We start from the raw sequence: 72,089 nt of genomic DNA on the forward strand, positions 1-72,089 counted from the left end.
GGAGAGATTTTGTCACTGTCAGTCATCCACCCAAGGGCGGATCTGGGGGGGGGGGGGGTTACACGGGTTACGTAACCACCCCCCACCCCCCAAAAAAAGAGGTAATATATTGGCTCAAGATGCACCAGATAGCTCTATTTTGCTTCTTTGGATAAAAAAAAATTCCGGGGGGGGCATGCCCCCGGACCCCCGTAGAGGCTTAGGCGCCTTCGGCGCCGTCAACTTGTATCTTCGCAGTCATTTTGTAACCCCCCCCCCCCCTCCAAAGTGAATTGATCCGCCCTTGTCCACCTACCATACTATGCTCGAAGCTAATTCATAATAGAATGATAAAATAGAATAGAAAACAAAGTACTAACACGCAAGTTAAACTTTACAGTTGTGTTTTATTTTCACCTCATTTTATGCCATCACATGTTCTTTCATGGTCTCACATACTCATAAATGCATACACTCGCAAACAGACACTTTAACCTTTGCCGTGCTTCCTGGGTTCACCTGTACCCAGAGACACACTAAAATCATTGTAACTCTGGAACCATTAAAGGTATCGTTTTGAAATTTTAAGTATCTCTCACACACCTAATTTGCTCTCTGTCTGCAAATTTTTAGTGTGTACATGACAAAACATTAAAATTAATTGATTATGATAATTTACATAAACACTACCGATGGCGCGGGTTCACACAAACCCATACTTTTAAAGAGTAGTAGTGATTGTAACTATCCCTCTGCCGACGGCGCGGGTTCTGCTACACCCATAATTACCAAAGCGGCGGAACAGTGTCTGTCTGCCTGTTTGTCTCCAAGAGACTGTCTGTCTGTCTGTCCGTATCTCTCTGTCTGTATGTCTGTTGTCAGTTGCTCTGTCTGTCTGTCTGTCTATCCGTCTATCTGTCTATCTGACTGTCTCTCTCTCTGTCTCTCTCTCTCTGTCTCTCTCTCTCTGTGTCTCTCTCTCTCTGTCTCTCTCTCTTAGTCTCTCTCTCTGTCTCTCTCTCTTAGTCTCTCTCTCTGTCTCTCTTTCTTAGTCTCTCTCTCTCTCTCTTTCTTAGTCTCTCTCTCTCTCTTTCTTAGTCTCTCTCTCTCTCTTTCTTAGTCTCTCTCTCTCTCTTTCTTAGTCTCTCTCTCTCTTTCTTAGTCTCTCTCTCTCTCTTTCTTAGTCTCTCTCGCTCTCTTTCTTAGTCTTTCTCTCTCTCTCTCTTTCTTAGTCTCTCTCTCTCTCTCTCTTTCTTAGTCTCTCTCTCTCTTTCTTAGTCTCTCTCTCTCTTTCTTAGTCTCTCTCTCTTTCTTAGTCTCTCTCTCTCTTTCTTAGTCTCTCTCTCTCTTTCTTAGTCTCTCTCTCTCTCTTTCTTAGTCTCTCTCTCTTTCTTAGTCTCTCTCTTTCTTAGTCTCTCTCTCTTTCTTAGTCTCTCTCTCTCTCTTTCTTAGTCTCTCTCTCTCTCTTTCTTAGTCTCTCTCTCTCTTAGTCTCTCTCTCTTTCTTAGTCTCTCTCTCTTTCTTAGTCTCTCTCTCTCTCTCTTTCTTGGTCTCTCTCTCTCTTTCTTAGTCTCTCTCTCTCTTTCTTAGTCTCTTTCACTCTCTCTTTCGTAGTCTCTCTCTCTCTCTCTTTCTTAGTCTCTCTCTCTTTCTTTCTTAGTCTCTCTCTCTCTTTCTTAGTCTCTCTCTCTCTTTCTTAGTCTCTCTCTCTCTCTCTCTCTTTCTTAATCTCTGCCACAGCAAAATGGACAAGATAAATCAGCGGAGGTTGCATTTAAATTAAAGCGAAATCGATGCACTTTCAGAGGAGATACTCCCAATCTAAGTCTAATCAGAAGATTTCTAGCTTTAATATGTTTCAAATCACTTAAATAGTTGGATAATCTTAGGGTTGATTTGAAGGTTCTGTACAGAGAGAAACGTTCGCTTCCTTGTACATGTTCAAGCCAGGTTTGCTTGTAGGATGAAATAAGTGTTTCTTTAAATGCTGTTAGGAACGCCCTCTCATCGCCAACACCTTGGTTTTCCCATACTTCATCAAAACCGTACATGTACAGAGTGTAACAGATCGAGGAGGCCCATGTTTTCTTATTTTGATCATGGAGATATTTCAGCATTTTATACGCCTTGCTCGGAAGGCGATGATGTGGCATCCTCAATATACGTAGCCAAAAACGAATGCATTTAACAAAGCTGTTTATAAACAAGGGGTACCTTCCCGTTTCTCCATAAACCATAGCATTTGGTGTTCTCATACTCGTATTCAAAAAACGTTTAAGTGCGAATAAATGAACTCTCTCTATAAATGTATGGTCTGCTTCAACCCCCCAAACTTCGGCACCATATGCCAGCATCGGTTGAATCTGTGCGTCGAAAAGCTTGAAAAAAATAGCTGGAGATCTGTCACCCAGTTGCCATAAACATTTTAGAATACCAATGACTCCCTTTTTCCCTTTTGCAGCAAAATCATTAAGAGTGTGAGAGAAGGACAGGCGTGTAGACAACCATACTCCTAAATACTTATACATGTTCAAAACGCTCATAGGATGTCCACCATACACCCATCTTTCTCGCAAGGCCAAGTGACCACCGTTCCGAAAAACAACAATATTAGATTTGTCTAAATTAACTTCAAGTCCAAGACGTCTAGACGAATCCCACAGAATGTTTAACTGATTCTGGAGCCCACATACAGAATCTGAAATAAGAATAATATCATCTGCAAACATCAGAATGAGTATTTCAAAAAAGTCTGGAATAAGTTGAATACCATGTTTTCCCTTCTGGACAATATCATTAGCTAGCTCATTAATTAGTAGAGAAAACAAAACTGGACTACAAATTTCTCCCTGTTTTAGACCCCTTGGGCACATAAAGGAGTCCGAAAAATCACTTCCTGATCGCACTTTTGCTTTTACCACGTCATACATACAGCTGAGCGCCTGGTACATCTTTCCTTTAACTCCATTTTTCTTCAAAGTTTTCCACAACGTAGTTCTTACAACTGAATCAAAAGCTTTACGAAAGTCAATAAAAGCAACATACAACTTCTTGTGTATGAAGTCCACTTTATTTTAGTATGCCCTAAATATGCTGAGTTAAGAGAATATTATATTCCACGAAAATACACTAGAATCCCATCATTGTTTAAATTAACCATGCTGTTTTCAAACACTAGTAAGCCGCTATTGCTACGTTTTTCTACATTTGTCATGAAGGCGCTTTCCATTCGTAATCCATAATCCGTAAACGAAACAGGGCGATACAAGTAGGATGTTCTTGTTTTTGTTCAATATGTGCATTTGTATGCTGGTGCTTGAGATGTGCTCATCTCCATGAAAAGGGCCCAAGGCCTACTCATTAAAATATTCAGACTTCAGACTTCAGACTTCAGACTCCTCAGACTTCTCTCTTTCTTAGTCTCTCTCTTTCTTTCTTAGTCTCTCTCTCTCTTTCTTAGTCTCTCTCTCTCTCTCTTTCTTAGTCAGTCTCTCTCTCTCTCTCTCTCTCTTTCTTAGTCTCTCAGTCTCTCTCAGTCTCTCCCTCCCCCTCTCCCTCCCCCTCTCCCTCCCCTGCAAGAAGTCGGTGAAGGGAGAAACTCGATGCACCCACTGAAGTTGCGCTGTGGGTTTCCCTGAACCCACCCCGTCGTTAGAGAAAAAAACGGTAAAAACCCTCTTTCAAATGTATGGGTTCAGACAAACCCGCATCAGTCGTCGGGCGTGTGTAGTCAACAGCGGCATCCGGCAAAGGTTAAAGGTAATTCGATCAATTTAATCTGGCAGTGGTCTGCATATCAATGACATGCAGTTTAACAACAGTGGAATTATCAAACTACGTTCAGGGGAGGGATACTTCACACTGAATGTTTTAAGGGAAAATTTGAATTAGTCAGAGTACCCTGAAAAGAGTACCGTATTTGACGGATTACAAGACGCCCAACCAGGCAAACGAAAGTACGGTATTTGGCGAAATCGGCTCCGAGAATAAACAAAGAAGAAAAGTGAAAAAGTTTGAAGAAAAATATCACACACACACACAATTTGTAACCAACACACACGTAGTCCCGCCCGGAATAAGCTTTTTGGGGATGATTTACGACTTTTGCGCACCTTTCGAGCAGACGAAAACACAACATGGCGGCTCTCGCTCCTCTAACTATCGAGAGACACAAAAAAACGAAATCTCGCGCGCGCGAGATCCTGATACATGCAGTGTTTCTCTGTATGCTATCTTGTCACGACGACTTGTTGACAAACGAAGATTCGCGAAAGAAAGAGAAAAGCGCCGAGTCTTGAGTAGAGAGCTAATAAAGTACCGGTAATCGCTAATCGAGCAAAATGAAAATCCGCGGCGACTTCCATTAGGTGAATGCTATTCAAGTTTAGGTAACGTTTTAGCCACATCTTTTCATAAGCCGCAATGCGATTTTTGTTGAAAAAAAGTCGCGGCTTGTAGTCCGTCAAATATGGTATATATGTACGTCTTTTCCAATTGCTGCGGTAACTGTTTCTCTTTATCATTTATGGAAATAGCATACCAACATAAAAACAACTTTAATTTATGTATCTTTATGTACAAACACCAAATGTATACTAGCTGCCCAACTCATTCAGAATACTATTTAAACAGTTACCGAAGCAACCAACAACAAAAAATTGTGCGAGTTCCAGAAAATTAAATGTGTGAATGCATCTTTATAAAGGAACAACTATTCAAGTTCTTGACTCAGTTTATTTGAACAGCATCTTTACCCACAGAGTGTACTGACAAATTACTTCTCAGTTTGGTGTCACTATAGGAAGATTTATATAAAGGTTAAGATTTTGCAATACATTTAGCTGAATATCAGCTGCTTAAAACTTCCTCAAAAACTGTAGTTTGGGGGTAAACATCCAAACCGAACATGTGTCCTCATGCGCCGACATTCCATTTTAACTTGCCCTGGAAGGATCAACAGATTAGGAACCAAGACAAACAGAGATAATAAATAGCTGAACTATACCGGCCTGAAAGCGGCGAGTATTTTACTCGCCATGGCGAGTAGAAACATGTGACTGGCGAGTAGAGATGTTCATCTACTCGCCAAATGTGAGTAAATTTGCTGAAACATTATTGTTGGTTTGGCTAGTAAAGTTTGCTCTCTGGCTAGTAAAGTTTCAGAATCACTAGCCAAAGGCGAGTACACCATTTGTTGGATTTTCAGCGCTGTTGTACATCTGGGACACAAAATTAAAAAAGTGACACTGAACTCAAATTCCCTTGACACTTCTTAACCATCACACGATGAAGGTTTTTTTTCTCCATTCAGATTTGTTGGTCATGCAGAGAGATTGGGGAGATTTGTAGTCTGTTGGCACGGACAGAGTCCACATTTTCACCAGATGGGTCTTGGCAGCTGCCTGAAAGATGTTCACGGAGTTCTGCCCCCCTGTGGCCATGTCTAGCGCCATAGACTGGGTGTGGGCTGACATAACATCCAATTCAGTTGGTCAGCTTTGAACAAGTTGACAAAACTTCCACTGGCATAAATGACAGTGATGTCATGGAGAATCACAGACAGGAACATCATTATGGCAGCAACATTTCTCTGTTGACGACTGGGAATTCATAACGCAAGTAGCTTATCTGCCAAGTGTTCACAACACAAGTAGCTTATCTGCCAAGTGTTCACAACACAAGTAGCTTATCTGCCAAGTGTTCACAGCATGAAAGAAGAAGACTGTGCTTTGTTTGATTTCTGTTGAGAATGCGACACTGTTCACAACTCAAGGAGCTTATTTGCGGAGTATTCACAACACAAGCAGCTTCTCTGCCAAGTGTTCACAACACAAGTAGCTTCTCTGCCAAATGTTCACAACATGCAAGAAGATTTTTCTTTGGTTGATTTTTGTTGAGACCGAGTCACTAGCTGTTCACAACACAGGGGAATATCACTGTGCGTCAAATGTCTCTGGCACCGGGGCTGACGGGTTGTCATCTGCACACAGGCAACCAAACAAAAAAATAAAAATAAAATTGAAGGTAAAAGTCAATTGCATGATTCGCTCTACCTGTCACATTAAACAGATATACTGCTAATTACCTTCCAAATGTTTGCAACATGATCAGTTATTTTGTCAGATTCTTCAGTGCAACTATTGAAACAAATGGTGACAACTAGCGACTTTAAATGTCCAAGTCATTAAGAGCAACTATTGAAACAAATGGTGACAACTAGCGACTTTAAATGTCCAAGTCATCAAGAGCAACTATTGAAACAAATGGTGACAACTAGCGACTTTAAATGTCCAAGTCATCAAGAGCAACTATTGAAACAAATGGTGACAACTAGCGACTTTAAATGTCCAAGTCATTCAGTGCAACTATTGAAACAAATGGTGACAACTAGCGACTTTAAATGTCCAAGTCATTCAGTGCAACTATTGAAACAAATGATGACAACAAGCGACTTTAAATGTCCAAGTCATCAAGAGCAACTATTGAAACAAATGGTGACAACTAGCGACTTTAAATGTCCAAGTCATCAAGAGCAACTATTGAAACAAATGGTGACAACTAGCGACTTTAAATGTCCAAGTCATCAAGAGCAACTATTGAAACAAATGGTGACAACTAGCGACTTTAAATGTCCAAGTCATCAAGAGCAACTATTGAAACAAATGGTGACAACTAGCGACTTTAATGTCCAAGTCATTAAGAGCAACTATTGAAACAAATGGTGACAACTAGCGACTTTAAATGTCCAAGTCATTAAGAGCAACTATTGAAACAAATGGTGACAACTAGCGACTTTAAATGTCCAAGTCATTAAGAGCAACTATTGAAACAAATGGTGACAACTAGCGACTTTAAATGTCCAAGTCATTAAGAGCAACTATTGAAACAAATGGTGACAGCTAGCGACTTTAAATGTCCAAGTCATCAAAAGCAACTATTGAAACAAATGGTGACAACTAGCGACTTTAAATGTCCAAGTCATTAAGAGCAACTATTGAAACAAATGGTGACAACTAGCGACTTTAAATGTCGACCAAGTCATCAAGAGCAACTATTGAAACAAATGATGACAACTAGCGACATTAAATGTCCAAGTCATCAAGAGCAACTATTGAAACAAATGGTGACAACTAGCGACTTTAAATGTCCAAGTCATCAAGAGCAACTATTGAAACAAATGGTGACAACTAGCGACTTTAATGTCCAAGTCATCAAGAGCAACTATTGAAACAAATGGTGACAACTAGCGACTTTAAATGTCCAAGTCATTAAGAGCAACTATTGAAACAAATGGTGACAACTAGCGACTTTAAATGTCCAAGTCATTAAGAGCAACTATTGAAACAAATGGTGACAACTAGCGACTTTAAATGTCCAAGTCATTAAGAGCAACTATTGAAACAAATGGTGACAGCTAGCGACTTTAAATGTCCAAGTCATCAAAAGCAACTATTGAAACAAATGGTGACAACTAGCGACTTTAAATGTCCAAGTCATTAAGAGCAACTATTGAAACAAATGGTGACAACTAGCGACTTTAAATGTCCAAGTCATCAAGAGCAACTATTGAAACAAATGGTGACAACTAGCGACTTTAAATGTCCAAGTCATTAAGAGCAACTATTGAAACAAATGGTGACAACTAGCGACTTTAAATGTCCAAGTCATTAAGAGCAACTATTGAAACAAATGGTGACAACTAGCGACTTTAAATGTCCAAGTCATTAAGAGCAACTATTGAAACAAATGGTGACAACTAGCGACTTTAAATGTCCAAGTCATTAAGAGCAACTATTGAAACAAATGGTGACAACTAGCGACTTTAAATGTCCAAGTCATTAAGAGCAACTATTGAAACAAATGGTGACAACTAGCGACTTTAAATGTCCAAGTCATCAAGAGCAACTATTGAAACAAATGGTGACAACTAGCGACTTTAAATGTCCAAGTCATCAAGAGCAACTATTGAAACAAATGGTGACAACTAGCGACTTTAAATGTCCAAGTCATTAAGAGCACAAGACAAGAAACCTCCACTCCAATAGCAATTTGAAAGGTTGACTTCAACTGGCACCAATTAATCTACCCAATGCAATAATCAAATAGATCTGTATGTGTGTGTGTGTGTGTGTGTTTGTGTGTGTGTGTGTGTGTGCCTCCGTCTGTGTGTGCCAGAGAGGGAAAGGAGAGGACTAAGTAACACAATGTACCTGAAGCACAACTCTTGCACACTGTGTCACTCTCCTCTCCCTGGGACAAGATAAGCTCCAACACAAACAAGCAAAATATCGGTGATCATGTCGGTGACACAAACGAACACACTTTCCCCAGGCTTCTCTGAATCTCACACACAAACACACACACACACACACACACACACACACACACACACAAGCATACACACAGTGACCGACCTGTCATGGATATGGTGAACATGTCGGTGTCACTGACCAGCACACTCTCCCCTGCCTTCTCTGCGTCATCGTCCATGCCGGCGGACACCATCACACTGTCCTCACCTGCCACAGCCACGGCCATCTGGACACAGAGACAGTCATGTCACACCTTAACACCCTTCTGCATTTCATTTTTTTTTAACACCTTCTCTGCTGGTAGATTTTTTAATTTTTTTTATCAATAAAAAAATCATACATGTAATACAAAGTATGAAAATTAGAACAAAAACTAGAACATTATTTCCAGGGGAGGCAATCATACGGCTGCTAAATCAAGAGGCAATAATCCAACGTTTGTTTCCCTTGTCATAGTATTGATTACACGAACCCCTTGTATACAAGGTACACACGCACACAAAAAACACACACACAAAAAACACACACACAAAAAACAAGGGGGTGAAAGCAAAGGCCCTTAACTTCTTAACCATACATTTCTGTTTGTTCACAGCAGTGGTTAGCTCCCCTCCCATAGGGGAAAACACCCCAAGAAAGGTGTGTACAAGAAAATGCAAAACTGGATGGGATCCAAGCAGTGGGTCAGATTTGTTGAAATCAAGATTTCCTTGAGATTTCAGCCTACCCGACCCAGCGCTTGGTTCCTTCAGTGCACACCACCCGAGTATAACGACATGCCATGTATCTCACACACCTGCACAGGTACAGCCTGCTCCTCCCCAGTTGACACCTGCAGTAACTGGTCAGGACTGACGACGTGCAACACCTCTGATGATGCGTCCCCCAGCCCCTCCCCTGTTGCCATGACGATGGCTGCTGCACTGTCGCTGCTGTCTGCTGAAGCGTGGGCGTCCACCCCTGAGTCCAGGTCTGATGCTGTCCCGGCCAGGTCGTCACTGGACGGTGAGCTTCCCAGCTGACATAAGGACAAAATAGCATCAGTATTTGTATAAACTAACACAGCTCAATCCTCGCAAACAGCTCAGAACTTCTGTGTAGTAAAACAAGTGTTTTCGTGTTTCTATAACCCTCTGAATTCTGACGAGGATTACAGGATCTTTTTTGTACATGCTTGGTTTTGTGCTGTTGTGTTCACACGAAGGAGGATAAGGTGCTAGCAGGTCTGTAAACAAGCTGACCTGGGAGATGGAAAATATCTCCACCCGTAAACCACCAGAGGGCTGACGTCTGGATCTGGATCTGGATAACCCGCCTGGGTTGGTGGTTGGCGGGTGCGCCACAGAAGCCGACGACGACTATCAACGTGACGTTTTTGGGTGTGCGCATCCAAAATAGTCTTAAAAGTTCATTGTACACAAGGTGGATATAGTGTACAACTCCAGCTGGTCTTCTTGCTGCTGTACTTGCGGTTTTAGTCCGTTTGCCCTAGAATGTAGGCTTTCCAAGCACAGTTAAAAATGCTATGTTACAATGTTAAAAACTGGATAAAAACTACTGAGGCTCTCACACTGGTTTCTGCCCCCCTAACGCTGATGAGAAGGCGCTGGGCGTGGTCAAGGTGACGGTGGCTTCGCTCAAATTGTTCCACTCGATCACTGTCTTTACAAAGAACGAGTTCCTGTATTGATCTGTCTTTGAGGGAGGAGCTTTGAAACAGCGGCTGTTGTTGGTTGCCTGTCTCTGGAGGTTGTTTTGGCTCTCATACCCCTGGTAGGCTTTACCTATAGGCTCCCGCCCGCCTTGAAGAGATTCAATATTAGAAAGGAAAGTTCATGATGTGTCTTTGAAGAAAACCATGATGCATTCACACAAGTCCCAAATCAAAACTTAATTACTACCATCACAGCTCTGATTCAGTGTAAACAACATTCACTGCACCCACATTCTTTTGAATTCAGCTGAACAGATGTAAAACAAAAATAATCCATGAGATCTAACTTGAGATTTTGACCCATAACCTCATCCTGAACTCAGGTCAAAATGAGTTCGGCTCATTCTCTCCCTGACCGGACGCGACAGTCCTACGCGAATCTATCAAAACTAGGAATACAGAGTTATCTCCCATATGTTTTTCGCCAGCACTGATCTAAATTTGAGATCAGTGTTCGCGAGACGAAAATGATTGCAAATTGGCTGACTTCGACAGTGATCTCCGTTCTGTACTTCACAGTTATGATAAAGACATCGTTCTAAGGTCAAAACAAGTCGAACTTTTGGGACTGCTGCCGAAAGGAGACCGTAATATATGGTTGCATCACTACAGAAAAAATTGTCTGCTTTAGGGAACGCCGAAACCAAACGGTTGATTATCACGTGACACTTTTGCCATATTTAGAGTTGTTTGTACAGTAAATACAGCCGCGAAAAAATAGCTCCCTTGAAACTGTCTTACAAATCAATTCCTTTGTAATCTAAAAATTACACAACACCATGAAAAATCATTATCGACGATCGCGAATCTGCTTATATCAATAATACATTACAAATAGCTCTAAATATGTAAAAAAAATTATCTGTTTCCTTGCCAGACAAGGAAAGTCAAGGCATCCTGTCAGGGAGAGAATGAGCCGAACTCATTTTGACCTGAGTTCAGGATGCCATAACCTACCAAAGCCCTATATTACAGTGGAACATGCCCTTGCGACCACCTCTCCAAAGTAACCACCTGCCAACAATGACCACTGCCAAGGATCCAAGACGAGTTTTTCTCCTATGTAATGGGCGGTTCTGGTGAGGTTATGCCCCCTCTTTCTTTCGGCTGGTAACTGGCTCCACCTCGCGGCAAGATCACACGAGAAAGGAAAAAAAACTTGCATTGGTCCCAAATAGCATATTGGTTTGGTAACAGTTCGTGTGTAAGTCGTGCATTTTATACGGTAAACAGACAATGGTCGGTTCTGGTGACCGTGAGGTTATGCCTCTTCTTTCTTTCGGCTGGTAACTGGCGCCACCTCGCGGTAAGATCACAGGAGTTGTCTCGCGTTATCACCCCAGAAGCGCTCATTCACCTTTCCATAGCGACCACCTGTCTGTAACAACCACTGTTGGTGGGTCCCTTGGATGGTCCTCATAGGTGGGTTCCTCTCCTTCTTCTTCAACTTAACTCCTGTTTCTTGTGGGTTTTTACGTGAATGACCGTTTTTACCGTGCCATTTGGGCAGCCATACACCACTCTCGGGGAAGACAGGTTCCTGGGTACCTACCTGCATGAGACTATCGGCAGGGAAGATGGCGGGGTGGAGCTTTGAGAGAAGTTGTGCCGTCTCTGGCGTGAGGGTCGTGCTGACCTGTGTCGTGCCGTCTGATAAGTGCGTCTCCATGCGCGACATATGGTGTCCGTCTGAAACAGAGGAAAACTAGGTTAAGTTCTTCTCAATGAAAAATATCAATATGCGCGATATGATATGGTGCCCATCTGAAACAGGAATTCTATGTCAAGTTCTGCTGATTGGAAAATAACACTTTTATCAGTCAGTCATCGAAATGTCTGAAAAAACCCATCAATTAGAAATATTGCAAAGCCAAACGCAAAATACAGCAATACTATGAAAGCGACGGTATTCCAACCAGTCTTACCTGCATCAGGGTTTTGTGTGAGCGTGACGGTGACAGTATTCCAACCAGTCTTACCTGCAGCAGGGGTTTGTGTGAGCGTGACGGTGACAGTATTCCAACCAGTCTTACCTGCAGCAGGGGTTTGTGTGAGCGTAACGGTGACAGTTTCTGGCATGGCCAGGCAAGGATTCATGCCCCTTTCCGGCAAGGCAGACAACCTCTCCTGATCCCCTTCATCCAGCTCTTCCACGTTCTCTCCCCCTTCCTTCTGCAAGAGCTCCACGTTCACCTGCAAGCAAAGGTAACGTGAGCAATTAGACATAGGATAATGAGATAATAAGATTTCATATATATATAGTCTTGTCAGGTCACCCTCATGGAAATTCAGGCTGCTTTCTCACTGTGGAAAGCGAGCTGCCATACAGTACGGCGCTACCCATTGTTTATATTTTTCTACATGCGTGTATTCACTGTTTCCAAGCCCTGAGACTGTCGCTGTGAACTTGGGTTCTTTATCGCGGGCATGTGTGTATTCACTGTTTCCAAGCCCTGAGACTGTTGCTGTGAACTTGGGTTCTTTATCGCGGGCATGTGTGTATTCACTGTTTCCAAGCCCTGAGACTGTCGCTGTGAACTTGGGTTCTTTATCGCGGGCATGTGTGTATTCATGTTTCCAAGCCCTGAGACTGTCGCTGTGAACTTGGGTTCTTTATCGCGGGCATGTGTGTATTCATGTTTCCAAGCCCTGAGACTGTCGCTGTGAACTTGGGTTCTTTATCGCGGGCATGTGTGTATTCATGCATGTTTCCAAGCCCTGAGACTGTCGCTGTGAACTTGGGTTCTTTATCGCGGGCATGTGTGTATTCATGCATGTTTCCAAACCCTGAGACTGTCGCTGTGAACTTGGGTTTTTATCGCGGGCATGTGTGTATTCATTGTTTGCAAGCCCTGAGACTTTCGCTGTGAACTTGGGTTCTTTATCGTGGGCATGTGTGTATTCATTGTTTGCAAGCCCTGAGACTGTCGCTGTGAACTTGGGTTTTTTATCGCGGGCATGTGTGTATTCATGTTTCCAAGCCCTGAGACTGTCGCTGTAAACTTGGGTTCTTTATCGCGGGCATGAGTGTAATCATTGTTTCCAAACCCTGAGACTGTCGCTGTGAACTTGGGTTCTTTATCGCGGGCATGAGTGTAGGCTAATCATTGTTTCCAAGCCCTGAGACTGTCGCTGTGAACTCGGGTTCTTTATCGTGGGCATGTGTGCACACGGGGGTGCTCGGCCACTGAGGAGAGTCTGCACAAAGTTGACTCTGGGAAATAAATCCCTCACCGAACTTGGGGATCGAACCCACGCCACTAGCGACAACTGGTTTTGAAGCCAGCGCCGCTACCGACTGAGCTATTTCCCGCTCATACAACTGTTACAGGCAATTACAAATTAACAAAAGTGTGTGCTGTTGTTTTTTTTTGCACTTATCTCCTCCAGGACACACAAATCTGAACGCTGGGTAACTCTTTAGTTTTGAGATGAGCATTTGGCTTTGCCTTAGACGCTAGGGTCGGTGTCCCTGACACCTCTTCGTAACAGTCTGCTTTGTCGGCGAGGACAGATGTCCAGAACAGCATAGTGCAGTTTCCTTGAATAAGGGGGCAGTGTTCGGTATACAACTGAGGCGTATCAGCCGCGACGGTGCCTGAGCTTGGCGGGTACTGCTCACAGCTCGGGACACGGCACCGTAAACATTCCCCTTCCCTTTACCTCTCTCGTCACCATCCGCCCTACCCTTGGTCTCAGTATCTTGGTGTAATGCAAGTAAATGGTACAGGCTGTGAATCTTTCACGCCACAGCGAGTGCCTAGGTTATTCAATGAATTCAAATTTGTCATCAATGGTTAGACTTACAAGTGTAGACACCACTACCATTAGGTCACTCTTCCTAGGAATGAAATCATACAACTACACAATGAATGTGACTGTAATAATGCTAAAACCCTCCAGTCAGACATAGACAAAATCCTGGGCCCTATCTTATGCTAAACAAAACAGATACAAGAGGCGAAGCCTTCAAGGCTCCCGTAAGAAATCGACAAACGGTAACACAAACTCAATCACTCCGTCACACCATAGATGTGTGTCAAGGGATATCTATGGTCACACATACACACACACAGTAAGCATAGGTGACACTAGATCTAGATCTGTCTGTCTGTAGCCTACTTACGGGACACGACTGCCAGATGGCCAGATCGACACTGCGCTTTCGACAGCGCTTCCTCGCGCAGACACTGGAAACACGCTGTGCAGATTAACCTGTAGGAAATATCCTTTGGTATCTTCTTTATCTATTTTTCTGGAGCTACGAAACCGAGCAATGTGAAATCGTCTTTTTCGAATCGGCGAACTGCAGCTCGGTGATAACTGTATCTATACCACAATCCTTCACGCGATCTGATCTAACCTTGACCCCTGACCTAGTCTACATACCACACACGACACAAACCAGTCAGCTGTTTTTACCCCCCCCCCCCCCCCCAAAAAAAAAAAAACCCAGCGAGCATACACACTTTGGATACACACTTTAACTACATACGTGCCGACGAAATGTTGATCATTGCTTCATTACTTTGATGCTGTTGCTTGAATTAGTATTTCGGTGTTCAGTCAAATGTTAAAGTTTCTACCACAGACATACATACATTATTACATACGCACGCACGCACGCACGCACGCACGCACGCACGCACGCACGCACGCACAGACAGACAAAAGTTAGCATCGCATAGGCTACACTTACGTGAGCCAAAAATTACAAGTCGCGTCAAGCGATATCAAAACATTCAGTCAACATTTAGGTCGACCTAGAGCTAAAAGATCGACACTGACAATCTGGGATCAGTCATCGTTGAGACTACTACACCTCGCTAGCCGAAACTCGTAAACCGAGACGCTCGTGCGTGCGTGCATACACGCACGCACGCACTCACACACGCATGCACGTACACACACACACACACACACACACAAACACACACACACACACACACACACACTCATACACAAAATACAAACATACCCAAATGCATACAAACATGCATCAATGTATGCATACACTCAGAGGAATGTTTAAATAGGCTTTAAGGGTACAGATTATTACATTATCTCAAAAAGCATCTCCTGGAAATGCGCAGTGTATACCAAAATGACTGAAAGTCTTTGCGTTTTTTGTGTGTGCCATGGTTGCTAAGATCCTACTGCCGCGCTGGCACTCAGAAATCGTGGTAGCCATATGGTTGTAAAACACGGAATGCCATAAAAAAAAAAAACAGAAAAGTAGGATATCGGAAAATCAAGTTCAAAAAGAAGCTTGCTTTCTCGATAACGACAAAATTTAAACTTTATTAAAAACTTTTTTAAACTTGAACAAAACAATAGTCATAACAAATTATTTAAGAAGAACAACTTGTTGAAATAAACCAGCATGACAAACAGAAATACATCGACCTGACCGGGGCTCACCATGTCGGTCGACCCGATGTCCTGGTCAAGGTCGAACGTCTGCACGGACGACATCTGACTCAGGGGCGCCACGCCAAAGGACATTCCCGCGGACTTGCTCTTAGAGCCTTTCCTGTCAGACAATCGACCTTTCTTAGCAGATTCTCCCCCATTTCCGCGACCTTGGACTTCATATAGAGCCTTTCCTGTCACTGTCAGAGAACCGACCTTTCTTAGCACATTCTCCCCCATTCCCGCGACCTTGGACTTCATATAGAGCCTTTCCTGTCAGAGAACCGACCTTTCTTAGCACATTCTCTCCCATTCCCGCGACCTTGGACTTCATATAGAGCCTTTCCTGTCAGAGAACCGACCTTTCTTAGCACATTCTCCCCCATTCCCGCAACCTTGGACTTCATATAGAGCCTTTCCTGTCAGAGAACCGACCTTTCTTAGCACATTCTCTCCCATTCCCGCAACCTTGGACTTCATATAGAGCCTTTCCTGTCAGAGAACCGACCTTTCTTAGCACATTCTCTCCCATTCCCGCGACCTTGGACTTCACTGATATAGAGCCTTTCCTGTCAGAGAACCGACCTTTCTTAGCACGTTATCCCCCCATTCCTCGACCTTGGGCTTCCTTTCCTGTCAGAAAACCGACCTTTCTTAGCACGTTATCCCCCCATTCCTCGACCTTGGGCTTCCTGGAGCCTTTCCTGTCAGAAAAACAGCCTTTCTTAGCACCGTTTTGAAAGCCTAAAATTTTTTAAAATAGTGACGTCACAAGGTGACAAAACCCGCGCTGTAGCCTATCAGGAGGCTTAACTTGCACCTGAAAGCCTACCTTGGAGGCTTTTGAAGGATATACTGCGGTCAGCAGGTGCAGGGTTAAAGTTCTGTGTGACGTCATCCTGCCTTTCTAAGATGGCGTTACCCTGTCAAGGCCTTCACACGATAACGTAGAGAAGCATCTCGGAAGAAGCGTGTCGGCCTGTAACTAGATCTACAGCTTCGTCACAGATGAGCGAGCAGACTGATATCTAGATCTGAACGTTATCAACCGCACCTGCAGTGTATGTCACAGAGAACCCAAAGTGGGTGACAACCAGTCCCAAACAGACCTGTCACACTCTCCATGGCTGGCCTTTCTTCTTCTTCTTCTTCTTCGGCGTTCATGGGCGCGGCTGAAACTCCCACGTACACTCGTGTTGTTTTGCACGAGTGGGTTTTTACGCGTATGACCGTTTTTACCCCGCCATTTAGGCAGCCATACGCCGCTTTTGGGGGATGCATGCTTGGTATTTTCGTGTTTACGTAAATGAGGACATAACCCCCCTGCGCTCCAAACTACTAAATCTCATCAAGAAGGCCGGGCGACACAGTGTGTGGACGGTGGAGGGGAGCCTGCTATGTGTTAGCAAAAGACCCCCCGGTGTACGAAACAACGACGAGAGGCTGACCGTCATCGAATCACCCGACGATCTCTTCAGGATTGGATTCGACAGTGTTGATATGGCTGAATTGGGTCTCGAGGATTTTCTTCCTGAAGAATCCTAGGATCGCCCGGGGCTGTCGCTGAAAGGTAGACGTGATGTACCAGACGAGTTGCTGTGTGCTACCATAGACCATTTATCCTGGACCGCTCTCTCTCCGCTCTTTCTCTCTATTACGAGGTAGCGCCTCTCGCATTTAGGAACGAAGAGAGGTACAGAAAAGCGTGCTATCCTTCTCAGCGCAACTACTACCCCGCTCTTCTTGGCCTTTCAGAAATCAGGGGGATGTCATATCCGGTGTCGATTGTAAACATGGGCGAAGTTGCCGAGGTAAGTTCTGAAAATGCTAAAATAAACTCAGCTAAAGTGCATAGGGAACATGTTTTTCGATGAGTTTAGTTTGGAGTTTTGGAAAATCCAGTTCATTGTCACCTCCCATTGTCACAAATAACTGGAGCGTGCTTTCTTTTCACTGTCTTTCAAACCGGACGCTAAGCGCCCCTGTGAAAGTCGAGCGTCGTAACCTCGAAGGGTCACGTGACGAGTTGGCGGTCCAGGCTATTTGGTCTATGGTGCTACACATGGCTGATTGTCAGCAGCTACACATGACAACAATGGTCCTGATTGGTCAGCGCCCTCAGATCAGGTGAACCAAGCGCGGATTGGCTAATAGCATGCGGGGCGAATGTGTCGTATGGAGTTGGCGAAGGGAAACAGGAAAACACGACGCGTGCTAGAACTATCGAAAAACATACTCGTGGTGATTTCGGTAACAATGAAATGAACGTTCCGTATCTCTGTCGTCGCCTGTAGAGAGGAGAAGTGTTGCAGTGAGTGCAGGCATTACGAACTGTGTGCGTGCAGCGAGACATGTGGATTCAGTTCTTGACCTTGGCAGGAAACGTGTTGCTGGTGTGTGTGGCAGTGACAACGTAACTGAAGTTGGTATTACGAATGGAGCGAGTGAGAGAGAGAGAGAGAGAGAGAGAGAGAGAGAGAGAGAGAGAGTGAGAGAGAGAGAGAGAGAGAGAGAGAGAGAGAGAGAGAGAGAGAGAGAGAACGCCTTGTCTGAGCGGGAGAATGAGATTGAGATTGAGAATGGGAATGTGAGTGAGAATGAGAAGGAGGATGAGAGCGAATCTGAGAGTAACAACTCAGAAAGGGTGAGTGAGCCAGTGTGTCAAAAAGAACGTATGCGTTTCGTATCGTTAAATGTTGGTGGATTGTTGTCAAAACTGAAATATCCAGAATTCAACGAGCTGTTTTTGTGTAACGATATTATATGCCTGTCTGAAACCAAGCTAGATGATTTTGATTTCTGTGAAGTTGAAGGTTTTACTTGTTTTAAGAAAAACAGATTGATATGTAAACGAAAGTCGGGTGGGGTTGCAGTTTATATCAGGGACGAGTTCTGTAAACACATTAAGATTGTAGAAGACATTAAATTAAAAACAAGAATTGAAGAAAGTGCCAACAGTAAATACAGGTTTGTGAACTTCCCAGTATTTCAAGATGGTATTTTTATTGAGCTGTCTGAACATGTAGGTCAGCAGATGATTGAAAGGTTATTGTTGTGTGTGGTATATATGCCACCAGAAGGCTCACCCTATGTCAGACCCAGTGCTTACCAAGAGTTAGAAGAAACACTGTCATATTTGAATGCAGAAAAGGTTGTCATGATTGGAGATTTTAATGCTAGAAGTGGATATGCAAGAGACTATTTGGAAGACTGAGCTATTATCAATGAATTAACTGATGAAGTATCAACAGTGCAGATGATGGACATGTTTGGAATTATAAAAGAGAGGTGCTCTATGGACCATGTTATGAACAATTTTGGACGCAGTTTTTTTTACTTTTGTATTAGTCAACGATTATTAGCAGTGAACGGCAGAATGGGAGAGGACGCAAGATTGGGTCGAGTAACTTGTAATAATGTGAGTTTGGTAGATTATGTACTAGCTTCGCCTAATGTTTTTCCGTCATTTTCAAAATGTCAAGTATGTGACTATAATGAATGTTTATCTGATGTCCATTTTCCTATATTTTTTGCCCTGTCAGATATCCTAATGGACAATGAACACGTTGAGAATGAAACTGAAAGCAATTATAACACTAGCAGTGTGTTGAAACCAATATGGAAAGTAGGAGCAAATCAGAATTTTGTAGATAAAATTGATGATAATAAAGTATTATCAGTGGAAGGGATATTAGTTTCCCTCATTGGTAGCGTAGAGGATGTAACTCAGGACCAGATCGATAATGTAATGAAACCAATAGAAGGAATTCTATCCGAAGCTGCCAATAAATTGAACATGCTTTGAAAGAATAAGCAGAAGGAAAAAAAATACATGTAGCAGTAACGATGCACATAGTGGAGTTAAGAAAATTTGGTTTGATAAAGAATGTAAACAGACAAGAAGGAAATATAGAAAAATAAAGAGAAAATATAAAGCCCAACCAAATAACAGAGAGATTATACAAGATAAGGTCCAAGCATTCAAGGATTATAAGGGAACACTGAGTAAAAGTTATAATAGTTATTTAAAGCAGCTACATAAGAAAATTCGAACAATGAAGTCTTCTGACCCCAGCAGTTATTGGAAATTGATAAGTGGATGTGACCAGCAGAAGAAACAAGCGATGCATGATATATCCCGTGAAGTATTTGTAAAACATTTTGAAAAACTTAGTAATGTATCTGACCACGACTTGATTGATGTGCAAGATGATGTGCTTGATGACATAGACCTTATGAATGAACAATTGAATGTTGATATTACAAAGGAGGAGGTGATGATATATGTAAACAATTTAAAGAATAACAAAGCTTGCGGATACGATGGTATTATAAACGAGTTTTTGAAATATTCCTCACCAAAACTATTAACTATTGTAACACGTTTATTTAACTTGATATTGCATTCTGGGAAAATGCCTATTTAAAGCTTGGACAGTGGGGTATATAAGCCCAATCTTTAAAGGTAAAGGCTCAACAGCCGACCCTGATAATTATAGAGGAATCAGTGTACTAAGTTGTTTTGGAAAACTTTTTACAAGTGTAATAAATAAAAGATTGCATGCATTTCTGGATAACAATTCTGTGATCGGCAACGTACAAGCTGGATTCCGAAAAGGCCACTCTACTGTAGACCACATTTTTGCACTACATTGCCTCATTGATATATTTTTACGACAAAAGAAAAAGTTATATTGTGCTTTCATTGATCTGCGTAAGGCTTTTGATTCTGTGCAACGCAGTCTCCTGTGGCAGAAGCTGATGCAACGGAATATTATTGGTAAGGTATTGAATGTAATTAAGGACATGTATGATAAGGCAAAATTGTGCGTGAAGGTGAATAGTGTATTCTCCGAGGCGTTCACCTCAAACATCGGGCTTCTTCAGGGCGAAAATTTATCACCGATTCTTTTCTCACTATTTTTAAACGACCTGAAGCAGTTTTTGGTTGAATATGATGTCAGCCTAGAGTTGCCCCTGAAAAGAGCCCAAGAAATAGATGTTGAACGCATTAATGACTATATGTATTTGTTCCTGTTAATATATGCTGATGATACTGCTACACTCGCCGAAACACCTGGAGAAATGCAAAAAGCCCTGGATGGACTAGATCGTTATTGTAAAAACTGGGGACTGAGCATAAATATTGAAAAGACAAAAATAGTTGTTTTTTCGCGGGGGAAAATACGGAGTATCCCAAATTTTGTCTTGAATGGAGTACCTGTCCAAGTAGTTTGGGACTATGTGTACTTAGGTGTACTCTTTAATCATAATAACAAATTCCATAATGCCATGAAACGTCAATGTTTGATTGGTAACCGTGCAATGTTCTCGTTAATTCGAAAATGTAGAAAACTAAATTTACCAATTGATGTGCAATTGGATCTTTTTGAGAAGTGTGTACATCCAATTTTGCTGTATGGTTGTGAGGTGTAGGGATATGATTCATTAGACATATTGTCAAGGTTTCAATTGAGATTTTTAAAAATGCTTCTTGCTGTATATAAAACTACACCCACTTGTATGGTTTACGGAGAGCTTGGTCGTTACAATGTCAGTTACTGGTTTATTGGCATAAACTGATGAAAGAAATGAACGATGGTGCGAATAAGATGTCTTGTTTAATGTTAAAACTACATTTGAGGTTGTACCATGTACAAAACGTTAAATTGCCCTGGTTGTCGCATGTCAATACTATGTTAAATAAGTTGGGTCTATCATATTTATGGACAACTCAGAGTCTTGCCGTCTCAGGTTTTAAAAACGTAAAACAAAGGCTAAGAGATCAATTCCTGCAGGAATGGAACACTGACGTAAATGCCAACAGCTTGTGTTTTAATTGCAGAATATACAAAAAGGATTTTCGTCTGTAAAGGTATTTGCTTTGGTTGCTTAGGAAATTCCAAGTTAAATTAGCAAAATTTAGAACAAACAATCATAAGTTGCCAATACATCAGCACAGATCTTTTAAGGCTCCTTGAAATGAAAGATTGTGTGATATGTGCGATAAAAATGAATTAGGTGATGAGTTTCACTATAAATGTGTTCATTTGTACCGACGAAAGCATAGTGTCTGAAAGAAGAAAATTAATTAGTCCTTATTACCGATCTCACCCAAACTGTTTAAAATATGAACAGTTAATGAATTGTAAATCTAAGATAAAACTAATGAAGCTAGCAAGATTTGTAGCCCATGTTATGATTTTAGTATGTTAGCGTTACATCTAGTTTCTTTATAACCGGCACGGTGGCCTATCAATCAATCAATCAATCAATGAGTCTTATATCGCGCATATTCCGTGGGTACAGTTCTAGGCGCTCTGCAGTGATGCCGTGTGAGATGAAATTTTATACGGCCAGTAGATTGCAGCCATTTCGGCGCATATTTACCTTTCACGGCCTATTATTCCAAGTCACACGGGTATAGGTAGACAATTATTAACTGTGCCTAAGCAATTTTGCCAGGAAAGACCCTTTTGTCAATCGTGGGATCTTTAACGTGCACACCCAATGTAGTGTACACGGGGGGAGGTTCGGACACCGAAGAGAGTCTGCACACAAAGTTGACTCTGTGAAATAAATTTCCGCCGAACCTGGGATCGAACTCACGCTGACAGCGGCCAACTGAATACAAATCCAGCGCGCTACCAACTGAGCTATATCCCCGCCTAGTGGTAAGGCATCTGCCCCGTGATCGGGAGGTCGTGGGTTCGAACCCCGGCCGGGTCATACCTAAGACTTTAAAATTGGCAATCTAGTGGCTGCTCCGCCTGGCGTCTGGCATTATGGGGTTAGTGCTAGGACTGGTTGGTCTGGTGTCAGAATAATGTGACTGGGTGAGACATGAAGCCTGTGCTGCGACTTCTGTCTTGTGTGTGGCGCACGTTATATGTCAAAGCAGCACCGCCCTGATATGGCCCTTCGTGGTCGGCTGGGCGTTAAGCAAACAAACAAACAAAAAATAGTTTCTTTATTGGTATGTATATGTATGTAATACATGCTTTTGTTTTGTTTTGTGTTTTTACAAAAAATGCATGGCATAATGGTATTGCCAATTTATTTCGGCTGTATATTATCGTTGTCCGCTTAATGTATACATATTATCTGTCTGATTTCTTACCTGATTTTGTTAAACCTATTTTCCTTTTCCTTTTGTTTGTATGTATGGAAGTGTATATTGCCAATTTATTTTGGTTGTATAGCATTGTTGTATTTGTCCGCTCAATTTGTATACATATATTAACTGTCTGATTTGTTACCTTTTTTTGTTAAAGTTATATCTTTGTTTCAAAGCCCTCTGGGCCCAAAACAATAAAATACTTGACTTGACTTGACTTGACTATAACCCACCGAACTCTTACATGGATTAAAGGATCTTTTCCGTGCGCACTTGGTCCTGTGCTTGCGTGTTCACACGACGGGGGATAAGGCGCTAGCAGGTCTGCTCAAACTTTGACCTGGAAGAATGGAAAAATCTCCACCCTTAACACACCAGGATTCGAACCCACGACCTTCCGCTTGGGAGGCCGGCGTCTTATCCACGAGACCACTGCGCCCGTCCCATGGCTGTACTTAGTTAGACGAAAGTTGTCTTATGTCGTACCTCTTACTCACTTAGACGGAAGTTGTCTTATGTCGTACCTCTTACTTAATTAGACATAAATTGTCTTATGTCGTACTCCTTACTTAGTTAGACGGAAGCTATCTTATGTCGTACCTCTTACTAAGTTAGTTGCAAGTTGACTTATGTTGTACCTCTTACTTAGTTAGACAGAAGTTGTCTTATGTTGTTCCTCTCACTTAGACGAAGACGCAAGTTGTCTTATGTTGTACCTTTTACTTAGTTAGACGGAAGTTGTCTTATGTCGTACCTCTTACTCACTTAGACGGAAGTTGTCTTATGTCGTACCTCTTACTCATTTCGACGGAAGTTGTCTTATGTTGTAGGCCTACCTCTTACTTAGTTAGACGCAAGTTGTCTTATGTCGTACCTCTTACTTAGTAAGACGCAAGTTGTCTTATGTCGTACCTCTTACATAGTAAGACGGAAGTTGTCTTATGTCGTACGTCTTACTTAATTAGACGGAAGTTGTCTTATGTTGTACCTCTTACTTAGTTAGACGCAAGTTGTCTTATGGTTTACCTCTTACTAAGTTAGACGGAAGTTGTCTTATGTCGTACCTCTTTCATAATTAGACGGAAGTTGTCTTATGTCGTACCTCTTACTTAATTAGACGGAAGTTGTCTTATGTCGTATCTCTTACTTAATTAGACGGATGTTTTTTGTATGTCGTACCTCTTATTCACTTAGATGGAAGTTGTCTTATGTCGTACCTCTTACTTAGTCAGACGCAAGTTGTCTTATGGGGTACCTCTACATGCATTAGTCTTTCTGATTTCTTTCGTTTTAGTTATGGTGGGCTTCTCTCAATGTTGTACATAGCACAATGAAAGCTTTCAAACCTCAATGTTTTACTTCCCATTTTGTAACCATTTTGTTTCTCACCTACATCTTTTTATCAGGGCCTGTGGTCAATACACTGGACATTGCCTTACTTGCTCTTGAGAGACGCCGTGCTGTCTTTCTTCTGCGTGGATATGAAGCTAACCATGGTCGATGTCGATGTGGGCGAAATCGTTCTCCCCGAGACCGAGACCGAGTAGGCGGAACTGGAGGGGAAGGTGGAGTCAGAGCTGGGACCGGCGGTGGGCTCGTAGGGGGCCCGCAGGTAGTAGCCCTCGGCCAGGCGGTCCACGATGTACTGGAAGATGCGGTCCCACGACGTCTGCATGTGCTGGCTGTAGCGCTCCTTCAGGTGCTCCTCCCACACGTAGTCCCACACGTCGGGGAGGAGCTGGGCACAGACACAGATCTAAGGTACCATCGTCGTTGTCGTCGTCATCGTTGTCGTTGTCGTCATCATCATCATCATCGTCATAATCATCGTCGTCGTCATCATCATCATCATCATCATCATCGTCGTCGTCGTCGTCATCCACCATAACCACCACAACCACCATAAATGTGCCCATGCTGATAAGTGAGGTCGGGGCTTTCTTCCACTTGGTCAATATAGGTAGCGGCAGTCAAAACTTGGTTTTAAAGTGAGAGTGAATGTTTTGTGATGTCTTGAAAGAAAAATAAAGTACAAGCAAAACACACAAAAAAGTAAGTGGATACCTTTATTAGTTCCTGAGATTTTGATATTTTAGTACATACGCTGTCGCGACTCTGCTTAAAACTGTAAAATAGGGCAACTTCAGCAGCATGTGGGTACCACATAGTTATCCTCAGCCCTTTCAACTTTTCAGGATCTGTTATCAGCAACCAAGAATAGAAAAAACACATAGTTCTAGCCCTCTAATCTCATATGGCTTCTGTCAGCAAGCATGCAAACTTCACGAAAAACACAATTAAAACCATCGCAAAATTGCACGGGAGGGCAACTTTGGGTCATCACAATTCACACAATATGTATAGCAGCTGTCTGAAACTTTCACATATCCCAAACAAATGTGTGTAGAACATGCCTATTTTTTTTCAGACAGCTTAGTTCAATGCTTTTGGAGTATAAGAGCCTCAAAAATGTCAAAAACCTCAATTTGTCAAGCGGAAAAACAGGAAAATTACAGTTTTTCGCACTTCAAGGCCAATAATTAAGAAACTATTTAAGATACAACGAAAAATTTTGGCGTGTAGATAGATTACAGTGTAATCTTTACAGACATCAGTAAAATTCAGTGTAATGTTGAAAATAATCCCCCAAGAGTGGACAAACCCCCCCCAGAGGGGGATAGCACATTTCAGATTGAAATATTTCAGAAACTACTGAAAATACAGCCATGATTTTTGGTGTGTAGATTGATTACAATGTTATCTTCACAAATATGTGTTCAATCAAGTACACTGCATTGGGGTGTGCACGTTAAAGATCCCACGATTGACAAAAGGGTCTTTCCTGGCAAAATTGTATAGGCATAGATAAAAATGTCACTGTTATCCCTGCGCCTTGAATATGTGCGCGATATAAATTGCATAAAAAAAAATATATATAAATCCCTGCGCTTAGAACTGTACCCACGGAATATGCGCGATATAAGCCTCATATTGATTGATTGATTGAAGTAAGATATAGAGAATACTACATGGCTTGCTGTGTCGTACCAGATTTACACGAGTTGTTTTTTGACTCACATGCGAAGCAAAAGTGAGTCTATGTACTCACCCGAGTCGTCCGCCCGTCCGTCCCGGCGTCCGTCCGGAAAACTTTAACGTTGGATATTTCTTGGACACTATTAAGTCTATCAACACCTGATGCGGCCTTATGGTGTATGGTTACAAGATCTCAAAAAACATGTGCGGCAACTTGACCTCACTTCAAGTTCAAGGTCACAGGGGCCGTAATTGTTGTCTTAAAAACAACCATTTTTCACATTTTCTTCTGAAGTTATCGAGAATGGCAACCTTAGCTATGTATGCTATACAGGGCAATGTAAGCCCTATCTTTGGACACCAGTTTGGTTGACCTTGCTTCAAGGTCAAGGTCGCAAGGGTCCTTTAAAGTTGGATTGTATACATATTTTGAAGTGACCTTGACCCTGAACTATGGAAGATAACTGTTTCAAACTTAAAAATTATGTGGTGCACATGTTATGCTTTCATCAAGAGACACATTTGTACTTCCTATGTCTTGAATTAACAGCTTTGTGTTGCATGACCTTGGATGACCTTGACCTTGGGTCAAGGTCACATGTATTTTGGTAGGAAAAATGTGTAAAGCAGTTCTTAGTGTATGATGTCATTGCTAGGTTTAGTTATTTGACCTTGACCCTGAAGGTCAAGGTCATGTAAAGGTCAAGGATGTGAGTCGTATGGGCTTTGCCCTTCTTGTTTAAATAGTGAACTGCGAAAGCGAGCTGTTTACTATTTGAAAAAGCAACGAGTGTAAATCTGGTACGACACAACAAGCCATGTAGTATTCTGTTTATCCTACATTATATACTTCTGTGCCAGATCTAACTAAAAGTCACCGACAGCGATATTGCCTTTGGATCAACCCGCTTTAGAACTTCAAACCACTTTACTCAATTTGACATTCATTCCTCCGCCATGACACACACTCTCAAACTAGGACAAAGTAGTTCGCCTTTGTTAACACTGTTAAGTTTAATATTCGAACAGTCAAAACCGAGTACCTGCAAAACCGGTAAAATCCGTTGCATTGATCGCGAGTCATGGCGGAGCATTCAAGCGAAGCGATGGTGACCCACGCTTCGAGACAATTTGTGGAAGAAATCAAACCCATCACTTCAAAATATACCAGATAAAAAGAAAAGCAGTGGCCACAGGATAAAAGAAACCAAAAGGAACAACAACAGCAAAGCATATCCTTCCTCCATAGGATTAGCTTGACCTTCCGGTTGATCCCATGTACTACTACAGGGCCGGACTAGGCGAAGAGGAGGGGGGGGGGGGGTTGCCAGTGGTGGCCCAGGGGGATGTCCCCCCTGGCGGCAGGGGCGGATCAGCTCATTTTATGGGTGGTTTTTTTCAAAAGTATATTGTGAAGATATGGGTGTGAAGGCGCGAAGCGCCGAGCCGACGGCGCAAAGCGCCTAGCTTGCTAGGGGGGTCCGGGGGCATGCCCCCCCCGGAAAATTTTGAAAAAAAGGATGCAAAATGGTGCAATCTGGTGCATTCTGAGGATGATCATTACCAGTTTCAGGCAGCAGATTTTGTCACTGATTAATACCCCAAAAATTGAAACTCAATGTAAAATAAAGAAATGCATGCCTCATTCAATATTTTTATTTTTTGGCTGGGGGGGGGGGGGTCCGGAAACCCTAGAACCCCCCCTCCCCCCTCGTTGTGGGGGTCAGGGGGCAAAGCCCCCTGAAGCTGATGGGTAGGTCATATTCTGAGATAGGAAAATGGTCGCTCCTTGCATGAAACGGCATAAAATAAGCAATAATAAAAAAAAAATTAAATAAGTAAGGTACATGTTTAGGCTAGGGGGGGGGGGTTGCGCAACCCCCATAACCCCCCCGGTAGTCCGGCCCTGTACTAATTTACAGAGCTTGACCTTCCGGTTGACCTCATTTACATGATATACACACGTGTGATTTGAACGATTTTTATCTCACGGGTATCTCTCTCACGTATGTGGGATAAATTTATTAACATTGTTCACAGTTCTCTGGAGAAAACTAAATTCTTGCAAAGTGCACAGTCGGATGAGAAGTGACAGTCAAATGCATATATACCCCTTCTTCAAAGTCAGTCAAACAAAGTTGTCAGTCAAGTACTGCTTGAAACAGGTGTACATGGCAGGCAGGTTTGCTGGAGATTCGACTGTGAATGTTCTGCCAGAAGAAGAAAATGGTGCAAGCACAATGTTGTGTCCAAAAACAACCGATGCAGGAATCTGGCAGAAGTCAGCGATAGGTTCTCCTTTTTGTGGAACGATATCAGATCGAGCACCATGCCATTCACAAGTTCTGATGGACGGTCAAGGTCTTCCAGAAGGTCCGGATTCAGCAGGTGGTTTCTTGTGATCCTATGTTTCAGCAAATGAACCCCAACATTCCGGCCCATGATGCAACGCCCTGCGTCGACATCCAAAAATGCTTCTAGTTCTAATCCAGTCTTATTCCCCAGCTTTGTTGCTTCTTTCACTGTTCCCTCAATTTCTGCCTTGATTTCAAGTCCTTGCAGCAAGTTCACGTCGAACACTTTGGGGAGAAATGAAACCAGGTCACTCCAATCCCTCCCTGTTTCCAACCGAAGCAGATCCAGCTGCAACAATAGCTTGTTGGTCAGTGGTACCAGCTGCAACAATAGCTTGTTGGTCAGTGGTACCAGCTGAAGTTTGGGTGGTTGACCTCTTCCAGTTGCTGTGAAAGCAGACTTCATTTGCTGGAAGTGAGCATCATCTGTAACACACACAAACAAAACAAAAATGTAATACTATGTTCATAATAATTTTGTACTGAAACCATGAAGGCTACCAGTAAGTTCGTCACGCGGTAGATTCGTCACCCGTGACGAAATTACCGGCAGGGGTGGGCGGGTGTTATGCTTAGAGCTTATGCTTTCAGATGTTTGATTTGTGGGAGAGATTCAAGATTCACTGACATTTTTTAGAGAGAGAGATGAGAGAGAGAGAGAGAGAGTTGTTATTTTAAAACCCGAGATCTACTCATTGTGCAGTTCTCAACTGAGCAGTTTTCAGACGACACAGTCCGAGCATTGTTATTTTAAAACCCGAGATCTACTCATTGAGCAGTTCTCAACCCGAGATCTACTCATTGAGCAGTTCTCAAAAGCAGTGTAGTCTGAGAGAGGGAGCGAGCGAGCGCGAGAGAGAGACTGAGAGAGAGAGAGAGAGAGAGAGAGAGAGAGAGAGACGTACATACACCCATATCCATGACACGCACGCACACACACGCACGTACACACGCACAAACACACACACACCATCGCACACACACACACACACACTGACTAACACACGCACACACACGCGCGCGACCAAGAGAGAGAGAGGGAGTCCTATGACTTCAACCTCACTGTCAAGGAGGCAGAGAAACTCAATGTGAGGAGAGGGAGGGGTGGAAGGAGGTGATGGACCATAAACTCTGATTAACTGGGGGGGAAAGGAAGAAGGAATGGAGATGCGCAAGGGTCAGTGTAAGCTACGCTACTCGTTGCTATGCCTAGTCTTGCACTTCCGGTTTCAGCAAAGGAACAATTATTCCTTTTAATCCTAATTTAATCCTCAAGAAAACAACAACTGAGAAACAAAAACCATCGGAGTAATAATTCAAGATTAGTTTGAAACAAATATATCACATGTACGGCGAAAGGCAAAAAATAACTTAGGTCGTTTATCGAGTACCCCCATTTCAACACCCAATACAAAATGACCCAGCACAAACTACTATCATCAAAATGAAAACTACGCACTCAAAACGCTAAATTCAGCAGAATGGTTCGACAGATCAACTTCTAAACACTAAATGAACAGAAAAACATCAACACTTACCAAGGATGGGTTTGATTTCTTCCACAAATTGTCTCGAAGCGTGCGTCACCATCGCTTCGCTTGAATACTCCGCCATGACTCGCGATCAACGCAACGGATTTTACCGGTTTTGCAGGTCCTCGGTTTTGATTGGCTCGCGCTTCGCGCGCATGAATCTTAAACGGAAACTTCCATATTTGGAGGATTCACAAGAAATCGGACTTTCTAGCGCATCTTTTACGACTACGATCGTTTGAGTTGTTTTTAAGTTACGAAAGGTTAAAGTTGGGCAATTTTTTATTGTCCATGTCTAAAATCCACCATCGATTTAATCTAAAAAATACCCCCCCTAGAAAGAAAAGGGACTCTTTCTTTAGCAGTCGACACTGGTTTCCGATCGTTGAATGAAACTGTTTTTAGAAAATACAACGCCGAAAGGGAAACACCACAAAAAGTTGAAGAGCAAGTAGTAATGGCGGTCGCGTCACGGCTGTCCGAAAATCCGGAGAGAGTATTTGTGATTCACGCACACGCATTCAATCCAAGCACATTTTGCAAACAAATGGCATGGGGTAAAAGACAAAGAATCCAACTTCATTTCTGTAGTTTCCATTTTCAATAATATGCCATATATTGAAAGCTGTCGGAAATTGAAAACGTGTTATTTTCAGCACAGATCTCGCTTTCCCGCATGGGACTAGCGTTACTGCCGCTACCTAGTCAATACCAATAACCTACAGCCCGCCTGCTTTCTGTGGGGAGTGGCAATCTTTTGTTCATTTTTCATTTGTTTCCAAAGGTGGAAATACAATAGGTTTCAAAAACGGAACTAATTCAGCAAAACAAACCACACACACAAAATAACAACAACAACAACAACAACAACAACAACAACAACAACAACAACATATCCAACAAGAGACCACAACTTTAACGTCAGTTGAAAGAATCTGACCATCAAAAGCACAAACCCCGAAATAGCTGATGTGGAATTTTGGAATGCCTGCGTGTTTCTCGCCGATCTGTTTAAACATGTAGGCGACTGTCTCGTCAAGCCGATCCAGGTTTTCCAACACTGCGTTCACTGCCTGTAGCACATCATCATTACTTTAACGGAGAATAAAAATCAAAACAAATGCGTAAGTTTTTCCACACACAGATCAAGACCTACCCCCCTCCCCCCACGCCACATCTCTCCCTCCCTCTGATTGGTTGTGTGAGTATTTGTGCGTGTGATGGTGTGTGTGTGTGTGTGTGTGTGTGTGTGTGAGTGTTCAATGGGTGTGGATAGTTGTGTTCAACCTGATTAATGCAAAACAGAGTGCCTACAGAACTTTCGGTGGAGTTGCATCTCCTGGTTGGATTGATGACAGTCAAATAGCAGGTTGGATCCCCCTCCCCTCCCCTCCCCCCACACACAAACCCACCTACACACACACGTTCCCACACACAAACATTCACACACACACAGACTCGCACACTCCCACCCACACCACACATATATTCTTTCATTTTTCAATCCTCTCTCGCACCCCCCCCCCCCTTCCCCCTCCTCTCCCCCCCTTACCTGAATCAACCAAAAGGCGTGCTGTCGGAACCGCCGATCATGCTGCATGTCTTGGTCGTTCTTGTGACTAAAGTCAAAGAGCATTTTAGCATCGCAGTCCAGTTCCAGCATCTTGTTCATCGCACTGATCCCGAGTGGTCCGATGTCGCTGGCTATCTTGCGCCAGGTCCGGATGATCGATAGCCGCTGTTGTCCGGTCAGGAGGGTGCTCTTGGGCTCCTTCGGGCTCTTCTTGAAGAAGCCCGTAGGGTACTCGTTGAACCCGCTGATCTTTCGGGTGCCACCGAAGCAACACTTGCTTTGACACTTGCTTTGGTGGACCTGACTGGACAGGCTGAACAGGGAGATGGCTGACTTTCGCCTGCCCATGGTTACCTTGGTGTACTGCCCTGTTCGCGCTCACTGATTTGTCAGATATATATTTTCTTATGGTCCTGTTTTCGCTCCCGGATGTTTCGTTTTTCTTGTCTTAGGGTTCTGTTTTCGCTCCCGGATTTTTTCGTTTTTCTTGTCTTGGAGTCCTGTTTTCGCTTCCGGATTTTTTCGTTTTTTCTTGTCTTAGGGTTCTGTTTTCGCTCACGGATTTTTTCGTTTTTCTTGTCTTGGAGTCCTGTTTTCGCTCCCGGTCTTGTCGGGTTTTCACTCTGGTTTTGTCAGGTTTTCGCTCACGGCTTTGTCCAATTTTTCTTGTCTAAGGGTCCTGTTTTCGCTCCCGGCTTTGTCGGGTTTTTACTCACGGTTTTGTCCGATTTTTCTTGTCTAAGGGTCTTGTTGTTGCTCACGGCTATTTTGAGGTTTTATCTTTCAGTCCTAAATTCATTCGAATTGTGAGATTCGTTCCAGACCCCTATCGTTGTTCGTGTTGTGATGTTGATTGTAGAGATCCGAATTCGCTTGTCTTGATTTCGCTCACGGCTTTGTGAGGTTTTATAAATGAAGCTTTGAGGCTTATCTAATTCCCTCGAGTCCTTGATTTGTAATGTTAATCTTACTCTGGACGATGTCCTTGGGTAGGAGCAAGCAATGCAGAATTTGTGGTAATGGGCTTGTGTTGATATTTAACACTTCCTGAACAGTTATACGCTCCAACCTCACTCAACATTCACCATGAAAACAAAATCTGTGCTGTACGCGCGAACATGCCGGTGACGCAAGTTATCCGCTTTTGTCGTAACTCTGACGTAAAAGCCATTGGTTGTCTTGGTCATCCCAGAATTCCTCCGTGTCTCGGTTCTGTTGAATCAATGAAAGGGGTCAAAGGTGAGACATTTGAAACACTCGAAATAATTACCGAATATCGCTAATTTTAATATTTTATGACATGGAGAATATCCAAATGTAAAGCCCGCACGAGAGAGAGAGATAGAGAGAGAGAGAGAGAGAGAGAGAGAGAGAGAGAGAGAGAGAGAGAGAGAGAGAGAGAGAGAGAGACGCACACACCGACAGACAGAGAGAGTCACACATGGAGAGCGACATACACACACACACACATACACACACACACACAAATACACACACACACACACACACACACACCAGGGCCGGACCAAGTTCGTTTGAGGGGGGGGGGAGGGTTTCTAACTGAAGGCAGGGGCCGCCGAGTCCACATATTTTTTTTTCTCTGAGAGGTACATCGGGGGGGGGGGGGGGTCCGGAACCCAGGACCCCCCCCCCCCACCCCCAGATCCGGCCCTACACACACACACACACACACACACACACACACACACAAAGAGACAAAGAGGATCAAAGACAGACAGAGATATTTAGAGGGAGTCAGAGACGGATAGAGACACAGAAAAGACAATCTTGTAAACCCTTTTCCCCTCCTTTTGGGGTATTTCCTGTGTGAGTTTTGTTAATTTTAACTAGATATAATTATGCAACGAGAGAGAGAGAGAGAGAGGGGGGTAAGAGAGAGGGAGAGGATGAGAGAGAGAGGGTAAGAATCGAGGGAGAGAGAGAGAGAGGGTAAGAATCGAGGGAGAGAGAGAGAGAGAGAGAGAGGGTCTCTGACAATGAGCTACCCGATCCTGGAGTTTGTGTTAATCTGTCACGATTGATTGATTGGATAAAGGTAAGCCCTGCTTGACCGCCACCTTAATCCTCTTGGAACACGGCACTGCCCACCAGTGGTCATTCAGCATGGGATAGGATTCATAGGCCAGTGTTCTTTGTTAGTGTTTCCCTTTTTTCTTTTGGTACCTATGATCAAGTAACGCCTGTTTAGTAAGTCGCTCTTTCTTTCTTCAAATGACATTGTCGATTTCTGTTTTTTGTTTTTAATTTTTTTTTTTAATATTATTTTTTTTTTTTTCAATGTAACGTTCTCTGACTGAATGTATAAAAAAAACCTGTCTGTTTTCTTCCGGTCTGTTTGTTACACCCTAATGAACTTTAATTTCCTATGCTTGTTTTAAAGCGACAATGCCATGATTTGATACGATCCGCGTAAGCATAACGTCGCAAAAGACTTTGTTCTTTTTCAAGTCCAAATGATTCCTGTAGATTCACGCTGAGCAAACTCTTACACTTCAATACTAACTGAAATATAAGTAGGCATAATGTTAAAGTGTGGGTTTATTCACATTGCCTGTATCGGTTCTGATACATTGAAAGCAGTTTTGACATCGATGTTCAATTGCTATGTTCTTGTGTTTAAGAAAACCCAACAAAGCTCATAGTTCTGAAACGTCCGCCCGTTTTCAGGCGGGAGATATTTCTCCAAGCACAGCTATAATTCGTCGCAGATTTTTGCCCGTTTCTTATGCGTGTGACCCAGGATCGGAGTGCCTGGCGAGCTCTTGTTGGCAGCCTATGCTCCGGACGGGGTCAAAGGCATAAAATTATGAATGATGAAAATGAATATGCGTGTGAGGTCTGTCGCTTTAAATGTGAATATTTCGACTGCCAGTACCTTTGCCAAGAATGTTACGTTGAATAAAACGGTAGCGTTTTAAAATCCCAGTGCAGTGGAGTAACGTTCATTTTCCATACTTTGGTGTGTGTGTGTCGTGTGCTAAATTGACCGAGGATTGTTCATATGAAAATGGACAGCACATGGCAAAATGAATAACATGTTTATTTGACTCGTTTGCTGTGTACTTTATTTACACTTCAGGTTGGTCTTAACGACAACAACGAACACACACAAAAAAAAACAATTAAAAAAAAAACCAGAAATCGACAATGTCATTTGAAGAAAGAAAGAGTGACTTACTAAACAGGCGTTACTTGATCATAGGTACCAAAAGAAAAAAGGGAAACACTAACAAAGAACACTGGCCTATGAATCCTATCCCATGCTGAATGACCACTGGTGGGCAGTGCCGTGTTCCAAGAGGATTAAGGTGGCGGTCAAGCAGGGCTTACCTTTATCCAATCAATCAATCGTGACAGATTAACACAAACTCCAGGATCGGGTAGCTCATTGTCAGAGACTCTCTCTCTCTCTCTCTCTCTCTCTCTCTCTCTCTCTCTCTCTCTCTCTCTCTCTCTCTCTCTCCCTCGATTCTTACCCTCTCTCTCTCATCCTCTCTCTCTCTCTTACCCTCTCTCTCTCTCTCTCTCTCTCCCTCGATTCTTACCCTCTCTCTCTCATCCTCTCTCTCATCCTCTCTCTCTACCCCTCTCTCTGTCGTGCGGGCTTTACATTTGGATATTCTCCATGTCATAAAATATTAAAATTAGTGATATTCGGTAATTATTTCGAGTGTTTCAAATGTCTCACCTTTGACCCCTTTCATTGATTCAACAGAACCGAGACACGGAGGAATTCTGGGATGACCAAGACAACCAATGGCTTTTACGTCAGAGTTACGACAAAAGCGGATAACTTGCGTCACCGGCATTTTCGCGCGTACAGCACAGATTTTGTTTTCATGGTGAATGTTGAGTGAGGTTGGAGCGTATAACTGTTCAGGAAGTGTTAAATATCAACACAAGCCCATTACCACAAATTCTGCATTGCCTGCTCCTACCCAAGGACATCGTCCAGAGTAAGATTAACATTACAAATCAAGGACTCGAGGGAATTAGATAAGCCTCAAAGCTTCATTTATAAAACCTCACAAAGCCGTGAGCGAAATCAAGACAAGCGAATTCGGATCTCTACAATCAACATCACAACACGAACAACGATAGGGGTCCGGAACGAATCTCACAATTCGAATGAATTTAGGACTGAAAGATAAAACCTCAAAATAGCCGTGAGCAACAACAAGACCCTTAGACAAGAAAAATCGGACAAAACCGTGAGTAAAAACCCGACAAAGCCGGGAGCAAAAACAGGATCCTTAGACAAGAAAAATTGGACAAAGCCGTGAGCGAAAACCTGACAAAACCAGAGTGAAAACCCGAAAAGACCGGGAGCGAAAACAGGACTCCAAGACAAGAAAAACGAAAAAATCCGGGAGCGAAAACAGGACTCCAAGACAAGAAAAACGAAAAAATCCGGGAGCGAAAACAGAACCCCAAGACAAGAAAAACGAAAAAATCCGGAAGCGAAAACAGGACTCCAAGACAAGAAAAACGAAAAAATCCGGGAGCGAAAACAGAACCCTAAGACAAGAAAAACGAAACATCCGGGAGCGAAAACAGGACCATAAGAAAATATATATCTGACAAATCAGTGAGCGCGAACAGGGCAGTACACCAAGGTAACCATGGGCAGGCGAAAGTCAGCCATCTCCATGTTCAGCCTGTCCAGTCAGGTCCACCAAAGCAAGTGTCAAAGCAAGTGTTGCTTCGGTGGCACCCGAAAGATCAGCGGGTTCAACGAGTACCCTACGGGGTTCTTCAAGAAGAGCCCGAAGGAGCCCAAGAGCACCCTCCTGACCGGACAACAGCGGCTATCGATCATCCGGACCTGGCGCAAGATAGCCAGCGACATCGGACCACTCGGGATCAGTGCGATGAACAAGATGCTGGAACTGGACTGCGATGCTAAAATGCTCTTTGACTTTAGTCACAAGAACGACCAAGACATGCAGCATGATCGGCGGTTCCGACAGCACGCCTTTTGGTTGATTCAGGTAAGGGGGGGGGGGGAGGAGGGGGGAAGGGGGGGGGTGCGAGAGAGGATTGAAAAATGAAAGAATATATGTGTGGTGTGGGTGGGAGTGTGCGAGTGTGTGTGTGTGTGTGTGTGTGTGTGTGTGTGTGTGTGTGTGTGTGTGTGTGTGAATGTTTGTGTGTGTGAACGTGTGTGTGTAGGTGGGTTTGTGTGTGGGGGGAGGGGAGGGGAGGGGGATCCAACCTGCTATTTGACTGTCATCAATCCAACCAGGAGATGCAACTCCACCGAAAGTTCTGTAAGCACTCTGTTTTGCATTAATCAGGTTGAACACAACTATCCACACCCATTGAACACTCACACACACACACACACACCATCACACGCACAAACACTCACACAACCAATCAGAGGGAGGGAGAGATGTGGCGTGGGGGGGGGGGGGGGAGGGGGGTAGGTCTTGATCTGTGTGTGGAAAAACTTACGCATTTGTTTTGATTTTTATTCTCCGTCAAAGTAATGATGATGTGCTACAGGCAGTGAACGCAGTGTTGGAAAACCTGGATCGGCTTGACGAGACAGTCGCCTACATGTTTAAACAGATCGGCGAGAAACACGCAGGCATTCCAAAATTCCACATCAGCTATTTCGGGGTTTGTGCTTTTGATGGTCAGATTCTTTCAACTGACGTTAAAGTTGTGGTCTCTTGTTGGAGATGTTGTTGTTGTTGTTGTTTGTGTGTGTGTGGTTTGTTTTGCTGAATTAGTTCCGTTTTTGAAACCTATTGTGTTTCCACCTTTGGAAAAAAATGAAAAATGAACAAAAGATTGCCACTCCCCACAGAAAGCAGGCGGGCTGTAGGTTATTGGTATTGACCAAGTGGAAGAAAGCCCCGACCTCACTTATCAGCATGGGCACATTTATGGTGGTTGTGGTGGTTATGGTGGATGACGACGACGACGACGACGATGATGATGATAATGATGATGATGATGATGATGATTATGATGATGATGATGATGATGACGACGACGACGATGATTATGACGATGATGATGATGACGACCACGATGACGACGACAACGACGATGGTACCTTAGATCTGTGTCTGTGCCCAGCTCCTCCCCGACGTGTGGGACTACGTGTGGGAGGAGCACCTGAAGGAGCGCTACAGCCAGCACATGCAGACGTCGTGGGACCGCATCTTCCAGTACATCGTGGACCGCCTGGCCGAGGGCTACTACCTGCGGGCCCCCTACGAGCCCACCGCCGGTCCCAGCTCTGACTCCACCTTCTCCCTCCTCTCCAACCGCTCCGAGCTGAACCCGAACTCCATGATCTCCACCACCTCCCCCTCCAGTTCCGCCTACTCGGTCTCGGTCTCGGGCAGAACGACTTCGCCCACATCGACATCGACCATGGTTAGCTTCTTATCCACGCAGAAGAAAGACAGCACGGCGTCTCTCAAGAGCAAGTAAGGCAATGTCCAGTGTATTGACCACAGGCCCTGATAAAAAGATGTAGGTGAGAAACAAAATGGTTACAAAATGGGAAGTAAAACATTGAGGTTTGAAAGCTTTCATTGTGCTATGTACAACATTGAGAGAAGCCCACCATAACTAAAACGAAAGAAATCAGAAAGACTAATGCATGTAGAGGTACCCCATAAGACAACTTGCGTCTGACTAAGTAAGAGGTACGACATAAGACAACTTCCATCTAAGTGAATAAGAGGTACGACATACAAAAAACTTCCGTCTAATTAAGTAAGAGATACGACATAAGACAACTTCCGTCTAATTAAGTAAGAGGTACGACATAAGACAACTTCCGTCTAATTAAGAAAGAGGTACGATATAAGACAACTTCCGTCTAATTAAGAAAGAGGTACGACATAAGACAACTTCCGTCTAATTAAGAAAGAGGTACGACATAAGACAACTTCCGTCTAACTTAGTAAGAGGTAAACCATAAGACAACTTGCGTCTAACTAAGTAAGAGGTACAACATAAGACAACTTCCGTCTAAGTGAGTAAGAGGTACGACATAATACAATTTCCGTCTAATTAAGTAAGAGCTACGACATAAGACAACTTCCGTCTCCGTCTCACTAAGTAAGACGTACGATCACATAAGACAACTTCCGTCTTACTATGTAAGAGGTACGACATAAGACAACTTGCGTCTTACTAAGTAAGAGGTACGACATAAGACAACTTGCGTCTTACTAAGTAGGAGGTACGACATAAGAAAATTTCTGTCTAAGTAAGAGGTACGACATAAGACAACTTGCGTCTAAATAAGTAAGAGGTACAACATAAGACAACTTCCGTCGAAATGAGTAAGAGGTACGACATAAGACAACTTCCGTCTAAGTGAGTAAGAGGTACGACATAAGACAACTTCCGTCTAACTAAGTAAAAGGTACAACATAAGACAACTTGCGTCTCCGTCTAACTAAGTAAGAGGAACAACATAAGACAACTTCTGTCTAACTAAGTAAGAGGTACAACATAAGACAACTTGCAACTAACTTAGTAAGAGGTACGACATAAGATAGCTTCCGTCTAACTAAGTAAGGAGTACGACATAAGACAATTTATGTCTAATTAAGTAAGAGGTGCGACATAAGACAACTTTTGTCTAACTAAGTAAGAGGTACGACATAATACAACTTCCGTTTAACTATGTAGGAGGTACGCCATAAGACAATTTGTGTCTAACTAATAAAAAGGTACGCCATAAGACATCCTGCGTCTCTCTAGTAAAGAGGTACGACATAAGACAACTTGCGTCTAAGTAAGAGGTATGACATTAGACAACGTCCGTCTAACGAAGTAAGAGGTACGACAAAAGACAACCTAATTATCTCACCAGAGAAGTGTTGACGTGGTACAGTACTTACCAAATCACAGCAAGGGGGTGTGGTATATCAGTTGGTAGAGCACTAGTCTGGAGATCCTCGGGTCACAGGATTAAATCCGGGCCGGGACGGACACGGGTCAACGTATGTAAATGCATGCCGTGGAACGCAGAGACCTCGGTCATTCTACCTGATGTGCAGGTGTTTGATTACACCTAAACCCGCACAAATCTTGGTAGCACAACTCTTGTTGCTGCTAGCTTTCCACTAGAAGGAAGTCAAACATAAAATATATGCGTTGCCAACAAGTGAGGCAACCCTGATCTCAAATGCAATATTTAAAAATGCAAGAAAATAAATTGAACTGTAAGAATTGCTTTATCTTTTTCCTTTTTTAAAGTTGTCATGAATATTCTTACGTAGTCAGGAATGGTCCTATTTTTTTCCCCAACTTGGTCTGACGATCGAATTTTACAACATAGTGTCTTTTTTAATTATACTCCAAAAATGTGTCCAGTTTGCGGACATTCAGATCAAAGAAAAGTTTTTATTAAGAAGAGGTCACAGAAACCAAAAGGCGCGGCGCAAATCATCAGTTTTTCGCAAGCAAGCTTCTTGGACAGCCATGGGACGGGCGCAGTGGTCTCGTGGATAAGACGCCGGCCTCCCAAGCGGAAGGTCGTGGATTCGAATCCCGGTGTGTTAAGGGTGGAGATTTTTCCATTCTTCCAGGTCAAAGTTTCAGCAGACCTGCTAGCGCCTTATCCCCCGTCGTGTGAACACGCAAGCACAGGACCAAGTGCGCACGGAAAAGATCCTTTAATCCATGTAAGAGTTCGGTGGGTTATAGTCAAGTCAAGTCAAGTATTTTATTGTTTTGGGCCCAGAGGGCTTTGAAACAAAGATATAACTTTAACAAAAAAAGGTAACAAATCAGACAGTTAATATATGTATACAAATTGAGTGGACAAATACAACAATACTATACAACCAAAATAAATTGGCAATATACACTTCCATACATACAAACAAAAGGAAAAGGAAAATAGGTTTAACAAAATCAGGTAAGAAATCAGACAGATAATAAATTATGTATACATTAAGCGGACAACGATAATATACAGCCGAAATAAATTGGCAATACCATTATGCCATGCATCTTTTGTAAAAACACAAAACAAAACAAAAGCATGTATTACATACATATACATACCAATAAAGAAACTAGATGTAACACTAACATACTAAAATCATAACATGGGCTACAAATCTTGCTAGCTTCATTTGTTTTATCTTGCTAAGAAAGGTCGGTTCTCTGACAGAAAAGGTTCCAGGAAGTCCAAGGTCGCGGGAATGGGGGAGAATGTGCTAAGAAAGGTCGGTTCTCTGACAGGAAAGGCTCTATATGAAGTCCAAGGTCGCGGGAATGGGAGAGAATGTGCTAAGAAAGGTCGGTTCTCTGACAGAAAAGGCTCTATATGAAGTCCAAGGTCGCGGGAATGGGAGAGAATGTGCTAAGAAAGGTCGGTTCTCTGACAGGAAAGGCTCTATATGAAGTCCAAGGTCGCGGGAATGGGAGAGAATGTGCTAAGAAAGGTCGGTTCTCTGACAGGAAAGGCTCTATATGATGTCCAAGGTCGCGGGAATGGGGGAGAATGTGTTAAGAAAGGTCGGTTCTCTGACAGGAAAGGCTCTATATGATGTCCAAGGTCGCGGGAATGGGGGAGAATGTGCTAAGAAAAGTCGATTCTCTGACAGGAAAGGCTCTATATGAAGTCCAAGGTCGCGCGGGAATGGGGGAGAATGTGCTAAGAAAGGTCGATTCTCTGACAGGAAAGGCTCTATATGAAGTCCAAGGTCGCGGAAATGGGGGAGAATCTGCTAAGAAAGGTCGATTCTCTGACAGGAAAGGCTCTAAGAGCAAGTCCGCGGGAATGTCCATTGGCGTGGCGCCCCAGAGTCAGATGTCGTCCGTGCAGACGTTCGACTTTGACCAGGATATCGGGTCGACCGACATGGTGAGCCCCGGTCAGGTCGATGTATTTCTGTTTGTCATGCTGGTTTATTTCAACAAGTTGTTCTTCTTAAATAATTTGTTATGACTATTGTTTTGTTCAAGTTTAAAAAAAAAGTTTTTAATAAAGTTTAAATGTTGTCGATATCGAGAAAGCAAGCTTCTTTTTGAACTTGATTTTCCGATATCCTACTTTTCTTGTTGTTTTTTTTTTTTATGGCATTCCGTGTTTTACAACCATATGGCTACCACGATTCCTGTGGGCCAGCGCGGCAGTAGGATCTTAGCAACCATGGCACACACAAAAAACGCAAAGACTTTCAGTCATTTTGGTATACACTGCGCATTTCCAGGAGATGCTTTTTGAGATAATGTAATAATCTGTACCCTTAAAGCCTATTTAAACATTCCTCTGAGTGTATGCATACATTGATGCATGTTTGTATGCATTTGGGTATGTTTGTATTTTGTGTATGAGTGTGTGTGTGTGTGTGTGTGTGGGTGTGTGTGTGTGTGTGTGTGTACGTGCATGCGTGTGTGAGTGCGTGCGTGCGTGTATGCACGCACGCACGAGCGTCTCGGTTTACGAGTTTCGGCTAGCGAGGTGTAGTAGTCTCAACGATGACTGATCCCAGATTGTCAGTGTCGATCTTTTAGCTCTAGGTCGACCTAAATGTTGACTGAATGTTTTGATATCGCTTGACGCGACTTGTCGTTTTTGGCTCACGTAAGTGTAGCCTATGCGATGCTAACTTTTGTCTGTCTGTGCGTGCGTGCGTGCGTGCGTGCGTGCGTGCGTGCGTGCGTGCGTATGTATGTATGTCTGTGGTAGAAACTTTAACATTTGACTGAACACCGAAATACTAATTTTACCTGGTTATCATTCAAGCAACAGCATCAAAGTATTGAAGCAATGATCAACATTTCGTCGGCACGTATGTAGTTAAAGTGTGTATCCAAAGTGTGTATGCTGCTGGGTTTTTTTTTTTTTTTGGGGGGGGGGGTAAAAACAGCTGACTGGTTTGTGTCGTGTGTGGTATGTAGACCAGGTCAGGGGTCAAGGTTAGGTCAGATCGCGTGAAGGATTGTGGTATAGATACAGTTATCACTGAGCTGCAGTTCGCCGATTCGGAGAAGACGATTTTACATTGTTCGGTTTCGTAGCTCCAGAAAAATAGATAAAGAAGATACCAAAGGAGATTTCCTGCAGGTTAATCTGCACAGCGTGTTTCCAGTGTCTGCGCGAGGAAGCGCTGTCGAAAGCGCAGTGTCGATCTGGCCATCTGGCAGTCGTGTCCCCGTAAGTAGGCTACAGGCAGACAGATCTAGATCTAGTGGCTAGCACTCTTGCACCGTGTCACCTATGCTTACTGTGTGTGTGTATGTGTGACCGAGTGATTGAGTTTGTGTTACTGTTTGTCGATTTCTTACGTGAGCCTTGAAGGCTTCGCCTCTTGTTTAACGTAGAACCCATTGCAGAGGAAGAGGGGAGGCAGCAAGGCCTCCACACGGTCCAAGGGGTCGCGCAAGGGGTCATCACCTCGCAAGCTGTCCGAGCCCAACAAGGAAAGCAGTACGGCGAGCTCCGCCAAACCCCGGAAAACGTCAGCCACCTCGGAGCCCATCCCCGGAAATGACGTTACTTCCGCCGCCAAGGCGCCGTCGCACAAGAACCCTCCGCCTTCCGAGGAGCCGGTCGTGGCGAGAGTTGAGAAAGGGCCCTCCCCCAAACAGAAAAAAGGGGATGGGATTGAAATGGTATAACTTACTTACAACACCCTGCGTGGGAAGTGTTTTTGGTGAGTCATTCGCCACGGTTTTGTTTTGAATGCATGCTACGAAGTTATAGAGTCAAAATAAACGTTGTTTCTTTCTATCAGTTATGAAATCACTTCATGTCTGTAACTGTCGCAGGAAGCAATGAGATAGACATGCAGAAAGCCAACCAAACACACACACACACACACACACACACACACACGCGCGCACACATACGGAAACACAAACTCTACCCTTACACAATTATGACGTTATTCGTTCTAATTCCAATCCCAGACATTCTCACGCGCGCTCATGCATACAAATTAAACACGCAAACAGTCACTCTGAAAATCGCCATGTACACGCATATTACTCACCCACACATACACATATTCATTCAAAGAATATTTAAACATGTTTGTTAATAAAAACGGAAATCCCCGGCAAACGTGATCCGTCGTTATTGATGGCTAGGATTTGTAACTATGTTCTTCCCGATGTTATGTCGAAGTAGAACTTCATTTCCTGCACGTGGGCATTGCTGCGGCTGCCTTGACCTCTTGTGAAGTATCGTGTATTTGTAGGATCATGTTCATTATGATCAATGATATTAACAGCTATTGACGGTGTTTTCAGCGTAGCAATAGGGTCCGATATTTTGACGAGACAAGTATAATGCCGACGAGTCGAAGACGAGTCGCATTATACTTGTTCCAGTCTAACTATCGGACCCTATTGCTACGCTAAAAATACAATAGCGATTATATAGCTGTTCTGACCTTGATTTGTTGTTCCAAACTTACAACATGACAGTTTTTGCATCGATGCGTTGATCTCAGGTTTTGATAGCAGACGCCGTTTCTTATGCGCATTAGTTTTGCGCAGGCGCCACACTGACTTTGGGAGAAAAAAACTCGATTTGACAACACAGCTGTTAAACAGCTTTTTATTAGTTCATTCGTATGTACAACAAAAAGAAGTTTTGAGTTTTTTTAATTTGAACAAGACTACTTATGAAGAAGACCAAAACACAACATCAACGGAAAACTAGAAACAACTGAAGAACTAGGATGCAACAAGGGGAGGAGAAGAGAACAGCTAATCCGTACAACGCGAGCAGACGGCAGCGAAGTTTTCAGTTTGGGTGAATGGCATTCATACTTGTCTCGTCATGAAGCGATTTTTTCAACCTCAGTTATAAACGACTACATGAATGTTAGTGCCATGGGGTGTACATCAATACTTCAGAGGGGAAGTGGGGTATTTAGTGTGGAGTTACGAGATAAGAAAAGCCGAATGCGAAAGTTTTGTGTTAGTCCGCAACTGAGCCCACACAGGCACACAAAAACGGCTGTTCCGTTTTACTCCCCTGTTTGTACTACAATTTTCGACTTTGGGCATTTTGTGGTGTTTAGGGACAGAAAATAATTGGTTTAGTCCTGTTTCATCGGGAAGTTAGCAGAAAAGGGTATGCCATCGACATTTGTAAAGCTGAAAAACATTCCCGAGAAGAATTTTAAGTTGTTAGTGTATGCTGTTGTCGATTGTTAACATCGTGTGGAACAGATGGGTAAACCGGAACCATGCGTCTTTGTTATTGCCAATATGCTTTTGGACATTGGCAAAAATGGCCGACTTCCGTAGCGTTATGCTTTGATGATGATGTTGAGACCATTCAATCACAGCCCCCGAATTCATTTGTTCACGGACGGACCCATGCATACAGAGAGATACTGTTCTGAACGAATACTCACCGATTACATCATACAGGTAAACAGGCGAGGAAAAAACGCTTCAAAACTCTAATAGTGTGAGATTGTCCGTGTCATGAATGATTTTTAGAGCGCGTTAAAAGCAAAAGAGGCGCTGCTTTCCTATGTGTGACACAAAAACTGCCAAACGGAATACGCGGTGCCACCGTGACGTCTTTGTGATCTCGTCTGTATTCAGTGACACTTACTGTCCAATAGTCGCACAGCTATGTCTGAATAGATCTTCTTTGCATCAGTCATTTCAACTTTTCTTCTTGTAGATTCACATTTTTCGTTATTTTGTGTGCTTGCTTTCCGACTTTGCTTGCACGGGTAGAAATAAGCATTCTCCATACTATAATATCCCCGTAGGCCTACCCTACCCCACCTCTTAGTTATACCTCCTACTTTGCTTTTTGACCTATGCAGAATATTCACTTGTCGCAAACATGAACTTTGGTAATGGAAACAAAAAACAAGCTGTACAGACTCCCTAGTTTTCAAAAAAATGGGATTCTTGTCCGCTTTTAAAGTTTAATAACTCTCAATGTATCAATCGTACAGACTTCATATTTTGTACCACACTTGTAAATGTACTTTGACATACACAACATAACTTACAGGACAGCTGTTCAATTCTAAAGGTATTTACAGCACTGTAAAAATGCCTCGATATGCACTTTTTACCCTTGAGACAATGGGCCTCCCTATAGAATGGGGGTATTAGCGTTGTAAATTCATAGCTCATATTTCAGTGTCTCCAAACACTTCTGACAGTCAAATCCAGCTCCTGGCCTTCACGTGGCGGGCCCTGTCTTCGACTAACAGGAGAAGGGATGCAGGCGGGTCCCTGGCGCCTTAAAACCAGCTGCTTCGGGCAGATGGGGCTCGTCAACCTTGGATGGTCGCTCATCTAGGAGAAGGACAACTCCGATTTCAAAACCCGCACTGCCTTGTGTGCGCCTTGGGAAAGGCAAAGGCTACGAGAAGGAAAAACTTCGACAAAAAACCCGGGTAGAGTGGACTCGACAGCCCAGCAAGGCAGCTACTCTTGGGGAGGAGGCAACCCTGAGTAAGAACCTCAACCACCGAAGACGGAAGACAGCAGCCAACTTGGCGTTGGGAGAAAATCGGCTGTCTACGCTTCCACGATAACATGGCCGTACAATTGTCAATTATCTTTACATCAAACGCAGAAGAAGAAGAAGAAGAAAGCCTTCAATTTTGCACAACTTGCCTTTGTAACCATACCAAGTCATTGCAGGTAACAAACGGGCGCAGTGGCAAGACGTCGGCCTCTTAATCGGGAGGTCGTGAGTTTGAATCCCGGACGCTACCGCCTGGTGGGTTAAGAGTGGAGATTTGTCCTATCTCCCAGGTCAACTTATGTGCAGACCTGCAAGTGACTTAACCCCCTTCGTGTGTACACGCAAGCACAAGACCAAGTGCGCACGGAAAACATCCTGTAATCCATGTCAGAGTCCGGTGGGTTATAAAAACACGAAAATACCCAGCATGCCTCCCCCGAAATCGGCGTATGCTGCCTGAATGGCGGGGTAAAAAACGGTCATACACGTAAAAATCCACTCGTGATAAAAACGTGAGTGAACGTGGGAGTCTAAGCCCATGAACGAAGTAGAAGAAGAAGGTAGGAGTTGAAGTGGAGAGATATTTTTACCCCATGTAAAAACTTTGCCAGATTAGAGATGGTAAACCGAATCGTTTACATGGTTGTGCGTTTGATGATGTACTGTTTCGTGATGTTTTGTTGTTTCGTGATGTTTTGTAGTTTGATGATGTGTTGTTGTGATTATTTGTGTTGTTTGATGTTTTGTTGTTTGATGTTTTGTTGTGATGTTTTGTTGTTTCATTATATTTAGTTGTGATGATGTTTTGTTGTTTGATGATGTTTTGTTGTGATGATGTTTTGTTGTTTGATGTTTTGTTGTGATGGTTTGTTGTTTGATGATGTTTTGTTGTGATGATGTTTTGTTGTTTGGTGGTGTTTTGTTGTGATGTTTTGTTGTTTCATGATGTTTTGTTGTGATAATGTTTTGTTGTTTCATGTTTTGTTGTGATGATGTTTTGTTGTTATGATGTTTTGTTGTTAGATGGTGTCTTGTTGTGATGACGTTTTGTTGCTTGATGATGTTTTGTTGTGATGATGTTTTGTTGTTTGGTGGTGTCTTGCTGTTATGATGTTTTGTTGTTTCACGATGTTTTGTTGTGATGATGTTTTGTTGTTTGAAATCTCATTGGCTTGTGTAACAATAGCAGCCCACGAACGCAGAAGTAAAAGAAGAAATCCCAGCTACGGTGTACTCTGAGCACGCACACAGGTTGCTCCGTTTTCAGTCTACATCACTGTCCGTGAAATTACTGGCAGTGACGCTCGGGGCAGCATCATCTTCACTGTCGACGCTTTGACCGTCGCTGCTGGCTGCACTCTGGCCACTACTGCTGACCACACTCTCGGCGTGTTGTGACTGGTCATCTACCTGGGACTGCGAAGTGCCTGGCGTCATATTGTCCAGGTTGACGACCAAGCTTTGCATTGAATCAGGCATGTCTGCTGGGCCTCGTGATACCATCATGTTTCCTTGACCATGCTGAAGACCCATCCCCATGCCATTCTGCTGGCCTGACTGAAGTCCTAGTGCCCTGTTCGGGTTCTCGTTGCGGTGTCGGCGCCGTACACCCCCAAAGCAGACAGCCAGGCTGGCAGTGGTCAGAGACACACATGCAACACTCAGGGCAATGTACAGGGTCATGTTCGAGTCTTCGCTGGATTGCGCCTTCGCTTTCTTCTTGGAAGTTTTCTTCCCGATCCCGCCTTTTTCATCAGCATCACCGCTTTCTTCCTCCGTGTCTTCTGTGACCCTTTCCTCTCCCCCGTCAGTTTCTCTCGAAAGAGTCATCAAGCCTTGCAAAAGATTGCTGTACTTTGTTTTCAGAAATGCAGTGAAGGGCTTGTAGACGGAACTGCACAGGAATTTGTACGTGTCTCCTGCTTGTAAGGTGTCTAGAATGAGCGTCGCCGTCAGAACGACCTTGTAGGTTTTGAGGTTGTACTCATCTACATATGTGGACAGATTGACGCTGCGACACTTGGGGCAGTCCTTTAGTAGAGTTTGGTGGTTGTAAATTATCGTGACAAAGGGGTATTCGTGTGTGGCGCAGTCCGACGTGCAAGTCCATTGTCCCTTCTGTCCAACCATCAAGGTCGTGGGTCCCTGAAAGAAATCCTCCTGCATTATTACCAAACAAATCATAAATTAATCACCAATCAAAAAATATTACGCGAAACTGTCTTTACTTCAGTTGGTATGACTGTGAATTTCGGACAAGTTTTACCACCGATGTCTCATGCGGTCATTGTCGAACTGAGCATAGGGAAGACACGATACTGTTATATCATTTCATTGTGTAATTAGTGGAACAAAACCCGGTTTTCTTTCATTTCATACCAAAACCATCCCTGTGCCGTTAACATTACATTTACTACAAGCGAAATACTATTTCTCAATAATTAGTAGACAACCTGTTAGTAGGGTCACAGAAGCGATGGTGCTAGAAATGATGATGCACCATGATGATGATCCACGATGATGATGATGATGATGATGATGATGATGATGAAGGGGCGGGGGTCGTTGATTGTTCTTGTTCTTGATGGCGATAATGCTGGCGATGATGACAATGATGACGCTGCTGCTGCTCATGGTGATGATGATGATTATAAAGGGGCGGGGGTCGTTATTTGTTCTAAAAACAATAAGAATAGTTATGATGACGACGCAGAAGATTATGATGACGATATTGCTGGCTACGATGACAATGACAACGACGACAATGCTGCTGTTGCTGCTGATGGTGATGATGACGACAATGCTGCTGATGCTGATCGATGCTGATGCTGACAAAGAACGAGCTTTCATCTAGTCATCCTGACCTCAGGTCAAAATGAGTTCGGCTCATTCTCTCCCTGACAGGATGCCTTGAGTTTAAACCGATTTTTGTTTAACATATTTAGAGCTTTTTGTAATGTATTATTGATATAAGCAGATTTGCGATCGTCGATAATGATTTTTCATGGTTTTGTGTAATTTTTAAATTAATAATAATAATAATATGGGAAATTTATAGAGCGCTTTACATTCTCAAAGCGCTTTACAATGACAAACATACATAATACATACAAAGCAAAGCAAAAGCATGTGCAGCAGCATTCAGCACACAAATGAACAACGAAACTCAAACACTACATCAATACAATCTGCAAGCATACTAACACAGGCAAAACATTCAAACATTCAAACACCTGATTCAAAAATGCACCATGTTGAAATAAAATTAATCAAAATACTGGGTGAAGAAGTGTGTTTTAAGGTTTGATTTGAAGGAACAGAATGTTTGGCAGTGTCGGATAGAGTAAGGGAGAGAGTTCCACGCAACGGCAGCAGAGTGGGAGAAGGCTCTCTGGCCGTGCTGTTTGCGACTAAAAGAAGATAGACGGAATATTCTAGTGTCTACAGAGGAGCGGAGGGATCGTGAGGGTGTATAGAGTGTGAACAGGTCAGACAGGTAGGATGGGGCTGAGCCAGATATTATCTTGTAGCAGATACAGCAGCACTTATATTGGATTCTCAGCTCTACAGGGAGCCAATGAAGTTTCTTTAGCAAGGGGGAACAGGACTGGGACCGAGGGGCTTTGCAGACAAGCCGGGCTGCAGAATTTTGAACGCGCTGCAAAGGATGGATGACAGACTGAGGACAGCCAATGAGAACAGAATTTCCGTAGTCTAATCGAGAAAGAATGTAGGAGGAAACGAGGGTCTTGGTGGCATCTTCCGTAAGGTATGGGCGGATAGAACCTATTCTCTTAAGCTCGATGTAAGCGGACTGACAGACTTTCATAACATGGTGTTTCATGGAGAGATCGCTATCAAGAAAGATGCCAAGATCACGGACGGAGTCTGAGAATTCAATAGTGCTGCTGCCCAAAGTGATAGAAGGAGGGAGAGAGAGAGAGGAGGAGAGGGATGATTTGGTGAAACGAATGGCTTCTGTTTTGTCACAGTTAAGTCTAAGCTTGTTAGTGGACATCCAGAGTTCAACGTCAGCAATGCAAGACTGAAGGGAGGTGGTCATCTGGGCGTATTCTGAGGGAGTCGCTGAGTTCTGAAGCTGAGTGTCGTCAGCAAACATTTCGTGGGAAACGGAATGTCTGTCGATGAGGTCAGTCAGAGGGGAGGTGTACATGATGAACAGCACGGGCCCGAGCACAGAGCCCTGGGGAACGCCAAAAAGGAGGGAGGTTTCCTGGGATGGGACGTCGTTTACAATTACAAAATTTGTTCTGTCTGAGAGATAGGATCTGAACCAATTTAGAACTGAATTTTGGATGCCGAAAGTGTGCTCAAGGCGGGACAGCAGGATTTCATGATCAATTGTATCGAAAGCGGCCGAAAGGTCTAACAGGAGGAGCAGGGAAATTTTGTTATCGTCTAAGGAAGTCAAAATGTTGTTGAGGATACTAAGGACTGCGGTCTCTGTGCTATGGTCCGTGCGGTAGGCTGACTGGTGCGGAGTGAGGAGGTTGTTGGCAGAGAGGTGGGAGGAGAGCTGGTCTAGGACTATCTTCTCTAGGATTTTAGAAAGAAAGGGAAGGTTTGAGATGGGCCTGTAGTTCTTAAGTACGTTGGGGTCGAGGGAGCTTTTCTTCAGAAGGGGTTTAATGACAGCTTTTTTGAAATCTGAGGGGACGGTGCCAGTGGAAAGGGACTCGTTCAGTATTCTAGTGATGGTGGGTAGAAGGATGTCTAAGTGATCACAGAGGAGGAGGGTGGGGAGGGGGTCGAGGTCACAGGACGTTTTGGCAGACTTCACAATGAGTTTACGAACAAAATCTTCAGAGACTGGGGTGAAAACAGAGAACGAATTTCCAACAAAAATGGGAGAGCGGTCCGAGTCGCTATGCTGGGCGAAGCTGTTGCGGATGGTCAAAATCTTTTCATGAAAATACTTAGAAAAAACATCTGGCAGTTTAGACACGTCATGTACAGTTGGAAGGATGACCTGTTTTGCTTTACCAAGCATGGTGGTGACAGTGTTAAACAACTCTTTACAAGATGAGGATGCTGGCTCATTACAAAGGAATTGATTTGTAAGATAGTTTCAAGGGAGCTATTTTTTCGCGGCTGTATTTACTGTGCAAACAACTCTAAATATGGCAAAAGTGTCACGTGATAATCAACCGTTTGGTTTCGGCGTTCGCTGAAGCAGACGATTTTTTCTGTAGTGATGCAACCATATATTACGGTCTCCTTCCGGCAGCAGTCCCAAAATTTCGACTTGTTTTGACCTTAGAACGATGTCTTTACTGTGAAGAACAGAACGGAGATTATTGTCGAAGTTGGCCAATCTGCAATTATTTTCGTCTCGCGAACACGGCTCGCAAACAACATATGGGAGATAACTTGTTTTGATAGATTCGCGTAGGAGTTTCGCGTCCGGTCAGAGAGATAACTGGCAATAGCCGTTGAACGATGTAATCAGAATGATATCTAGTAGCAAATGCCACGCACCTCTATGATTGGAGTGGCAGGGCCGGACCTGATGAATACAGTGAGAAACTTCTGGATTTTGTCGCGACCCGGGACCTGAACGAGGCACTTGAAGATGGCGAAGTGGTCCTGACGCTGGACGGTGAAGGTGTAACTGCTCCTGTACGCCGAGCCGTTCACTCTCACCGCAGCTTCGGACACCGTCAGAGGATAAGTCTCGTATTTTCCGTATCCTTCAGTGCGCCTCCAAGCGAAGGGAGGGTGGCTGGTGTCGGGTAGGGTGAGGGTGTCGTCCACCCACTCGCACGTGAGCGTCGTTTGTTGTCGTGGTATGAACATGTCGTTACGGGTGGCCGTCAGTACCATGGAAGCTGACAACACCCACCGGGCGTGAAGACAGGTGGTAATTAGGAGGACGGTCAAGAAACGACCTGATTTGACCAGCATGTTTGAAGTTCTGTCTGTGCATTGATTATAATCATAACCAATGAAATGAGGCAGAACGTCCGCATTTGTTTTCGAACGATGACGTCACACATTAAATGACGTTTTTCTTACTTTCATTTTGCGTGATTTATGTTTGTTTTTCAAGGAGTGTGCAAATGACTCTAGTCTTTCTGCTCAAAGGTAAAAATATTAACAATTATGTGAACAATAATGGAACTGACAGACGCATTTTTTGGACATACTCTTTCGAAACCTAATGCAGGCAGTCGGGCATACCGGAAAAAAATGCTGAAAACATTCTCCGGCTTGTTACGCCATGCTTCTCACGAAAAGCAACTTGACTTGTCGGCGAGGGATTTATTTCCCAGAGTCAACTTTGTGCAGAAAAAAAAACCCAACAACTTAGTCTTTGTGCAGACTCTCCTCGGTGTCAGAACATCCCCGTGTGCACGCATGCGCACGATAAAGAACCCAAGTTGACAGCGAAAGTCTCGGGGCTTGGAAACATGAATATACGCATGCAGGGAAAACAATGGGTAGCGCCGTATACTGTATGGCAGCTCGCTTTCCCCAGGGAGGAAGCAGCCCGAATTTCCACGAGGGTAACCTCACAGGACTATGATTATGCAGCTACTCTTATTCTTATCCCCTTATTATATCTAGTTGAACATTGTGATTACCGAAACCATGCATCACATCCTTACCCTCCCACACACAACCACTAAACCACCAACATCACATTGAGAGTCAGTTTCATTTTGCTCAGGACTAAGCATAGGCCTACGTATTTGAAGTTCAAGTGGGCCAGACGCGATGAAAGAAAATGTTTTCTCGACCAAACCAATCTAACCTTGAGGAATGACGTCATTTGATCTAGACAGTGAGACAACAACAAGAAGAGAAATTACGTCATCATCACACCCAGGGAAACAAAATGGAATCATGTTGTCTCTGTCGCTCTGTTATTGCTGTGGTCTTTGTTCTCTCTTGCATTCATCGTTTTTCTTCCAAAATGGTGCTGTACACGCCTGGATATAAATTCTTCGTCGTCAACAACATGGCGGCTACATTGACCTGCAACTGGACGGACGAGCTGGGAAGAGCCCTTGGACAAGCGTATCCTCTGATCCTGAGCCACGCTGCTGCTGCAGAAGAACACTACACCTATCTCAGTGTTCCTCCTTCTGACCAGCTAACCGTGAACAGATCGTTCTACAGCACCAGCTACACCTTTACTGTCATACGCTCGGACCATCTGACCAAATTCAAGTGTATTGCTTTCGTCAACACCATTTTAGAGGAGAAAAATCTCACAATTTTTATCAGGTCGGGGCCTGCCATTCCTATTTTGCAGGTAAAAACAAAATGTGAACAGTGGCGACAGGCGATCAAGGCGGTGTCAGCGAATACAAGAGGGATATGTATATATCTCGTGCAGTATCAGCTCGATACGATACCATTTTCTTTCGAAAATATCCACCTCAAAGCTCAACATTCGCTACCGATGGCTTGCAGCAATCGCTGAGACCGCGTCTTTTTCCAGACCCCAGGGACCTCTAGCGAAACAAGTGGTCAGTGGTAAGTGCAGACCAGCGATCATTAACGCAACGACTCGAGAACTTCGATGTGCATATTTTCGAAAGCAAACGGGCATGATGTCGAGCGAAAACTGTATAGCGTACACATCGGAGCTAATTTACTCGTTGAGATCTCCTTGGTTGCTCGTCTTCACTGCCTGGCGGCGTGTCGTTGCACATTGTATATCATTTCAAAAAACGTTCACCGGACATTCTTGTGTGACAGGGTAACGCCGTATTTCCCCTTATTAGTACAGTTCCGCAGGAGTTGTCCTTGCTTGTTAATGATATACGATACCAATACACGCACAGACTAGCGGTGACCTTCCGAGTAATTGTCTCTTGCTGATAATTATGCAGAATTCACAGAGAGAATCTTCGTTCTCTAAATTCTTTGTCAGTTTCTAAGAGACATGCAGGAGATGCGACAGAATGCTTACATGACGCCATTTATCCGCACTAATATGACGTCTTCTCAAACTTATTTCACTTTTGACGTCAGAGGTTTTAGTTGGGACGACAGGGTCAAGAAGAGAAGTCTGGGTTTATTTTAATCGCTGTTGTGTGTCTTTCGTTGGGGAGGAGGAAGGGGGTGGGGTGGGGATTTATTTACTTCACGCTTAAATACAAATAACCTCACTCTGCCAGGGACCATCAACGGTACCAAAAGGGGACCAAGGCGAGTGGACCTGTACCTCCGACTGCGCTACGCACGAATTCCCTGAAGTGAGGGTCAGCTTGTCCACGCAATACGACTACTGGGACCAGTGTCCGCAGTGCCTGGAGGTCACGAGGGACGTGTATGACGACATTTACGGGGTAAAAACCTTCAAGGTCGTTGTCAAGGTCAGTGGGATGCTTCCCTCCGGGGAGCCGGGAGACGTCTTTTATCTACAATGCAGGTCCGTGTACAATCCGTTTCCAAATTCCTCACAAACCCTTTTCAGCACCCCTTTTTCGGTGAACGTTTCAACAGCAAACAAACTTACGACAGAGAGGATAGCGAACACGGCGATAGATACAGCCAGGACCGACACCCCGGACAACGACAAGAAGGACGATGATGACGAGAAAAAGCCGTCTGGAGGGATCAGTTATGTTGTACTCGCGTGGACCATTCCTCTCGCTCTCCTCCTCGTCATTGTTGTGGCGGCCATAGGCATCTGTGTCCAACGCCACTGGTCGACGCGCAAAACGAACATCATTTTGTCAGAAGCAGAGATCGAATTGAACCGAATTCCCAGCATCTCTGATAAAGTGAAGCACTCTGAGCGTCTCGGGAAAAAGGATGTCTACACAGCACCCGTGTCTTCCTCCCCCGGAGACCAGTCCGACTCACAGGGGCACCTATCATCGGGTTCGCTTACCTCGAATGAAGGAAGACTGTCCGACTCACAGGGGCACCTATCATCGGGTTCGCTTACCTCGAATGGAGGAAGACTGTCCGACTCACAGGGGCACCTATCATCGGGTTCGCTTACCTCGAATGGAGGAAGACTGAATGATGACGAGACAACGCTCGACAACACAATGTCGTTCGTATGATGAGATTTACACTACGAGCACTCATTCTGTCTCAGAGACATCCACAAGTATCCGGTCTGTATCCCTTTCATGAAGGACGACAGTATTATGATGCAACACCGCATTAACCACGTCACGATCACTTGTTGCCGGCCAATCTGAGTGCGGATCATATTCTCAAACCTTATCGGCAAACAACGATACAGGATACATCTTTTTCGCAGAGCGAGGATACTACTGGGGGCAGCGGGTCTGATCACTGGCAATCTTGAACTTAAGCGTTGTAAATTCATAGCCCACGATCAAGTGGCATTTTTGACTTAATTTTGATACGAATCTCTGTAATCAAACGAAAGAATATTCATGATTGACCGATTGAGCTCCAAACTTATACAGAATTAATTAATTTGGTTATTTGATCGACGAAAATGACGAGAAACGCATACGTTATATCGAGTCGGAGAGAGTTGCCTCCCCTCCTTCGTAATATCGACAGAGTTGCCTCCCCTCCTTCGAAATTGCAGCTTTGCAGATGTATTCCGTCTAAAACGCATGTAATCGAAATGCATCCCTACAGTTCATTACGTGACTTCAAAGGTATCTAAAATGACGTGTTATGCTTACAAGGGCAGGTTGTGCAAAATTAGAGGCTTAAATGCCTCTGAATGTTGAGCTATGAAATTACAACGCTAAAGTTCAACATTACCCTGATAACTGATGCCACACCGCAGTGTTATACGCCTTAAGGCCTCCGACTGTACCCACTAACAACAGGTCACCTCGGAAAAACAAGCTACAAAGACTATTAGCATATTTTTTTCCACGCCGCAGTTCATCGACTGATGAGTTTGCACACAACAAAATTAATGCATGACGAGAATTCACAGGGTAATCTTTGGCGCGTCACAAAGCCATACAACACGCCCTGGATCGTGGAACGCCTAGTTGTGTCCACCGCAGGTGCTACACACTTTTATGTCCCCCGCATGGGAAGCAGAGTTGAAATATCGCAAAAGAATTGGCCTGTGAAGGTATGTTATGGCAGATCACATTATTTATTATATATATATATATTCCGAAGCAGAATTGCCTAGGCTAAAAGTACAATATTTTACTTGGGTCTTGTTGTGCACTCGTGAACAGTGGCGTTCGATTTTCTGCCGAAGTCCGTGAAAATAATGCTGAGAGGTCTCAATTTCTTACTAATTAACCCAGAACTACCATTTGAATCAATATTCTAATACTCACAGTTCAATCTTCGATACCTTGCAGACTTCTATGCGCGTTTTGGAGCACCAGCATCGCGGAGTACGTGGTACGCCCCCCCCGCCGCATGTGCGCGCTGACATAGCACATCATTCACAGCAAAACTAACCCGTTTGAAGCGTTTTCATTTGACACATGAAGACAAGCGACCACACACTAACTGCCGGGGAGGTGTCTGGGTAACTGATCGACAGTTACCTGGATATCAGTTATCAAGGGAAACAACTTGAGCACTTTTCTGAAGAGAGTATACTCTTTTTTACTCGCAAGAACAGCTTCCCAAAATGTCTGTGTTCACACAGAGAGAGAGAGAGAGAGAGAGAGAGAGAGAGAGAGAGAGAGAGAGAGAGAGAGAGAGAGAGAGGGAGAGTATTGAGAAGATAAATAAGCTCCAAAAGCAGTTTGGGAGAAAGAACGTCGCGCGCAATGTGATGTCAAAATATCGCGCCTTTCAATATGACGTCATGAGCCTGTTCCAAACTAGAGTAAAATCAAAACAGGTGAATTACTGAAGCATCATTTCCTTTCAAAGATTGTCTTCATTTTAAGCGAATTTTCTGCGCCGAACACCACAAAACTATATTTTTTTTGGAATCAGCACATGATAAGGAATGGAGGAATGATATTTGTTAGTTTTTTCATCTCACAATTAAGAAAGTCGCTATTTAACGGGTTTCTTCATTTTAGGCCCATTTTTCAATCCAACACAACAAAACCATATATTTTCGGATACAGGAGCAGTTCAGAATACAAACCTGAGCGATCGAGAAGAAGAAGAGAATACAATAATGTCACCTTTGTGATTGAAATATCGATTTTTTTTCAGAAATCGAAAAAAATCAACTAATTTTGAGTGAATATTTCATAAGCGAATGTGTAAGGTACCAAGGTGAAATGCAATCCCCTAGTCCGGACCAAGTCAAAGATCATGTAACGAACATTGCGAACAAATTGATGAAAAACAGTAGCTGTTAGAGTGCCGCCTCAACTTTTGCAAACGGTCAAATATGACGTCATCAAATAACCCTATCCAAAATCGGCAAATGCTCTCAAAAATGTCTGTACCAAATTTCATCACAATCTATCAAGTAGTTTTCGAGAAAAGCTTTTCACAGACAGACATAGCCTACACACACACAGACACACACACGTACGTACATTACTTGACTGAAGGTAAAAAGAGACAGAGTTGAGTGTGTTTATTTTATTTTAATCTGCTCTGTTAAAAAGCACAGTCCTAAAAGTACAAACGGATCTCCTCATCCTCTAAAGTCTTGCATGACTGTAATAGTATCCCTCTGGACTCAAAGCAAAAAGCAACAACCTCACAGCTTCCTGTGTGAAGTGGACATTTATTTATGTGCAATAATTACACACACACACACACATACACTAAAACAATGGTTGATCGGTGTCTTATTGCTCGTACCAAATGTTGGAGTACATCTGAAGATGTCAGATGCCAATCACATCCATAATTAGTGGATTTAGACAAAACCCTTAGCTGTATGCGATTTTTTTCTGATAAACATAACGGCGGGGGATCTTACCCTAGTGTTGCGGTGGGGTGTAGTAGGCAAATCGACCAAGCTGCGGGGGATCTTACCCCGTCAAATTTGACTGTTGATCTTTGTACCCATCGTGAGTATAAACTAAGCTAAGGTGAAACTTAAAAATGGAAAGCAGTATCCACAAGTAGTTAGACTTTGACAAGCAAGAAGATTTAATCCCTTCTGTTGACCGTGCTTTGTGTTATTTTATAATTTTTAACGTGGGGGACAATATTTCTGACCTGTCTTGGTGAAATTTCTTCTCTTATGTAGTACACGAGAGAATAAATGGTAAGAAAACTGGCTGATCCAATGCAAAAATAAGTACTGGTCGGTATGATATAAACTTTAATACAAGAAAGTCTGGTTATCTACGATTTTAAGGCATTTATTTGGAGACACCTACCACGTGGTTGGTCTTGCGGGGGACATAAAAGTGTATAGCTCCGGCCTGCGGTGGACACAACTAGGCGTTCCACGATCCAGGACGTGTACAACGACCCGATGGTTCTCCATGCGCCGGAAATAACTCTGCCAGGATTTCCAAGAGTCGTGGCAGAGTTGCGCCCCTGCTCAGTGAGTCAAACAATAACACGTGCAGTGTCCGCTCGATAGGATGCCTTTTTGTTTTAAAAATCGAGTTTCAGCCCATGGACGAAGAAGAAGAATTAATTTGGCCGATTGAAACTAGTGCCAGTTCCGAGAGTATTACATACAACAAATTCCATCCCTGCACAGAAAGCAGCAATACCGTTGATGTTTGGTTTAAACTGTTTTATTTAACGTTTGTGCATTATTTACAAAAAAACGCATATTGAGTAAACAACAACAAGCATAATGCTTATAGTGGTGTTCACTGATGTTTGGTATGTGTCCAAGGGGACGGATAGTCCTATCTCAAGTATACGCCTGGACACATCTGAGATGAGGATCCGAGTCGTCGACACGGGGAGAACTGGGCCTCAACATCTTTACTCCACCAGCCCACACGAAGACATTCTGTCTAAAAACTCACAAAAACAGCGGTAGTGTTGTGTTAAATGGTTGTACAATTGTGCATCAGAAGCTTTTGAAAACACTTCATGGCATGTTTATGTCAAAAATAGAATTGTAAAATCGCTATTGTGTTGTGGCTCAGTGACGTTCTGGTGTTTTACACTGTGATTAACACACACACACACTAACACACACACACTAACACACACACACTAACACACACACACTAACACACACACACGCAGAGATAAAGAGAGCGAGAACTGAATTGAACTGAACCGAACTGCACTTTATTCAACAAAGATTGGGCCTCTTCTTAAATTTGCCCTTACACAAAAGTATATAATTAAAGACATGAAATTACATAAAACAGACTGGTGAAACAGGCAAAATAATCAAACAAACCTAGGGGGAGAGGTCAAAATAGGAACCAGCTCCTAATATGGACTAACTCAGTTCTCGGGAAATAACGCTGCAAGATATCAAGAAACATTCATTAGCCACAGTTACTTTCTCGAGATTGCAAAAACAGCAGGGGATTCACACACAACAAAACAGTCTTTCACACTTTTACAAACATTTGGCAGAGTACTTTCTAAATATGACACCTCAAACGAATTAGTTGTGTGAACAACAATAGCTTGCTACAGTAGGCAGCTAAGACTGTAATCAATATGGTCATTTTAGCTGTTTTGGCTTTCCTGCGGGAACAGTACAAGAAACGCAAATGCTTATAAACAACTCACCATTCGTCAAGTATTACAGTGGAACCCACCTTTTATTACCTCCCGATTTAAGACTTCTTCCCTTTTAAGACCCTGTTTTCTCAGAATTACTGTTTATAACCTCTGCAAATTGACCTCCATTTTATGACTCTCGATCCTTTTTACATTTAGTCAAGTTTTGACTAAATGTTTTAACGTAGAGGGGGGAATCGAGACGAGGGTGTGGTGTATGTGTGTGTGTGTGTGTGTGTAGAGCGATTTAAAGAAAACTACTAGACCGATCTTCATGAAATTTTACATGGGAGTTCCTGGGTATGATATCCCCAGACTTTTATTTTTCCTTTTTTTGATAAATGTCTTTGATGACGTCATATCCGGCTTTTCGTGAAAGTTGAGACGGCACTGTCACGCTCTCATTTTTAAACCAAATTGGTTGAAATTTTGGTCAAGTAATCTTCGACGAAGCCCGGACTTTGGTATTGCATTTCAGCTTGGAGGCTTAAAAAATAATTAATGACTTTGCTCATTAAAGTTGTCATTAAAATCGATTTTTCGCAAACAGATTTAAAATTGATTGCATCGTATTCTTCATCATATTCTGAATCTAAAAATATATACATATGTCATGTTTACTCTTAAAATGTGATCACAATTAACGAAAATAGATTAATTAGTCTTACGATAAAAATTTAAGAAATCGATCCAAAAATGATTTAATCTTATTCTTTATCATTTCCTGATTCCAAAAACATATAGATATGATAGGTTGTATTCAAAACAAATTCCGAAAGTTAACAAGAATACAGAAAAGCGCGCTTTCCTGCTTAGCACAATACGCTACCGCGCTATTCTGCCGTGTTAATTTCACTGCGTTTTGCACGTGGAAGGTGAGCGATTTCCTTCTCGCGGGGATTGACGAAGCTGTACTGTCTTGGTGAAAAACTACAGTGCGTTCAGTTTCATTCCGTGAGTTCGACAGCTTGACTAAATGTAGTAATTTCGCCTTACGCGACTTGTTAAAATATGATTTTCTCTGATTTGTTTTAGGTCTTAGTAAAGGGATTCCGGTGTATATGAATCCATTTTGTTTGTTTTGCTGTTATAGCTTCATAAGATTATGTTCAAAAGAACAAACCCCAGAAGTGTGCAAAGCTCTAGCTTCAAAAGTATTTGAGATATTCTCAACGATCAGTTTTTGTGAATCGAACATGACCACACTATGACCCTAACATTTGACGAGGGTCGACCGAACTGACGTCAGGTTCGGAGATCCTCAAACTCGCGAAGCGTGTCAAAGCTCTAGCATCAAAAGCATGCGAGATAACCTCAACGTTAGGTTGTTTCTTCACGGACGGACGAACACTGCTCAGTACTAAGACTTACCGATTACTCAAGTGATTCAAAAATAACAGGAAAATCTCAAAGTATGTATGTGTCCTCTAAAATGGGTCACTTTCAATAAGTAGAAGAAAAGTACACATAACAAGAAAAGAAAGTGTTTATACGACTCGCATGTCACATTACAGCGGAACTCTCCTTTTAAGACCCCCCCCCCCACCCCACCCCACCCCACCCCACCCCCCCCCTAGAAGACTCCCTCCCCCAGGGTCAACTAAACCGTGTGACTTGGAATAATAGGCCGTGAAAAGTACGATATGAGCCGAAATGGCTGCGATCTGCTGGCCGATGTGAATGCGTGATGTATTGTGTAAAAAAAATTCCATCTCACACGGCATAAATAAATCCCTGCGCCTTGAATATGTGCGCAATATAAATTGCATAAAATAAAAAATAAAATAAAAAAATAAAATTAAAATAAAATAATAAATACATCCCTGCGCTTAGAACTGTACCCACGGAATACGCGCCATATAAGCCTCATATTGATTGATTGATTGATTGATTGATTGATTGATTGATTGAAACTGGGGTCACATCGGGAGATAGCAAACCCTGGAAGTGTGCACAGTTTCAAAGCTCTAGCTTAAAAAACCTTCGAGATAACTTCAACGTTTTTTTTTCTACGGACATACGGTCGGCTAGGCGGCCGGTCGTTCATTCTGACGGACACTGCTCAGTCCTTATACTCATCAATTACTGAGTTGAGTGAAAAAAAAACTGTGAACAAAATATCCAGAAACCTCGCTTTTTGGGGTTCTGGGTCTCTGTGAAGCAACCGATGTCTACACGTTGCCATAGTGAAGCAATGGAGCCAAGGATGTTGCTTTATGAATTGAAAGAACAGAACCTTCCTTTCCGCGAGGCAACCGAGCTCTGCACATTGCTCTACTAAATAACCGAGCCTTCCGAAGTGGCAACATCACTACCAACTTCGCTTTGTGAACCAGCAACAGAGTCCTCGTATTGGGAGGTTCCACCAGCACTGTAGGCTTCGTTGGAACCCAAATCACTCGTAGCAGCGGATTCCACATCACTCGTAGCAGGGGATTCCACATCACTCATAGCAGCGGATTCCACATCACTCGTAGCGGCGGAATCTGAACCTCTCTTGGGCACGTTCATTTGGATAGAAATGCTGGATCGTCGTCGCTGAGCCATGGCTTCCCGGTTTTTTTCCAGGCGCCGCTCGAGATACTTGCCGTGCCACTTGACGCCGACCGCCACGAAGATGACGTAGAGGACCGTTCCCATCACCACCATGACGATGCCTCCCACATGACCGGCGCTCATGCTGGACTTGCCCTTCTTCGACTTGTCGCCAGTAGTGTCCTCGAACATATCGTCGTCGTACTGCTCCTGTGCGACGTTGTCCGTGGTGGTCGCGAGCTCGGAGGGGGTGGTGGTGGTCAAATGTTCGTTGTTGTTGGTGGTGGTGGGGTTGGTGTTGGTAAAGGCTATGCCTCCCACTCCCAGATGCCTCATCGTGTGCCTTGGAGTAACGATGGTGTTTGCGATGGGCGCCTGGGGAGCGTTGTTGCCACGTTGTGGTTGGTGGGCACTTGTGGGTGGGAGGGGCGCACTGATGCGGATCGCTTGGGAGTTACGGTCAAGGTCGAAAGTATTCAGTGATTCGCCTGTGGGACCGTAGTAAGACCCACAGTACAGAGGAATAAATTCTCCCTCCTTCTTCGGGGGTGTGAAGCTTGTGCTAGACAGGGTGGCAGTCAGGACTACCTTGTAGGTCTCCAACCCGTACTCGTCCGTGTATTTGATCAAGGTCTCTGCCACGCAGGTAGGGCAGATGCTCTTCAAGACCAGGGGTGATTGTTTAAATCTCTGAATTAAAAATTGAGCTGATGGAAAATCATCCGTCGCCCCATCCACCGTACAGGTCCAAGATTCCGAGGTCCCTATGTGAAGGAAAGTGGTCTTCTGCGGAAACAAACAAAGTAGAGATAATAGATAAGGTCCAAGTTTGCAGACTCTCCATGTAAAAATACTTTCTGATTCTGATCACACAAAAATAATAAGATAAGGTAAAGTTCAAATTATCGGGGTCTCTGTGGGCTGTCTTTATCCGGACAAAAATAAAAGATATACTTGAGTTTTGTTGGGTTATTTTTACAGCACGTCCACTAACTCATTTACATAGACACCCCAGCGAAACGACTTTCTGCTGTAAAAACAAAATCAAGTTGAGGTAAGGTAAGATAGATGATAACCTGAGTTAAGATAAGGTAAGATAGGTGATAACCTGAGTTAAGATAAGGTAAGATAGGTGATAACCTGAGTTAAGATAAGGTAAGATAGGTGATACCTGAGTTAAGATAAGGTAAGATAGGTGATAACCTGAGTTAAGATAAGGTAAGATAGGTGATAACCTGAGTTAAGATAAGGTAAGATAGGTGATAACCTGAGTTAAGATAAGGTAGAAGTTTCCAGGGTCTCTATGTAAAGGTCTTTCTAGATTATAATTTTGGATGATTAATGAGATGAGGATGATTATAATGATGATGCTATGGATTTCCAATTTGGTTTGAGACTACGTGACAGGGCAGCACTCTACGCTTACTGTCATAATATATCCTGGTGCAGAAAAAAAGTTATGGTAAGATAAAATACGAGAAGGTACAAGTTTCCAACGGGATCTTTTTATTCCAGCGTCGCGGACGACGCTGGTATCTGTGGTTGGGAAGAACGTGCCTGTGGAGAATTAGTCTCCAAGCCAAAGCGCGCTGACTCTCCAAGCCAAAACAATTTCAAAGCTGAAAAAAATGTACAATTTACGCGAAACGATTAAACACAGCTTTCGGGTGTTTTTTTTTAATCTAAGATGTACATAAATATACCACTCCGACCATAAGGAAAAGAAAAAAAGACACACACAAAAAAAAGACCGAGAGGAGCCGAGTCAATCCGAGACCAACCGAGAGGACGTGTTTCGCGCCGTTTCGACGTCGTTTGTTCAGATGCGGCCGGTTGGATCAGTTGCGGTCATACAGGGGCGCCTTGCACAAGAAAAGATCTTCAACAATCCCGATCATCATCATGGTACAATAATGTTTTGTGCGCCCCCATGTATGTGTTCTGTGCTAATAATGCACGGTTGTGAAATGTCCGTACACATTTTGTGGCACTATGTAATTGTTAGTGCATCCTCCTGCGGATGCTTCGTGCTAAAAATGCACTTCCATTAAAATATTGTACGCTCATGTCAGTAATATATTTTCAATTGTTTCTCTGTCAATTTCAAGTGTTTGTTTTCAATTACTTCAGTATCTCCCTGTTGCAATTCCAGGTGATTCATTATGCATGTGCCAATTTGAGGTGTTTAATTCTGATTCCTGTATTTACAGTGTGAATTAAAACTATTGTTTTCAAACATTCCTATGACACCTGGTAATGGTTCTGTGGTTTTGTTTTTAATTTGTATTTTGTTTTTCTGCAATAAATATTTGAAATGGATCTGAGGCCGACTTACTACTTTTAGCACTCTTTTTCACCACATTCCCACGTACAGATATTGCAATATCAACTCTTCCTTTCTACCTGTTTCAAACAAGCTCTATTTTTTAATTAAAAAGTTTTTACTAAATGTCTTAACATAGAGGGGGGAATCGAGACGAGGGTCTTGGTGTATGTGCGTGTGTGTGTGTGTGTGTGTGTGTGTGTGTGTGTGTGTGTGTGTGTGTGTGTGTGTGTGTGTGTGTCTGTCTGTCTGTGTGTGTGTGTGTGTAGAACGATTCAGACTAAACTACTGGACCGATCTTTATGAAATTTGACATGAGACTTCCTGGGAATGATATTCCAGGACGTTTTATATATATATATATTTTTTTTTATAAACGTCTTTTATGACGTCATATCCGGCTTTTTTGTACAAGTTGAGGCTGCACTGTCACACCCTCATTTTTCAATCAAATTGATTGAAATTTTGGCCAAGCAATCTTCGACGAAGGCCGGACTTCCGTATTGCATTTCAGTTTGGTGGCTTAAAAATTAATTAATGACTTTGGTCATTAAAAATCTGAAAATTGTAAAAAAATAAATAAATTATAAAACGATCCAAATTTACGTTCATCTTATTCTTCATCCTTTTCTGATTCCAAAAACATATAAATATGTTATATTTGGATTAAAAACAAGCTCTGAAAATTAAAAATATAAAAATTATGATCAAAATTAAATTTCCGAAATCGTTTTAAAAACTATTTCATCTTATTCCTTGTCGGTTCCTGATTCCAAAAACATATAGATATGATATGTTTGGATTAAAAACACGCTCAGAAAGTTAAAACGAAGAGAGGTACAGTAAAGCGTGCTATGAAGCACAGCGCTACCGCTGCCGCGCCAAACAGGCTCGTCACTTTCACTGCCTTTTGCACTAGCGGCGGACTACGTTCAGTTTCATTCTGTGAGTTCGACAGCTACTTGACTAAATATTGTATTTTCGCCTTACGCGACTTGTTTTTTCTTGTGGCTGTTTGATCAATTCATAGCAAGCATTGACTGAAATAAACAATTTATATATCCAGCACAACATGCAATTCATTGACTTTTGACCCTAACCTTTTAACACTTCCCAAAATAAATCTTTGGTGGACATTGCATCGACGCTGTTCATTTTGAATGAACATTTTTCTTGTAAAGAGCTTTCTGTTTATACAGGAACGAAGCAAAGTTAAGTTCAGATAAACTAAGGTACCCCTTTCTGGGCTCCCTACCTATGTAAATGAATTTCTAATTCTGCCGAACAAATTAGGGATAAGACGGGGGTCCATCCTGACAACAGGAAGTAGAATTAACATAAATTTAGGTCTCTCGATCGCCCAATTGACGTATCCCAAATTAAGAAGAGAGACAGCATTGACAAAGAACTAGCTGGTGACGGGCGTAGTGGTAAGACATCGGCCTCCTAATCGGAAGGTCGTGAGTTCGAATCCCGGCCGCGACCGCCTGGTGGGGTAAGGGTGGAGATTTTTCCGATCTCCCAGGTCAACTTATGTACAGACCTGCTAGTAGTGCCTTATTCCTCTTCGTGGCACTCACCTGAGTAATCGGTAAGTCTACGTATTCACCAGTGTCAGGTGAGTCAAAAATAACAGGAACATCTCAAAGTATGTATGTTTCCTCTAAAAATGGGTCACCTTCAATAAGTAGAATAAAAGTACACATAACAAGACAAGAGGCGAAGCCATCAAGGCTCACGTAAGAAATCGACAAACAGTAACACACACACACACACACACACACACACACACACACACACACACACACACACACACACACACACACACACAGAAAGAGCATAGGTGAAACTGTGCAAGAAAGCGAGACACTAGATCTAGATCTGTCTGTCTGCATGTAGCCTACTTACAGGGACACGACTGCCAACTAGTCTCGGCCCGCTCAAAATAATAATGACCGAGACTTTCAGTACTTCCTTCGCGTGACGTCTAACCCTCTTACAAAAATACGTCATAATGTGACGTCAATGTAATGTGACGTCTTCAAATGTTAGAGTTTCTACCACAGACATACACACGCACGCACGCACATACGCACGCACGCACAGACAGACAAAGTTACGATCGCATAGGCTACACTTACGTGAGCCAAAAAGCAAGTGTTTATATATGGAATCAAAACCAAAAAAAGGGATACTATTATCGTCGCGATATAACCTTCGTGGTTGAAAACGAGGTTAAACACCAAATAAAGTAAAGTAAAGGATACTATTACTACTGTCTTAAAGTCCCCAGCCCCGACACACATCCCCGTCCCCCAACACGCAATTTAACCTTCACCAGTCCGGGTTATCGACTACACACGGAAGACATCGTGGGGCCGTGCGGACCCATGCTTCTCAAAGATGCACGCTTTTCCTTCTTTGAGAAACATGAGTCCGCACGGCCCCACGATGTTTGTAGTCTAAATTTGACCTTTTTTTGTTAATTACTTCTCGATGAAATTTTAGGACAAAAGAGCTTGTGTAGCCTAGGTGCCTGAGGCATTCTTAAAAGCTCATTAAAAAATGCCAACTAGTTTTAAGAGATATTTGCAACTAAACACCCTTCTGGGTCCACACGGACCCACGACCACCGGCGAAGGTTAAAGGAGCTCTATGGAAACAACCGTACCCACGTGAAAACAGGCGTGGGGGTATCCCAGACTGTGATGTAGAGACTGGCCTGGTCGTCGGGCTGTTCATTGATGGAGAGTTTGCACGTGTAAACCGCCACGTAGTCCGCACGTGATAGCACTTTGCGATAGGTCACTGTGACCGTTGTGTCGTTGACCCGCACCTTGTCGTTGTCGCTGATGGGGATATCGGTTACACTATTATAATCGATATATCCCTTAGATCGAATCATTTCAATTTTGACGCCTGATGCGGGAAGTCCATTAGCTTTAAAGAAGTCGCATTTTATTTCTACCGTGCGGCCGACCCTCAAATGCGTCTCACCGCTGCTCGTGTAGGCGGTCACCCCACACCTTCCCGGCTGTATGAGTACCCAGATAAAAAGCAGAGTTGCTGTCCAGCGGTGGCAAAATGATTCCATTTTGAACTCGACACTCTGTGAAATTGTGACGCGCTTTTTACTTGTAGTTTCATGTGACGTAAGGCCTTCGTTTAGGAAAACCATGATCTCGGTCAAAAGCGGCCATGGTTTGACCGAAACTACTCTTTGATCAGGGCTGAGGTGTGCACACGAGAAAGTTACCACCCAAACAGGAGCTACCCGCGGTGTTGGATTGGTTGAAATTGAGATGCGTTGTGATTTCAACGAATCAGAACCCGCGGTTTGTTCTCTCCCGGACTGGGTGGCCGAGTGGTAACGCACTTGCGCTCGGAAGCGAGAGGTTGCGTGTTCAGGCCTGGGTCAGGCCGCAATGTTCTCCCCCCTTTCCTAACCTAGGTGGTGGGTTCAAGTGCTAGTCTTTCGGATGAGACGAAAAACCGAGGTCCCTTCGTGTACACTACATTGGGGTGTGCACGTTAAAGATCCCACGATTGACAAAAGGGTCTTTCCTGGCAAAATTGTATAGGCATAGATAAAAATGTCCACCAAATACCCGTGTGACTTGGAATAAAGTGTAAAAAATTCCATCTCACACGGCATTAAGTCTCAGGGCTTGGAAACATGAATACACGCATGCAGAAAAAAAAAGTAAGGCGAAAATACAACATTTAGTCAAGTAGCTGTCGAACTCACAGAATGAAACTGAACGCAATGCAATGTTTCAGCAAGACCGTAGCATCGTCAGTCCACCGCTCATGGCGAAGGCAGTGAAATTGACAAGAAGAGCGGGGTAGTAGTAGCGCTGAGAAGGATAGCACGCTTTTCTGTTCCTCTCTTCGTTTTAACTTTCTGAGCGTGTTTTGAATCCAAACATATCATATCTATATGTTTTTGGAATCAGGAACACAAGGAATAAGATGAAAGTGTTTTTAAATTGATTTCGAAAAAAAAAGTTTGATAATAATTTTTATATATTTAATTTTCAGAGCTTGTTTTTAATCCAAATATAACATATGTATATGTTTTTGGAATCAGCAAATGATGGAAAATAAGATGAACGTAAATTTGGATAGTTTTATAAAAACATTTTTTTTTTATAATTTTCAGATTTTTAATGACCAAAGTCATTAATTAATTTTTAAGCCACCAAGCTGAAATGCAATACCGATGTCCGGGCTTCGTCGAGCATTAGTTGACCAAAATTTCAACCAATTTGTTTAAAAAATGAGGACGTGACAGTGCCGCCTCAACTTTCACGAAAAGCCGGATATGACGTCATCAAAGACATTTATAAAAAAAAAATGAAAAAAAACGTCTGGGGATATCATACCCAGGAACTCTCATGTCAAATTTCATAAAGATCGGTCCAGTAGTTTGGTCTGAATCGCTCTACACGCACGCACACACGTACACACACACATACACCACGACCCTCGTCTCGATTCCCCCCTCGATGTTAAAACATTTAGTCATAACTTGACTAAATGTAAAAATGGGTAGCGCCGTATACTGTATGGCAGCTCGCTTTCCCCAGGGAGAAAGGAGCCCGAATTTCTGTGAGGTTATCCTCATGGACTATATAAAATCTTATCCTTATCCTTATCCTCCTTTGGGTTGCACCCTTTTTCGGTTCGTGGACCTCGCGGCCTTGGACTACCCAAACTGTGCATCCCTGCATTCTATAAATAGGCCTACTGCTGCATCGCGAGAAATAACGGTCAAGAGGGCCTGTGACAAAAAAACGAACAGGACCAGAGTGCTATATGTCCTTTTTGAGCACTTCTTCTAAACCCATATAACAAGTCGCGTAAGGCGAAATTACTGCATTTAGTCAAGCTGTGGAACTCACAGAATGAAACTGAGCGTAGTCCGCCGCTAGTGCAAAAGGCAGTGAAAGTGACGAGCCTGTTTGGCGCGGTAGCGGTTGCGCTGTGCTTCATAGCACGCTTTACTGTACCTCTCTTCGTTTTAACTTTCTGAGCGTGTTTTTAATCCAAACATATCACATCTATATTAGTTTTTAGAATCAGGAACCGACAAGGAATAAGATGACATTGTTTTTAAATCGATTTCGGAAAGTTAATATTGATCATATTAATTTTTATATTTTTAATTTTCAGAGCTTGTTTTTAATCCAAATATAACATATGTATATGTTTTTGGAATCAGAACTTGATAAAGAATAAGATGAACGTAAATTTGGATCGTTTTATCAAAAATTGTGTTTTTTTTACAATTTTCAGATTTTTAATGACCAAAGTCATTAATTAATTTTTAAGCCACCAAGCTGAAATTCAATACCGAAGTCCGGCCTTCGTCGAAAATTGCTTGGCCAAAATTTCAATAAATTTGATTGAAAAATGAGGGTGTGACAGTGCCGCCTCAACTTTTACAAAAAGCCGGATATGACGTCATCAAAGACATTTATCGAAAAAAAGAAAACAATGTCCGGGGATATCATTCCCAGGAACTCTCATGTAAATTTTCATAAAGATTGGTCCAGTAGTTTAGTCTGAATCGCTCTACACACACACGCACACACGCACACACACACACACCACACCCTCGTCTCGATTCCCCCCCTACGTTAAAACATTTAGTCAAAACTTGACTAAATGTAAAAACGTGACTCTGTAAGCGAATTTTGAGGTAGGCTACTGTGCTAATATTGTTTGTTTTAGCATATCGATCGTCGTTGCAGTTCCAGAGCAAACGATCCACATTTCTCTGCGATATTGTATTTCAAGGCGTTTTATCGTGATCTGACAACACGCATAGCTAAAAAAAAAAATTTACGAACAATTCTATGATACTTCAAATCACATAAATGTAACCGTGTGCCAATCTACTAAGTTCCTCTTTCGTACTGAACCCAAACACTAAAGCAGACGACACAAGTTATATTACCCAGGTTCTTTTATTCCATACGATGAAATGGGGAAAATGTGGGATAACGGGGGTTTATCTTCAAATACAACACTTTCACTGTATAGGACTAAACAACTTCAAAACAAAACAATATTCTCACTCTTCATTCTAAAACTACATTCTTCCCTTAAAGATACCCTTTTAAAACACACCAAATCCTTTCCCCAAACTACACTCTACTCTAAATCCTCACTCTCAACTTTAATCCAAAAAAACCCACAATGAGACTCTAATTTACACAAACGAAATCTAAAAAAAACAACCTAAAAAAACAATTCTTTAAAAAAAACCAAATCTACAAAAACTCTAACAAAATCTGACCAAAATCTCTCCACTAAATCTAACTACTCTTCACTAACAAAACCTAGTCTATAAAAACAAATCTACGACCCACTAAAAAAGAAAAAGACCTAACTAAACCCCGTCTACTGAAACCCCGTCGCACACTCGGCCATCCTGAAAACCACAGAATGCACGCCGTAAGCATACGTAAACAAATCAACAATTTCAACTACCACAAGCTAACTCATTAAACAACAAAACACATCATTCCTACCAAATAACATGCCTACAATACCGTGTTCTCAAACGACGGTCTTCTAAAACATTCACACTCAAAAATCTTCCCCACCATCTCAACTCACAAAACAATCTACTTGAACATTCAAATATATCCTCCCCCCAAGCAACATACTATTCTTTTCACCGCCTACCCATTTACAGAAAGAAAATTGTTTTAACCTACCAGCAAAAGAATCCTCACATTCCGGAAAGATTTCCGGCCGTGACAGACATGTCACAACGGCATTGAAAACACGCCGCACCAAATACACGTCTTTTTCCCTCAAAGATTCCAAGCAAAAGCACAGTTTTAGCGTTCACATCCTGTGCACCGGTGTCACAAGATTAACCCATTCAACTCGAGGGGTGTCAGGCAGCCCCACTTTCTTTAGTTAGTGCCTAACGTCACCTTCAACTATTCAACTTTACATCGCGGCGGAGGGAAAAAGGGAGATGGAACAAAGCCACCTGTCAATTGTTTCTTGTTCACAAAAACATTAATCACAAAATTTACTCCAGAGGCTTGTACTAAAAAAGCGATCGTTTTACCTATGCAAATTTTAGAATCGGCTATTCCGCGAGACCAATTCAATAGAAATAAAACTCAGTCTCGGAAACCTTAATGAATCCCCGATAGTATAGAGGTACCACGAGTTCACACGGATGCACCAGAGTGCATGTGTACCGTAACTGTCGTTCCCAAGCTCACATCCTCCCCAACTTAGACTGTCGTCTCCTGGCGACATGCCAGAATCAGAAAAATTCAAAAAAATATTTAACCTCCCAAGAACATAATATTCTCCATCCTCAAATCATTTCAAAAACTTTCACACAAAAACAACCATCATTAACTATAACAATATTTCTCTAAAACTAATAGGTTCTAAAATACAAATTTCACATAATCCTTCCAGTGCCAATAATCCTATCTCCTGTCAACATCCAACTCACACAAGTTGACAAAAAAATCACAACTCATCTTTAACAGAGGCAGTTCCATGGTTCACTTTACAAAGAATTATGTTCACCACTTGCCAGATAACCAATAATGATAATCTTTACGACTTATCAAATATTTTATCTCTCTTGAGCATACATCAGAACAAAATGTTGACAATCTTTACGATTTATCAAAGCATCTGATCTCTCTTGAGCATACATCAGAACAAAATACTGACAACCTTTACGATTTATCAATGCATGTCCCCTCTTTGTATCCCAACTGTACTTGGCAACACAATCTTCTAATCAACTAACAAAATGACCACTTGCCAAGGCAATGAAAAAACTGGAAGTCCTTAAAACTCACCCAGAATATCAAACCTTTAGTCAAAAATCAGCAATAACCTAATGTCACTCATCACAATTAAACCATTCAACAGGAGTATTCATAGGCAACCATACAATCCTTCAGAATCTATTTAAAAAATCCACTAATATTAATTCTAATCAACAAAACCAGTATACACACTGTCTTCAAACAAAGACATCAATAAGCACCAGAACTCAAATTCTAAAAAATACCACCAAGAAAATAGAAAGCGAGAGCAGAGGAGACAGTAAAAGTGAGAGCGGAGAAAACAGTAAAGACAAACCAAACGACAGCAGAGAGC

General features: G+C 42.9%; 2 protein-coding genes and 2 long non-coding RNA genes across 5 annotated transcripts in view; 1 reads left to right on the forward strand and 3 right to left on the reverse strand.

Moving 5' to 3' along the window:
- Positions 1-4,693: 4,693 nt before the first annotated feature.
- Positions 4,694-32,157, reverse strand: LOC138963117 (uncharacterized). Its single transcript, XM_070335141.1, has 9 exons — positions 31,009-32,157; positions 30,413-30,529; positions 23,974-24,272; positions 15,427-15,538; positions 11,931-12,198; positions 11,558-11,694; positions 9,088-9,309; positions 8,394-8,517; positions 4,694-5,959 (listed from the first exon to the last, which is right to left on the reverse strand). Exons 1-9 carry the CDS (start codon positions 31,375-31,377, stop codon positions 5,913-5,915), a joined length of 1,695 nt encoding a protein of 564 aa, XP_070191242.1. The 5' UTR covers positions 31,378-32,157; the 3' UTR covers positions 4,694-5,912.
- On the reverse strand, positions 24,588-29,548 carry LOC138963116 (uncharacterized). The gene is made up of 2 exons (XR_011454717.1): positions 29,463-29,548; positions 24,588-28,350 (listed from the first exon to the last, which is right to left on the reverse strand). It is a non-coding gene; the product is annotated as an uncharacterized lncRNA (long non-coding RNA).
- A 2,674-nt stretch (positions 32,158-34,831) lies between the features above and the next one.
- On the forward strand, positions 34,832-42,773 carry LOC138963119 (uncharacterized). Of its 2 annotated transcripts, none has more exons than XM_070335142.1 (5): positions 34,832-36,041; positions 36,559-36,675; positions 37,141-37,496; positions 40,792-40,903; positions 42,367-42,773. In XM_070335142.1, exons 1-5 carry the CDS (start codon positions 35,673-35,675, stop codon positions 42,661-42,663), a joined length of 1,251 nt encoding a protein of 416 aa, XP_070191243.1. In that variant the 5' UTR covers positions 34,832-35,672; the 3' UTR covers positions 42,664-42,773. The 2 variants fall into 2 exon arrangements, with proteins under 2 accessions (XP_070191243.1, XP_070191244.1); XM_070335143.1 differs by having other exon boundaries at positions 34,834-36,041; positions 42,379-42,773.
- A 27,112-nt stretch (positions 42,774-69,885) lies between these two features.
- Positions 69,886-72,089, reverse strand: part of LOC138963121 (uncharacterized) — a 3,148-nt gene continuing 944 nt past the window's right edge. The window contains exons 1-2 of the long non-coding RNA XR_011454719.1: positions 70,661-72,089; positions 69,886-70,371 (exon numbers count right to left, since the gene is read on the reverse strand). The exon at positions 70,661-72,089 is cut by the window's right edge and continues 944 nt beyond it. This is a non-coding gene — a long non-coding RNA (uncharacterized lncRNA). The remainder of the gene's footprint in view (positions 70,372-70,660) is intronic.

This window comes from Littorina saxatilis, linkage group LG3 (genome assembly GCF_037325665.1).
Source record: "Littorina saxatilis isolate snail1 linkage group LG3, US_GU_Lsax_2.0, whole genome shotgun sequence".
Lineage (NCBI taxonomy): Eukaryota > Metazoa > Mollusca > Gastropoda > Littorinimorpha > Littorinidae > Littorina > Littorina saxatilis.

Coding starts and splice junctions, on each gene's coding strand:
- LOC138963117 (XM_070335141.1), bottom strand. CDS start 31,377: ATGGGCAGGCGAAAGTCAGCCATCTCCCTGTTCAGCCTGTCCAGTCAG. Junction 11,695..11,930: donor CACACAAAACCCTGATGCAG/GTAAGACTGGTT, acceptor CCTCTGTTTCAG/ACGGACACCATATGTCGCGC. Junction 8,518..9,087: donor AGCAGGCTGTACCTGTGCAG/GTGTGTGAGATA, acceptor CTCTGTGTCCAG/ATGGCCGTGGCTGTGGCAGG.
- LOC138963119 (XM_070335142.1), top strand. CDS start 35,673: ATGGGCAGGCGAAAGTCAGCCATCTCCATGTTCAGCCTGTCCAGTCAG. Junction 36,676..37,140: donor TCCACATCAGCTATTTCGGG/GTTTGTGCTTTT, acceptor GTCTGTGCCCAG/CTCCTCCCCGACGTGTGGGA. Junction 40,904..42,366: donor ATATCGGGTCGACCGACATG/GTGAGCCCCGGT, acceptor TGTTTAACGTAG/AACCCATTGCAGAGGAAGAG.